Source organism: Salmo trutta, chromosome 14 (assembly GCF_901001165.1).
Source record: "Salmo trutta chromosome 14, fSalTru1.1, whole genome shotgun sequence".
Classification (NCBI taxonomy): Eukaryota; Metazoa; Chordata; class Actinopteri; order Salmoniformes; family Salmonidae; genus Salmo; species Salmo trutta.
This window is the reverse complement of record NC_042970.1, coordinates 8,079,243-8,150,018: the sequence shown is the minus strand read 5'-3', so window position 1 is coordinate 8,150,018 and position 70,776 is coordinate 8,079,243. Positions and strand designations below refer to the sequence as shown.

The window sequence follows — 70,776 nt, the reverse complement described above, 5'->3', positions numbered from 1 at the left end:
TCAGGCCTCTCAGAACTACATTTTGAACCCCTTTCAACTCAATAAAGCTTAATTGCTATTAATGTGTGTACATATGTACACAGTGCATTCGAAAAGTATTCAGACCCCTTGACTTGTTCCACATTGTTACGTTAATTTAATCCATTTTAGAGTAAGACTTAAGTTTTTTCCTCATCAATCTACACACACTACCCCATAATGAAAAGCGAAAGCTGTTTTTTAGAAAAAAATGTTTTTGCAAATTGAATACAAATAAAAAAAACGGATACCTTATTTACTTAAGTATTCAGACCCTTTGCTATGAGACTCAACATTTCTCAAGTGCATCCTGTTTCCATTGATCAACCTTGTTTCGACAACTTGATTGCAGTCCGCCTGTGGTAAATTCAATTGATTGGACATTATTTGGAAAGGCACAAAACTGTCATAGGTTCCACAGTTGACAGTGAATGTCAGAGCAAACACCAAGGCCTGATGTCGAAGGAATTGTCTGTAGTGCTCCGAGACAGGATTGTCTAGGCACAGATCTGGGGAAGGGTACCAAAAATGTCTACAGCATTGAAGGTACCCAAGAACACAGTGGCCTCCATTCTTAAATGGGTGAAATTTGGAACTACCAAGCCTTTTCCTAGAGCTGGCTGCCTGGCCAAACTGAGCAATCGGGGGAGAAGGGCCTTGGTCAGGGAGGTGACCAAGAACCCGATGGTCACTCTGACAGCTTCAGAGTTCCTATGGGAGAACCTTCCAGAAGGACAACTATCTCTGCAGCACTCCACCAATCTTGGAGTTTGCCAAAAGGCACCTAAAGGACTCTCAGACCATGAAGAAACCAAGATTGAACTCTTTGGCCTGAATGCCAAGCGTCACACCTGGAGGAAACCTGGCACCATCCCTACGGTGAAGCATTGTTGGTGGTAGCATCATGCTGTGGGGATGTTTTTCAGCGGCAGGGACTGGGAGACTAGTCAGGATCGACGCAAAGATGAACAGAGCAAGGTACAGAGATCCTTGATGACAACTTGCTCAGGACCTCAGACTGGGGAAAGGGTTCACCTTCCAACAGGACAATGACCTTAAGCACACAGCAAGACAATGCAGGAGTGGCTTCGGGACAAGTCCTTGAGTGGCCCAGCCAGAGCCCAGACTGGAACCCGATCTAACATCTCTTGAGAGACCTGAAAACAGCTGTGCAGCGACACTCCCCATCCAACCTGACATGGCTTGAGGGTCTGCAGAGAGAAATGGGGGAAACTCCCCAAATACAGGTACAGTGAGGGGGAAAAAGTATTTGATCCCCTGCTGATTTTGTACGTTTGCCCACTGACAAATGATCAGTCTATAATTTTAATGCTAGGTTTATTTGAACAGTGAGAGAGAATAACAACAAAAAAATCCTGAAAAACGCATGTCAAAAATGTTATAAATTGATTTGCATTTTAATAAGGGAAATGAGTATTTGACCCTCTCTCAATCAAAAAGATTTCTGGCTCCCAGGTGTCTTTCATACAGGTAACGAGTTGAGATTAGGAGCACACTCTTAAAGGGAGTGCTCCTAATCTCAGTTTGTTACCTGTATAAAAGACACCTGTCCACAGAAGCAATCAATCAATCAGATTCCAAACTCTCCACCATGGCCAAGACCAAAGAGCTCTCCAAGGATGTCAGAGACAAGATTGTAGACCTACACAAGGCTGGAATGGGCTACAAGACCATCGCCAAGCAGCTTGGTGAGAAGGTGACAACAGTTGGTGAGATTATTCGCAAATGGAAGAAACACAAAAGAACTGTCTATCTCCCTCGGCCTGGGGCTCCATGCAAGATCTCACCTCGTGGAGTTGCAATGATCATGAGAACGGTGAGGAATCAGCCCAGAACTACACGGGAGGATCTTGTCAATGATCTCAAGGCAGCTGGGACCATAGTCACCAAGAAAATAATTGGTGTAACACTATGCCGTGAAGGACTGAAATCCTGTAGCGCCCGCAAGGTCCCCCTGCTCAAGAAAGCACATATACATGCCCGTCTGAAGTTTGCCAATGAACATCTGAATGATTCAGAGAACAACTGGGTGAAAGTGTTGTGGTCGGATGAGACCAAAATGGAGCTCTTTGGCATCAACTCAACTCGCCATGTTTGGAGGAGGAGGAATGCTGCCTATGATCCCAAGAACACCATCCCCACCGTCAAACATGGTGTTTTTCTGCTAAGGGGACAGGACAACTTCACCGCATCAAAGGGACGATGGACGGGGTCATGTACCGTCAAATCTTGGGTGAGAACCTCCTTCCCTCAGCCAGGGCATTGAAAATGGGTCGTGGATGGGTATTCCAGCATGACAATGACCCAAAACACACGGCCAAGGCAACAAAGGAGTGGCTCAAGAAGAAGCACATTAAGGTCCTGGAGTGGCCTAGCCAGTCTCCAGACCTTAATCCCATAGAAAATCTGTGGAGGGAGCTGAAGGTTCGAGTTGCCAAATGTCAGCCTCGAAACCTTAATGACTTGGAGAAGATCTGCAAAGAGGAGTGGGACAAAATCCCTCCTGAGATGTGTGCAAACCTGGTGGCCAACTACAAGAAACGTCTGACCTCTGATTGCCAACAAGGGTTTTGCCACCAAGTACTAAGTCATGTTTTGCAGAGGGGTAAAATACTTATTTCCCTCATTAAAATGCAAATCAATTTATAACATCTTTGACATGTGTTTTTCTGGATTTTGTTGTTATTCTGTCTCTCACTGTTCAAATAAACCTACCATTAAAATTATAGACTGATCATTTCTTTGTCAGTGGGCAAACATACAAAATCAGCAGGGGATCAAATACTTTTTCCCTCACTGTAGTGATCGTACCCAAGAAGACTCAAGGCTGTAATTCCTGCATAAGGTGCTGCAACAAAGTACTGAGTAAAGGGTCTGAATACTTACAGTACCAGTCAAAAGTTTGGACACATCAAATATGGAATCATGTAGTAACCAAAAAAAAGTGTTAAACAAATCAAAATATATTTTATTTTCTTCAAAGTAGCCATCCTTTGCCTTGATGACAGCTTTGCACACTCTTGGCATTCTCTCAACCAGCTTCATGAGGTAGTCACCTGGAATGCATTTCAATTAACAGGTGTGCCTTGTTAATTTGTGGAATTTCTGTCCTTAATGTGTTTGAGCCAATCAGTTGTGTTGTGACAAGGTAGGGATGGTATACAGAAGATAGCCCTATTTGGTGTTTTACCAAGTCCATATTATGGCAAGAGCAGCTCAAATAAGCAAAGACTAATTACAGTCAATTACTTTGACATGAAGGTCAGTCAATATGGAACATTTTTTAACTTTTTTGTTTTGTTTATTACATGATTCCATATGTTTCATAGTTTGTCTTCACTATTATTCTACAATGTAGAAAATAGTAAAAAATAAACCCTGGAATGAGTAGGTGTGTAAATGTGATATTTCAGTAAAATGTTTCTACACCTGTTTTGGCTTTGTCATTATGGGATATTGTGTGTAGATTGATGGGGGGGAAAAAACAATTTAATCAATTTTAGAATACGGCTGTGGGAAAGTTAAGGGGTCTGAATACTTTCCGAATACACTGTATGTATAGATCAGGATTTTACAACTCTGTTCCTGGAAAGCTACCCTCCTGTAGGTTTTCACTCCAACCTTGTTCCTGGAAAGCTACCCTCCTGAAGGTTTTCACTCTAATCTAGCACACCTGATTCTAATAGCTGGATGATAAACTGATTTTAAAAAAATTGTAGAACTTTGTTTGGAGCGTAAACCTACGAGGGTAGCTCTCCAGGAACAGGGTTGGAGTTAAAACCTACGAGGGTAGCTCTCCAGGAACAGGGTTGGAGTTAAAACCTACGAGGGTAGCTCTCCAGGAACAGGGTTGGAGAGCCCGGCTATAGATGTATACTGTGTCAGTCAATCTCCGAACCGCTTTTCCCAAATCCTCTCTTCTCCCAAACCCTCCTACCTTTACAGAGGATAATGGCGTTAATTGTGAAGCAAAAATGTAAAGGTAAATGAATCTCCCACTTTATGGATACATGACTTTGTGTGTTTCACTGAAAGGAGCTGGTGGTTCAGAAAGGCTGGCGTCTGCCAGAGTACACCGTGACCCAAGAGTCGGGTCCTGCCCACCGCAAGGAGTTCACCATGACGTGCCGGGTCGAGAGATTCGTTGAAATTGGTAAATATAACTTTGGTTCTGCCCTTTCAATATGTCATGGATTAGTTTTTTTACATTACACATTAGGTATATTGTATGCCCTTGTGTAGCAACATGATTCAATTGGTCAACTAACCAGGAAGTGAAATCAGGCGTGCTTGTTCTGGAATAGAATCCATGGAATGGCTGGGGGGTACTTTTAGAAGATGTTTGGGGAAACTGTTACATGAAGCAATTATGTGTCTTAGTACGAACATCCAGCCTGTCTGTCCCACAGGCAGTGGCACATCGAAGAAGCTAGCCAAGCGGAATGCAGCAGCTAAGATGTTGTCCAGGATCCATGATGTTCCTGTAGACCTGAGGAGCAGCCACGAGACTGAGCCTGAGGACGACACTTTTATCATGGTGAGACAGCGACCTGTTGACGGCCTCTCTGAGACAATATTGCTGTTGTGCTCGCTTCCTGACAGGTCATCGTTGCAAATAAGTGTCTGTTCTTAAGACTTTCCTGTATAAATAAATCAAATATTGTTGGTCGCATACACACGTTTGGCAGATGTTGCGGGTGTAGCGAAATGCTTGTTAAATGAATGTGAGAGGTTGCCTGAGCGTCTCTCATGGTACCATTGTCTCCTCTGGTGGGCAGAACATGGGCAGCAGGGTGGAGGCAGGGAAGTGTAAAGGTCTGGGTTGTACCTGGGACTCTCTGAGGAACTCTGCTGGGGAGAAGATTCTGCAGCTGAGGAGCCACCCTCTGGGCATGCCCAGCTCTGACTTCTGCTCTCTGCTACACGACCTTTCAGAGGAGCAGCGCTTTGACGTCAGCTACCTCGACATAGGTAAATAATATCCCCCTCATCACTGAGGCCAATTCACGTATAGATTCCTGTTTTTAAAGTGTCTGCGGTAGGAGCGTTTATCTACGATCACATCCCTGTCTATATATTTTTCCTTGTGATCAAAAATGCCACTGGGCTCCAGAAAGGACTGATATACTTGACTCAGTAAACTGTCATCTTGGCTAAAGCCCCCCACACACACACACATACAAATAAACAATCCATAAAGCCCAACAAATAGAAAATAGTACCACAGTGAAGGGGTGGTATGGGGAGGGTTCTCTCTGGTTGCCGGGAGAGGGTGGTATGGGGAGGGTTCTCTCTGGTTGCCGGGAGAGGGTGGTATGGGGAGGGTTCTCTCTGGTTGCCGGGAGAGGGTGGTATGGGGAGGGTTCTCTCTGGTTGCCGGGAGAGGGTGGTATGGGGAGGGTTCTCTCTGGTTGCCGGGAGAGGGTGGTATGGGGAGGGTTCTCTCTGGTTGCCGGGAGAGGGTGGTATGGGGAGGGTTCTCTCTGGTTGCCGGGAGAGGGTGGTATGGGGAGGGTTCTCTCTGGTTGCCGGGAGAGGGTGGTATGGGGAGGGTTCTCTCTGGTTGCCGGGAGAGGTCTGTAGTGTGACTGACGAGCAAACCCTAGTTGCTAGGGGTGTTGGGAAGGATGGAAACATGGTTTCTGGGGTTGGGTGTGTAGGTCCACTTTTGTTTTCCTGTTTTATACTGAATGTACTATTAATTTAACAGTAAGAAATATATATTTTCTTGAGTGGCAGTTTTATCGTATTGAAATGGATAATGTACCTATAACCCTCCCCAACTAAAAGTTACAAAAATAAAAACGTGGTAAAAAAATATACTAAACTGATCCTAAACCAGCTCTTTGTGAATACGTGGCCAGGCTGTGATGTCTTTATTGTATGAAACTAATGTGGGTTTCCTTATTTCCTTGTTGTTCCAGAGGAGCGCAGTCTGAGCGGACTGTGCCAGTGTCTGGTAGAGCTATCCACTCAGCCAATCACAGTGTGCCACGGCTTCGCACCCAATCAGGACGCTGCCCGCGCCAGCGCAGCCCACAATGCACTGCAGTACCTCAAAATCATGGCTGGGGGGAAGTGACCGTCTCCCAGACCGACCTCTCCATGGCAACGACCTAGACCCTGATCATATGACATCCACCTCGGAGGGTGGAAGCATCTTCCAACCGATGGTGGTCAAGGGAAGTGACCATTGATTGACCCAGAATTACCCATGATGTGGGAATTGGAATTGAGATTTATCCCCCCCCACAGCGCCATAGTCTTATCTGGTCTGTTCATTCCTAAATGCCCCCTGAAGATATCCCACATAGCCCTAGATCATTTGTCCCAATGCCCTGAAGATATCCCATATAGTCCTCAATGTCCTCTTGATTGGCTACACTGGCTATTTATTTGGATGGTCAGACACCCACCTGCTCTGCTGTTAAATGCCTAGAGAGATACTCTGCGAAAGGGAAAAATACATTTTACAACAACCCCCATTTGACTGTAGCCTCATTGACTTTTTTTTAGTTGCCACATCTACAATGATTGGCTTTGGTTGCCTTTTCATTAGCTAGTACTTTGTCGTCAACCAAAAATGTTTCTCCCCCCCCCCGTTGAAGAAGTCTTGGCCTGAATGAAGTCTAATTTTGGACATTGAAAAGTGGACATTTAACGACATGAATTCTCAAATTGGAGACTTGTGTACTTTTATTGGCAAGTTGACAAGATCCAGCCCATGTGTCTTGTCATTTTTGTGTTTAGTAATTGGCCTTTTTTTTTTTTTTTTTTGAAGAGTCATCTGATAACTGTTAAAAGATGGACATTTTAAATTGTGATTGCTTAACATCTGAAATGCAAAATGTTATTTTGAGTTTTGGAATTACATTTACCATTTGAATTTTTTTTTCTTTGTCAGACCTCACAAAACCCTGTTTGAAATTGTGAATAGATTACTGTGATTTTTAAAATAGGTAATTTTAGGATGTCAGAAGTTAAGTTGTTTGAGTAGCTGGTTGCTCTCGTAAAACCGTGTCAAATGGCCCCTCAATGAATTGATAATATCACTTCTCTGAACTGGTTGCTCATAATGTCTGAAATGGACCATCTCATTAGCCCGTGTGCCAGTCTGTTCATGGTCTCTTACCCACAACTTATGGAATTGCAATGTTAAACAATGACGACAAGAGTAGGCCAAAAGCACAAACAGATCTGGGACCAGGTTAGCGTCTAATGGAGATGGAAGTGTATCGCTGCATTTTAATATAGTAGATCATCTAAGTTGGATTCCTTTATACAACGGCTGACTAATCTGCTCCTCATCTACCTCCTGTTACATGCTAATGGTATAGCCTGAATTCTATATCCTCTCCCATGTTTACTCCCACCAGTTCAGATAGTCAAGCCTTCATGGTTTCATATGGGAGGTTGAGTCAAGAATAGTATTGGTGGTGTGTCTGAAGTCTACTGGCTATAGGTTGCTGCTACATCTCGTGATGAGCAAGCAGTGAGAGAAACATATCACATACCACACCTCTGATTCAGATTAGTTGGATTAAATGTGGAAGACCTGACTAGGTATCCTCTTTTCTCCCCCCCCCCCCCCCCCCTTTTCCAATGTTTGACGATTTTGTGGAAAGTGTTGCCCAAATACATAGTTGAACTGAAATGTGGCCTATCACGGTTTTGATTTGTTCCTTTTTGAATAAAATACTTGATTTTAGTGCAAATAAAGGTTTATTGAAATGACTTTAATATTGATTCTCTTTATTTATAAAACATTTCTTTAACATCCATAAATAACAACTTTCACAGAAGGCACAGCACTAGCATGGATTAATGACTCAACAGTAACACTGGACAGTCTACACAATCAAACCGAAGGGTCGAGTTCTTGTCCGACTACACTGAAGACTCATGCCAGATCTTACGACGCCTGGATAGGTATTTAACATGTCAGCTAACCACATTGCGTTGTCTGGCACACAACTGTTGGTTGATGCAATGCCTGTGTATCAGGTTGGGCAACTTGATCTATGTGTTAAATATGCCTCCGGGGCGATGCGCTAACCGACGGAAGACAACTGAACTCGGTCGAAGCGGGTGTAGTCAGAATGCCACCCGATTTTCATTAACAATAACAAACCTTTACATACTTCATGAACAATTCGTATCTGTTGAATGCACCTTCAGTGGCTGAATATGTTTGTTTGACTCACACAAATAAAGAATATTTCCCTGAGGGTCTGTCCGTCGGCTCCTCCTCTCTGTCCGTCGGCTCCTCCTCTCTGTCCGTCGGCTCCTCCTCTCTGTCCGTCGGCTCCTCCTCTCTGTCCGTCGGCTCCTCCTCTCTGTCCGTCGGCTCCTCCTCTCTGTCCGTCGGCTCCTCCTCTCTGTCCGTCGGCTCCTCCTCTCTGTCCGTCGGCTCCTCCTCTCTGTCCGTCGGCTCCTCCTCTCTGTCCGTCGGCTCCTCCTCTCTGTCCGTCGGCTCCTCCTCTCTGTCCGTCGGCGCCTCCTCTCTGTCCGTCGGCGCCTCCTCTCTGTCCGTCGGCTCCTCCTCTCTGTCCGTCGGCTCCTCCTCTCTGTCAGGGGAGTAGACGTCTTCATCTGCGTAGCCACTACTGTCTGATTGCATGCTGTCCCCGCGAACCACCAGACCTACAGAAAGAAAACCTCAGGTCTACACACAGATGGATACAGCCATACTCTCCTCATGCCTTTAACACAGGCCTACAGTACTTCCCAGAATTAAACATGCAGGGTCAACCAGAAATCTGCCCATACTTTCCTCAACATTTTCAGTTAGCTGACGTTCTTGATGAACAACAATTATTCTTACGAGAAAGTGTGGGTACAAGTTGTGAACACACCTTTCTTCACACATACGTGTACGCACACAGCACTGCCCGTTTCAGCTACAGTATCAACCACATTCACTTCAAACTGTCATTTGAAAAGGGTGTGTGTTCCTGTGAGATTAAACCAAAGTCCCAGTCAGCAATTTGACTGCTCTGAATCACACTAGTCAGTCATCTTTCTCTAAAAACAACTAGTTTGGTAGTAAATTCTTGAAAAAAAATTGGGTTCTCCTATGGGGACAGCCGAGGAACCGTTTTAGGTTCTAGATAGCACCTTTTCCCCCCTCAGACTTAATATCACTAGGTATCAGCAGACTATGACCACATATCAATCAAGACTATGAACTTACCTTTGTTTTGACTGACAGTAGACCGTGACAAAGATGTTGACCTTATAGTTTCTTGCTGTCCAAAGTCTTCCTCCCCTGCGCTATGTACCTATTGGAAAAACAGGTAGTCAGGAAAAACTCCTGGCCCAAGTATACATAGTCCCTTCACCCCTTCCTACATGTACAAATTACCTCGACTAACCTTTACCCCAGCACACTGACTCGGTACCGGTACCCCTGTATATAGCCTCGTTATTGTTATTTTATTGTGTTACTTTTTATAATTATTATTTACTTTATTTGGTAAATATTTTCTTAACTCTTATTGAACTGCACTGTTGGTTAAGGGTTTGTAAGTAAACATTTCATGGTAAAGTCTACATGTTGTATTCGGCGCATTTGACAAAGTTTGATTTGATTTGATTTATGTCAGGCAGCCAAGGATGGATAGATAATGGACGACACCAGATAGATGTGTTTATCAGCCCTAGGAACTCAGAGACCGGAGTACGGTGCCCCATATAGGTCAATCCAAAACAGTTCTGTCACTTACCTCCTCCAGCTCAAAGGAGTTGGCCTGTTGAATAGTGTGGGAGACCTGCCCCTGGAGTGGTGGTGGTTTCAGAGGACTCAGGTACCTCTTGTTCCTCCGTACACCTGGATAATACTGGGCTGCTGGAGCCACCACTGTGGTCCCACCACTGGGAGGGAGAATCATCTCAGGTGCATGTGTGTCTAAAGAACTAGAAGGCGTTACATCAGTAACAGTGATGAGACAAGGGGACTTCCTGCAACTAAGGAGCTCTATAGGCACGAACGTTGACACCACCAGTGTTCCAGTTTCTCCCAAACTGGATTCAACCTTAGACATTGGAGTTAGTGTGACCTCTAAACTCTTGGCTGAGTTACTGGTAGTTAAGCACTCCTCCTCCCCGGGTTTGTGTCGTCCGTCTGATGTGGTGAAGGATCGGTCAGATCTTCTGACGTTCTCAGAGGAGATAACAGACGACAAAATGGCCGCCGCCTGTGTGTTATTATTCCACTGTTGTAGTTGACTGCTGTACGGCGCCTGGTGAACACTCTCAACGATCTGAGGATGGGTGATGTCATGGGTAACCTTGGCGACCGGTGTCACTACTGTTGCCCAGCCTGTGGGATGAATTGTGTTTTGAGTTTCTCCAACCTCACAAGTAGGTCTTGGAGTAGTAAGGCCAAAGACCAGCTTCTTCCTACTACTGGGCTCTCTTTGATGACCTGATTCTGAAAGTGATGATGCCCCAAGGTTGGGTGTTCTGTCAGGAAGTCGCTCTCTCTCTAAATCAACCCCATCCCTATCTGATGACGATCCCTGCTCCAACTCCTTGTCCCTGACTGTGTCTCTATGTCCCGGTGTCTCTGTCTCTCTGTCCCTGAACATACATGTGCCCACAGCACATGTCTTATTACTATCCCCAGTGTCCATATCCTGTACATCTGAAAACAACCCCTGCTCCCCCTCCCTGTCTATGTGTCCCTGTGTCTCTGTCTCTCTATCCTTCAGCATCGTGTCCACAGCAGCACTCGTCTCATTACTGTTCCCTGTATCCTGATTATCCTCCTCCATGTCTCTGGATAAAGGCTCTGCCTTGGTGTTCTCCAGGACCAGACCCACCAAGTCAGGCAGGCTGCTTCTCTTCTTGGGGGCCGAGCCAGACCCAGGCCCGGGGGAGAGTCCTGGTCTGGGGCAGGCAGAGTCCGAGCCCAGCCGGGCGGAACCCCCAGAGCCAGTATACAGGCACATCTTAGAAACCGTGTCCTTGAGTCGTTCCACTGGAGACCTCGGTTCGCTGCGGACGCTTCCCATGAAGCGCCGTCCGATCTGCCCGTCAGCGGTGGGGGAGAAGCTGAACTCGGGAGGGGCGAGTTTCTGGAGGGGTGTGCGGGACACGTGTGAGTAGAGGGAGTAGAAGGCGTTGGCCATGGCTGTCAGCACCTCTACCTGCCTGAAACGACCTGCAGGGTGGAAGAAACGTTCATCAGGGAAAGAGAAATGAACAGTTTGTTTGGAATGCCGCCTAACACAGAGGTCAATCAGAGTATTGTACTGTTTGGAATGCTGCCTAACATAGAGGACAATCAGAGTATTGTACTGTTTGGAATGCTGCCTAACACAGAGGACAATCAGAGTATTGTACTGTTTGGAATGCTGCCTAACAGAGGACAATGGGAGATGTGAATTGTTGATAGAAAAGTTGCAGTGTGATGTATTGTACTGTATCAGGACTGATTGGTGGAGAAACATACTACAGTGCCTTCAGAAAGTATTCACACCCCTTGATTTGTTCCACATTTTGTTGTGTTACAACCTGCATTTAAAACAAATTTTAAAAAAAATTAAATTGTCATTGGTTTACACCCTATAATGTCAAAGTGGAATCATGTTTTTTGATATTTTTACAAATGAATAAAGAAATGTCTTGAGTCAATAAGTAATCAACCCCTTTGTTATGACAAGCCTAAATAAGTTCAGGGGTAACATTTTCTTTAACAAGTCACATAATAACACTGTGTTCAATAGTAGTGTTGAATATGATTTTGAATGACTAGCCCATCTCTGTACACCACACATACAATGATCTGTAAATTGAGTAGTGAATTTCAAACACATATTCAACTACAAAGACCAGGGAGGTTTTCCAATGCCTCGCAAAGGGCACCTATTGGTAAATAAAAGCTGTCATTGAATATCCCTTTGACCATGGTATTATAATACCATGATATTATTAACTACACTTTGGATGGTGTATCAATACACCCAGTCACTACAAAGATACAGGCGTTGTTCCTAACTCAGTTGCCAGAGAAGAAGGAAACAGCTCAGGGATTTCACCATGAGGCTAATGGTGACTTTAAAACAGTTACATATTTTAATGGCCGTGATAGGATTAAACTGAGGATGGATCAACAACATTGTAGTTCCTCCACAATACTAACCTAATTGACAGAGTGAAAAGAAGGAAGTTAGTACAGAATAAAAATATTCCAAATCATGCATCTGTTTGCAACAAGGCAGGAAAGTAATACTGCAAAAAATGTGGCAAAGCAATTCACTTTTTGTCCTGAATAGTGTGTTATGTTTGGATAAAATCCAATACACCACATTACTGCGTACCACTTTCCATATGTTCATAGTGGTGGCTGCGTCATGGGGATGCTTGTAATTGTTAAGGACGGGTGAGTTTTTCAGGATAAAAAAAATAAATGGAGCTAAGCACAGGCAAATTCCTAGAGGAAAACCTGGTTCTGTCTGCTTTCCACCAGGCACTGGGAGATTAATTCACCTTTCAGCAGGACAATAACCATTTTTCCATCCAACCTTTCTATGCAAGTAAAACACATTGGATTAAACATTTTATGACAGGCCTGATGGAAACAGAACATTTTTCGGTAAACTTTCCAAATGTCGACAAAACAAAATACGCTAGACAAGGTGGGGTCTTTTTGTGTTGGTAAAATGAACTGTGCGAGAAATGACGGTGGAAACGCTTTTATGCTCAAATAAGAGAATGTAATGTTATTTTCTCTACCATAAGCCGCCTTCAACGTCATTTTACAGAATTTGGCAGTACGTCCAACCGGCCTCACAACCGCAGACCACGTGAAACCACGCCAGCCCAGAACCTCCACATCCGGCTTCTTCACCTGAGGGATCGATCGTCTGAGACCAGCCACTCGGTGATGAAACCAAGGTGTATTTCTGTCTGTAATAAAGCTCTTTATGTGGGGAAAACTCAATCTGATTGGCTGGGCCTGGTTCCCAGTGGGTGGGCCTATGCCCTCCCAGGCCTACCCACGGCTGCGCCCCTGCCCAGTCATGTGAAATCCATAGATTAGGGCCTAATGAATTTATTTTAATTGACTGATTTCTTTATATGAACTGTAACTCTGTAAAATTGTTGCATGTTGCGTTTATTTTTTGTTCAGTATAAACGAGATACAGTGGCTTGCGAAAGTATTCACCCCCCTTGGCATTTTTCCTATTTTGTTGCCTTACAACCTGGAATTAAAATAGATTTTTGGGGGTGTTGAATCATTTGATTTACACAACATGCCTACTACTTTGAAGATGAAAAATATTTTTTATTGTGAAACAAACAAGAAATAAGACAAAAAAACAGAAAACTTGAGCGTGCATAACTATTCGCCCCCCCAAAGTCAATACTTTGTAGAGCCACCTTATCTTTGGTCTCTTTGTTGCCTCTCTGATTAATGCCCTTGCCTTGTCTGTGAGTTTTGGTGGGCGGCCCTCTCTTGGCAGGTTTGTTGTGGTGCCATATTCTTTCCATTTTTTAATAATGGATTTAATGGTGTTCCGTGGGATGTTCAAAGTGTCTGATATTTTTTTATAACCCAACCCTGATCTGTACTTCTCCACAACTTTGTCCCTGACCTGTTTGGAGAGATCCTTGGTCTTCATGGTGCCACTTGCTTAGTGGTGTTGCAGACTCTGGGGTCTTTCAGAACAGGTGTATATATACTGAGATCATGTGACAGATCATGTGACACTTAGATTGCACACAGGTAGACTTTATTTAACAAATTATGTGACTTCTGAAGGTAATTGGTTGCACCAGATCTTCTTTAGGGGCTTCATAGCAAAGAGGGTGAATACATATGTACCCACCACTTTTCCATTTTATTAGTTATTTTTTTCCATTTCACTTCTCCAATGTGGACTATGTTGTTTCCATTACATCAAATCCAAATAAAAATCCATTTAAATTACAGGTTGTAATGCAACTAAATCGAAAAAACGCCAAGGGGGGTGAATACTTTTGCAAGGCACTGTATTTCTGAATTAAATTTCAATAAATTAACTAAAATATCTAAAAACATGTTTTCACTTTGTTATTGTGTGTCGATGTTCTGTTATTATGTGGGGTATTGTGTGTCGATGTTCTGTTATTATGTGGGGTATTGTGTGTCGATGTTCTGTTATTATGTGGGGTATTGTGTGTCGATGTTCTGTTATTATGTGGGGTATTGTGTGTCGATGTTCTGTTATTATGTGGGGTATTGTGTGTAGATGTTCTGTTATTATGTGGGGTATTGTGTGTAGATGGGTGAGAGAGAATTGTTTTATTTTCAATTTAAATTCAGGATGTAACACAACAGAAAGGTGGAATAAGTCAAGAGGTATGTATACTTTCTGAAGGCACCGTATGCTATGCTGAGTTATATAGACACTATCAGTCTGTAGATGAAGTTGTCTAATGTACACTTTGATTTTAGTGATTAAACTCTTTCGACTGCATGAAAAGTGCTACATGACTACAGTTATTATGTAAATTATAGCTGAGTCATATTCAGACACTATCTATATCTTGGCTGTGGGTGTTGCATGATGGTGATGACCACAGTAGCGTGGGTGGGAGTCCGACACAATGGTGTGGGTTAGTCTTACTGGCCAGGGAGAGTCCTGGGTCCTCCTGTCGCAGCCGGTGCAGTTGGGACTGAAGAAAGAGTCGGAGGTTGATGCCGTGGGCATGGGAGGGGAAGTTGATGAAGCGGATAGGGATACGGGCCGTGACCTCAGGCTCATCACAACCAAACCCTAACTGGTACAGAGTCTCCTCTGCATCCTCTGCATACATCTGCAGCGCCTCCGACACACTGGGGTGTGTGTGTGTGTGTGTGTGTGTGTGTGTGTGTGTAGGTGATGAGTCAGAGAGACAGATAGAAGAAGAGAGAGGGGACGGGACGGAGATATAGAGGATGAGAGGGGAGAGAGAGAGAGATTTACTGACTGCATTTCAAGTTTAAGCATTCTCAGTGACGTTGTACTAGATCTGTTAAGACTGTGAAACATCAGGTTGAGAGTGGTTGGTCCGAACTCACCTCGATGCTTTACTGGTGCTTTTGGAGAGCCCACTGGAGGCCAGACTGTGACCCAGGTGGAGAAGGGGCAGAGCAAGCCTCTGGCGGGGAGTACTGCAGATACAGTACAAGAGAACAGGAATCAAAGACAAACATCTGTGACAGGCAAAAATAAACAATGAACAAAACAAACCAGAAAGATTCTAATAACTTCGTAATAGTAGTTGATGCATCCTATTATTTATTATTATGCCTGTATTAAACAGAAGTCATATCTTAAATGTACCCGTATTTAATGTACTAGTAGCTGGGAAAATGCATAAAGAGGCGTTGTGAAAAATAAATAAACTCCAGACTATAAATGTAGCTTGCCATGTGTAGTACTTTGTAAATATGACAGATCTACTGTGGGTGGCCAGTGGCCACTGACCTGGTGGTGACTCCTCTGTGAGGATGTTTGGGTGGCGGAAGCAGCAGTGGGCAGCTCCTACACAGGCACCATTTAGCCAGCAGGCACCACCATTGGGAGATAAAAGCAGGTCAACTTACATCACTTCAACCATACTTGACTAAACTAAACCTCCCTCTAAATAGGAAAGACGTTTAGACAGAATTTATGTAATTAAACCACATATTCTTCATGTAAATATTGTCTTACCCCAGTTCTGAGACTCCTTCCTCAACATTTAATACTGTAGCTGTAAAACATTAAAGAAAAGTAACGTTTGAGTGAAAAGAAAACACTGGTTGTTTGTGTGTGTGTGTGTGTGTGTGTGTGTGTGTGTGTGTGTGTGTGTGTGTTTTCCCCCAGAATATTTGGTACATTTCCTCTGTGACATGTGTCCCTTTGTGTTGTGACTAGACTTCAGTGAGCGATGGCTTGTCTCTTTTCAGACACGCCCTCATCTTTGCTTTATATATCGGGCCAGTCTTAGGGAGAGTCAGTCAGTCTGCAGCTAAATAACATGCACCAGCATGTCAGACACCCAATTAAGAGGTGAAGGCTTAAGGTTAGGTGCTACAATGAGCCTATTGTTTTGTTTCAGTGTAACTACATGTCGTTGATGTACTAGCAGTGGAGAAGCAGTCCTATGCCACGAGGACGGTGTATCTCACTAACATTGCACAGACCTGTTCCCTGGATTTATTAAATGGCAAATGGAAAAAAATGAAAGCTTCCACTAGTCAAAACAGGTATAATGAACTTCACAAGGTAACACACATACACAGACCAACCTTTCCCAAAACATCCATGATGCTCTCCTAATTTTCCTACAAAACTATTTCCTGCTTTGATTATTTCCTATGGTGTGTTTTTATCTCGGTGTGTGTGTGTGTGTGTGTGTGTGTGTGTGTGTGTGTGTGTGTGTGTGTGTGTGTGTGTGTGTGTGTGTGTGTGTGCGTGCGCCTGCATGTAAATGTGTGCCAATGGGTTTATGTTCTCTTTCATCCTCACCCTCAGCCCCCAGACTCAGGTCATCTTCAAAACTGTTGGATTTCAGCAGAGACTCTGGAAGAAAAGAGGAGATTAAAATCAGTGTTCTGTGTTCTGTTGTGACCAGTAGGATATGACATCATTGCTCCATGCTGACAGTAGCTTTCAGTGACGGTGGCTTTGTTGTCAGACTTACCAACAGTCAGATTATGTCTAGAGTTTTCTGAGTCCGTCTCCAGCCTAATGAGAAGATGTAGGTTACATGTTGTTACTAATCATAAAGTTTAAATAAAAATAAATAAATAAAACATACACCCCAAAACAAAACCTTTATTATTACAACATTGCCTGGTATGGCAACTGCTCGGACCTCCACCCGCAAGCCACCCCCCCCCCCCCCCCCCCCCCCCGGAACACTGCTGCTCTGGAACTCTGTTTATTATCTATGCATAGTCACTTTAATAACTCTACCTACATGTACATATTACCTCAAATACCTCGACTAACCGGTGCCCCAGCACATTGACTCTGTACCGGTACCCCCTCTATATAGCCCCGCTATTGTTATTTACTGCTGCTTTTTAATTATTTGTTATTCTTATCTCTGACGTTTTTTTTAAGGTATTTTCTTAAAACTGCATTGTTGGTTAAGGGCTTGTAAGTAAGCATTTAATGTGAGGTTGTATTCGGCGCATGTTGAATTCCTGTTATATTCGGCGTATGTGACAAATAAAATTGAATTTGATTTGATTTATTCCATCATTGGTTACTCTGAGAGTTCCTCATATTGACGTTGGCTGCGGCCCAAGGCCCCATGGTGCCAACCCCAGGCCCCATGGTGCCAACCCCAGGCCCCATGGTGCCAACCCCAGGCCCCATGGTGCCAACCCCAGGCCCCATGGTGCCAACCCCAGGCCCCATGGTGCCAACCCCAGGCCCCATGGTGCCAACCCCAGGCCCCATGGTGCCAACCCCAAGCCCCATGGTGCCAACCCAAGGCCCCATGGTGCCAACCCCAGGCCCTATGGTGCCAACCCCAGGCCCTATGGTGCCAACCTCAAGCCCCATGGTGTCAACCCCAAGCCCCATGGTGCCAACCTCAAGCCCCATGGTGCCAACCCCAGGCCCTATGGTGCCAACCACAGGCCCTATGGTGCCAGCCTTGAAAAAGCCATTCCAATGTCTTCTCTTTCTTCTATTACTAATAGGGATAGACCAAATGGTGCAGTTCTATGCAATATTATAGCCATAGCAACTATATAGATATCAACCATCAGAAAGGCCTGTTGAATGTAGCTTGTTTGAATTGGAGTTCCCATGTGACTTTAAAAAAAACATAAAGGACTTGGGATGATGCATCTTAACATTAGGAACTTACTTCCTAAACTGGATTACATTAAGATCTGGGCTGTGCAGACGTATCCGGACATTCTGGTATTGACTGAAACTTGGATCTCTGGGGACATTCTGGACTATGCTATGTGTTCAGAGCTGATTTTTTTTTTTAGCTACTACACTGAACAAAAATATAAACACAACATGTAAAATGTTGGTTTCAAGACCTGACCTAAAAACGAAATGTTCCATACGCACAAAAAGCTCAAATTTTGTGCACAAATTGAGTTATATCCCTGTTAGTGAGCATTTCTCTTTTGACAAAGAAAATCCATCCAACTGATAGGTGTGGCAAATCAAGAAGCTGATTAAACAGCATGATCATTACACAGGTGCACCTTGTGCTGGGGACAATAAAAGACCACTCTAAAATGTGGAGTTTTGTCACACAACACAATGCCACAGATGTCTCAAGTTTTTAGGGAGCGTACAATTGGCAAGCTGACTGCAGGAATGTATTTGTTACATTACAGAGCTGTTGCCAGAGAATTTCCTTTCTCTACCATAAGCCCCCTCCAACATCGTTTTTGCGAATTTGACAGTATAGCCAAACGGCCTCACAACCGCATGTGTGGGCGAGCGGTTCCTGATCTCAAAGTTGTGTTCCAATTCCCGCCGTGTTCCAATTCCCGCCAATATCCAGCCATTGAAAAGATTAGGACCACATTCCACAGGCCACAATCGACAGCCTGATCAACTCTATGTGAAGGAGATGTAGCGCTGCATGAGGCATATGGTGGTCACACCAGATACTGACTGGCTTTCTGATCCACGCCCCTACCTTTTCTTTAAGGTACATGTGACCAACAGATCCATATCTGTATTCCCAGTCATGTGAAATCCATAGATTAGGGCCTAATTTATTTATTTCAATTGGCTGATTTCTTTATATGAAGTGTAACTCAGTACAATCTTTGAAATTGTTGAATGTTGTGTTTGTATTTTTGTTCAGTATATCTTTAAGCCTTTGTCTGGGGAAAAATGTCATCCATAACCGTTATAGGGGTCTACTGTCCTCCCCCGGCTAACCTTTGTGCATTCGATGAGGAAAATAGTTTATTTTACTAAAATCAGAAGTTATTATCCTGGGTGACCTAAATTAATGATTGGGAAATGCAGGCTTCAGACAATCTAAAAAACAGGTTTAATGATCTAAACCTAACCCAGATGGTGACTAAGCCTGCATGGCCCGGCCCTAAAAATCCTTCAAAGTCAACTCTGATTGTTCTTATTTTAACCAATACACCAGATAAATGTCACGTCCTGACCATAGAGAGCTCGTATTCTCCTATGGTAGAGTAGGTCAGGGCGTGACTGGGGGGGTTTATCTAGTTTATTTATTTTACGTTGTGTTCTAGGTTATTTTTTCTATGTTGGGTTTTTTGTCTAGTTTACATTTTCTATGTTGTGTTCTAGGTTCTTTTTTCTAGGTTGGGGTTTTCGTATGATTCCCAATTAGAGGCAGCTGGTCATCGTTGTCTCTAATTGGGGATCATATTTAAGTTGTTGTTTTTCCCACTAGTGTTTGTGGGAGACTATTTTGAGTTTATGCATGTAGCACCTCTTCGTCACGGTTTGTTGTTTTTGTTTATAGTTTGTCTGTCTTGCATAGTTTCACATACAAATAAAGATGTGGAACGATACGCACGCTGCGCCTTGGTCTCTTTCATACAACAACCGTGACAATAAATATTTTTTTACTGGTGTCTTCACCCAAGACAGTGACTGTTGCCCAGTTGTTTGCATTAGAGATGTGAAAATACAAAAATCTAAAAGAAGCTTTAAAAAACTTCAGTGAGCAGGCTTTTTTTTTTTGCACAATCTTTATTTTTAGTGACCTTGATTGTATTTCAGCTAATCCCTGAATATGATTTAGCTTTGAGCCTTTTTGTAGATGTCTTCAATACTATTGTAGATAATCACGCTACCTTTTAAAAAAAAGGTTATAGACAGATCAAATGCTTGGTACACTCTGGAATTATCATAAAAGAGATGATGCTTGGGTCAAGGCCAGGAACAGAAGCTTAGGCACAGACTGGCAAGCTTTTAAGCAACTGAGGAATCATTATGTAAAAAAATAATAATAATTTAAAAAAAAATCTGAAAGGCTAAATCTGATTATTATGTAACCACTCTTTCAGATTGTAATGGGAACCCGGCTAAATGTAGACTATTTACAGAAAAACAAGTCCTGGATGCTTTGGTAGCAATAGACAACAACAAATCCACAGGAGCCGACCAATTGTATCCCAGTCTGCTTATAAGTGTGCAGCACCCATCATTGTTGGCTCAATAACCAACCATTTTTTCCATTTAACATTATTATCAGGAAATATTCCAAAAGTATAGAAATCATCTCTTGTGCTGCCGCTCCATAAGGACGGAGACAGTAGAGATCATACTCATCACCCCATTTCAACACTTCCTTGTTTAGCTAAGATTCCAGAATCCTTGGTAAACGCACAACTTTGCACCTTTTTTTTTTTTTTTTTTTTTTTTTAAATCTGAGAGATGTATTTTTGAATGTAAACCAATCAGGGTTTAGGCCTGGGCATCCAATCAGGGTTTAGGCCTGGGCATCCAATCAGGGTTTAGGCCTGCCTGGGCATCCAATCAGGGTTTAGGCCTGGGCATAGCTCCATTACAGCAACCACTTTAGTTATTAATGATCTTTGATCAATGCTTTAGACACTGAAATGAAATGTTGTGCTTTGTTTGTGGACCTGTCAAAAGCTTTTGATGCTGTTGATCATGCTATTTTATTGAATAAGTTGTCCTCGATAGACAGACACCTGATTGATGGGGTGAAGTCTGAATAAAGGTATAAAGGTGTACCACAGGGGTCGATCTTGGGACCTGTTCTCTTTACTATTTATATAAACACCATTGGTCTATCTATTAAAAATTGTACACGGATATACAGTGCATTCGGAAAGTATTCAGACCCCTTGACTTTTTACACATTTTGTTATGTTTCATCCTTGTTCTAAAATGTGTTTTTTTCCCCCTCGTCAATCTACACGCAATACCCCAAAGTGAAAACAGGATTTTAGAAATTTCAGCAAATATATATATACACATACATACACACACACACTGCTCAAAAAAATAAAGGGAACACTTAAACAACACAATGTAACTCCAAGTCAATCACACTTTTGTGAAATCAAACTGTCCACTTAGGAAGCAACAATGATTGACAATACATTTCACATGCTGTTGTGCAAATGGAATAGACAACAGGTGGAAATTATAGGCAATTAGCAAGACACCCCCAATAAAGGAGTGTTCTGCAGGTGACCCCAGACCACTTCTCAGTTCCTATGCTTCCTGGCTGATGTTTTGGTCACTTTTGAATGCTGGCGGTGCTTTCACTCTAGTGGTAGCATGAGACGGAGTCTACAACCCACACAAGTGGCTCAGGTAGTGCAGCTCATCCAGGATGGCACATCAATGCAAGCTGTGGCAAGAAGGTATGCTATGTCTGTCAGCGTAGTGTCCAGAGCATGGAGGCGCTACCAGGAGACAGGCCAGTACATCAGGAGACGTGGAGGAGGCCATAGGAGGGCAACAACCCAGCAGCAGGACCGCTACCTCCACCTTTGTGCAAGGAGGAGCAGGAGGAGCACTGCCAGAGCCCTGCAAAATGACCTCGAGCAGGCCACAAATGTGCATGTGTCTGCTAAATGGTCAGAAACAGACTCCATGAGGGTGGTATGAGGGCCCGACGTCCACAGGTGGGGGTTGTGCTTACAGCCCAACACCGTGCAGGACGTTTGGCATTTGCCAGAGAACACCAAGATTGGCAAATTCACCACTGGCGCCCTGTGCTCTTCACAGATGAAAGCAGGTTCACACTGAGCACGTGACAGACGTGACAGAGTCTGGAGACGCCGTGGAGAACGTTCTGCTGCCTGCAACATCCTCCAGCATGACCGGTTTGGCGGTGGGTCAGTCATGGTGTGGGGTGGCATTTCTTTGGGGGGCCGCACAGCCCTCCATGTGCTCGCCAGAGGTAGCCTGACTGCCATTAGGTACCGAGATGAGATCCTCAGACCCCTTGTGAGACCATATGCTGGTGCGGTTGGCCCTGGGTTCCTCCTAATGCAAGACAATGCTAGACCTCATGTGGCTGGAGTGTGTCAGCAGTTCCTGCAAGAGGAAGGCATTGATGCTATGGACTGGCCCGCCCGTTCCCCAGACCTGAATCCAATTGAGCACATCTGGGACATCATGTCTCGCTCCATCCACCAACGCCACGTTGCACCACAGACTGTCCAGGAGTTGGCGGATGCTTTAGTCCAGGTCTAGGAGGAGATCCCTCAGGAGACCATCCGTCACCTCATCAGGAGCATGCCCAGGTATTGTAGGGAGGTCATACAGGCACATGGAGGCCACACACACTACTGAGCCTCATTTTGACTTGTTTTAAGGACATTACATCAAAGTTGGATCAGCCTGTAGTGTGGTTTTCCACTTTAATTTTGAGTGTGACTCCAAATCCAGACCTTCATGGGTTGATAAATTGGATTTCCATTGATTATTTTTGTGTGATTTTGTTGTCAGCACATTCAACTATGTAAAGAAAAAAGTATTTAATAAGATTATTTCATTCATTCAGATCTAGGATGTGTTGTTTAAGTGTTCCCTTTATTTTTTTGAGCAGTATATATTTTTTATTTTATTATTATTTTATTTGAAAAAAAATGTATTGCTTATTTACATGAGTATTCAGACCCTTTGCTATGAGACTCGAAATTGAGCTCAGGTCCATCCTGTTTCTATCCTTGAGATGTTTCTACCACTTGATGGGAGTCCACCAGTGGGAAATTCAATTGATTGGACATGATTTGGAAAGGCTCACACCTGTCTATATAATGTCCCAGTTGAGAGTACATGTCAGAGAAAAAAAACAAGCCATGAGGTCGAAAGAATTGTCTGTAGAGCTCCGAGACAGGATTGTATCGAAGTGGTGGCAGCCTCATGCTGTGGGGATATTTTTCAGCGGCAGGGACTGGGAGACTAGTCAGGATCGAGGGAAAGATGGAGAACAGAGCAGAGAGATCTTTGATGAAAACCTGCTCCAGAGCGCTCAGGACCTCAGACTGGGGCGAAGGTTCACCTTCCAACAGGACAACGACCATAAGCACACAGCCAAGACAACGCAGGAGTGGCTTCGGGACAAGTCTCTGATTGTACTTGAATGGCCCAGCCAGAGCCCGGACTTGAACCTGATCGAATATCTCTGGAGAGACCTGAAAATAGCTGTGCAGCAACGCTCCCCATCCAACACAACAGAGCTTGAGAGGATCTGCAGAGAAGAATGGAACAAACTCCCAAAATACAGGCCAAGCTTGTAGTGTCATACCCAAGAAGACTCGAGGCTGTAATCGCTGCCAAACGTGCTTCAACAAAGTACTGAGTAAAGGGTCTGAATACTTACAGTACCAGTCAAAAGTTTGGACACACCTGCTCATTCCAGGGTTTTTCTATATTTACTATTTTCTACATTGTAGAATAATAGTGAAGACATCAACTATGAAATAACACATATAATCATGTAGTAACCCCAAAACGTTTTAAACAGTTTTGATATAGGTTAGGATATATATATATATTATATATATATCCTAACTGGCTTTTTAGCCCCAGTGATCAGCTGCAGTCAGAATGAGTAAATGCTACTGTCTGTTAGACAGCTTGTTAATGGTTGTTTAACATTTGCCTTCTCTGTGTTAAACACATCCAAGTCAAACCAGACCTACTGTATCTTTACTATACAGGGTCAAACTAAACTGTCAAGCTATCCTCACAGTCTGTCCAGCAGAGCTACAGCTTTTACAAGTTTGTTCACTTCCTAAAGAGGAAATGCTCTCAAGCGGATTGTCAGATATCAAGTGAAGTTAACCAGATGTTGTAAGAACACCCCAGCATTTCTTATCTCACTTTATCCGACTGAAAAACCTACAAAGTAATAATACAAGTTCGAACGTCCCTTTTAGCCGCGTTTTCAGACTACTTGAGCAATTTGACTTGCGTTCATGACATCATGTTGCCAATAGAGCCGTGACCAAGTCATCTATGATCATTGGTAATAATACATAAGTAATTACACAATACTTAAGTTTACATCCAGTTATGCAACAATTGCTTTTCTGTGCTAACATCGATGCTATTTTCTGTTAAACATAACTTGAGGAATAAACAGAACAAACAGTAATATTCTACCAAATATGATGGAAACCTGGGACTATAAACACAACACCAAAGAAAGTTTGGAAATAGAATGTCCAACAGTATAAATAGAAGACAACTAGTTCTAGAACCAAAGGTGTTTCGGAACTGACTCAAGAATCCCCTTTGGGCCATGCCATTGACCTGTAACCATATCCTAAACAGAAAAGATCTATTTTCGAGCACAACTTAATACTGGCAATTCACATCTGTAACATTTCCCCCACACTGTGGGCGGTTTCCATCAACCTTTAGCTGCCACTGACGCATCATCCTTGCCTATTGAGTTCCTCTCTGAAGTTTTTCATTTCAAAGTCAAACCTTGCACGGCATGCTCACTCACCCACAGCCCAGCAGCCAGCTCTCAATCTTTCCTGCTGAGCATCCTGTGGAAACAGTAGATATAGAACAATCTGGGTGAGCATTCAGCATTAAGACAATTAACACTTCGTACATTTTTTTTTGCTCTGTTTTGGTCGCAAAGCTGTGATGCATCATGCAGTGGCCAGCCGCCCACATATTGTGACATAAATATAACAGACTAAACAGACTAAACAGAGTTGCTGTTAAGGAACTTTAGCCCCCTGGCTGTTGTTGTTCAATAGATATTATACAGTAATGCATCAATGTCGCAGCGGTCAAAGGCACTGCATCTCAGTGCAAGAGGCGTCGCTACAGTCCCTGGTTCGAATCCAGGCTGGATTACATCCGGCCGTGATTTGGAGTCCCATAGGGCAGCACACAATTGGCACAGCGTCGTCCGGGTTTGGCTGGGGTAGACCGTCATTGTAAATAACTGACGTGCATAGTTAAGTAAAGGTAACTTATTTATTTTTTAAATGTCACTCAAAATGTAAACTCTTTATCAAACTACCAAATTAAGAACTGACCATCTGAGAAGACATCATCCTCTGATGCAGACTGGTGTGGAACAGATAGGTGGGTGGATGGAGGTCCCTGTGGATCTTGTTCTTTCAGGGTTGGCCACTGGCGACCGGTCTGGAACCAGGCCTGACGCCTGGTTGTAGAAGACGGACTCTCCATCAGATGGTGGAGGGGGCGGGGGGGCTGCATGGGGACAACAAAAAGAGACACTGTTTTACAATATGCATAACTCACTCAACAACTCACCAATTAATTGAATAGCCTACTTCAATAATGATTAACTGGTAGATACCCAAACAATGAAGTTAGTATTATACAATTTCATCAATAGATTTATATTGACATAATACTAGACATTTCCAAACCATGACCAGCTTAATGACATTTTCTGTGAAGCTACTGGTGCCTACAAGGCATTTCAAGCAGGAACACATATTCCCTGATGAATAATCTAGTACAGTTGATTTGAAGTGGTTGGAATAGTAAAGTATCACATGATTGGAATGAATAGTTGCTATTTCAAAAAATAATTGACACCACACACTCACTCAAATCAATCTATAATTAGATAGAGTTTATTAATTCGACCAAAACGAGCACACATAAAACAAGCCATACATACACATTAGTGAAATCATAGAGGATAACACAATAAAGTCTGGGACTTATTCCATTGTGATTGTCACATCTACTCCCACTCCGGTGCTCGACGTCGCCGGTCTACTAACCACCGGTCCTGGCAACCCATCATTACGCACACCTGGCAACCCATCATTACGCACACACCTGGCAACCCATCATTACATAATACACCTGGCAACCCATCATTACGCACACCTGGCAACCCATCATTACGCACACCTGGCAATCCATCATTACGCAACACCTGGCAACCCATCATTATGCAACACCTGGCAACCCATCATTACGCAACACCTGGCAACTTACTCACACCTGGCAACCCATCATTATGCAACACCTGGCAACCCATCATTATGCAACACCTGGCAACCCATCATTACGCAACACCTGGCAACCCATCATTACGCCTACCTGGCAACCCATCATTACGCACACCTGGCAACCCATCATTACGCACACCTGGCAACCCATCATTACGCACACCTGGCAACCCATCATTACGCAACACCTGGCAACCCATCATTACGCAACACCTGGCAACCCATCATTACGCACACCTGGCAACCCATCATTACGCACACCTGGCAACCCATCATTACGCACACCTGGCAACCCATCATTACGCAACACCTGGCAACCCATCATTACGCCCACCTGGCAACCCATCATTACGCCCACCTGGCAACCCATCATTACGCCCACCTGGCAACCCATCATTACGCCCACCTGGCAACCCATCATTACGCAACACCTGGCAACCCATCATTACGCAACACCTGGCAACCCATCATTACGCAACACCTGGCAACCCATCATTAAGCACACCTGGCAACCCATCATTACTCACACCTGGCAACCCATCACTCCCTGATTACTTCCCCTTTATCTAACACTCTGTTGTATCACTTGTTAGGTAGTATTGTTTCCTGTTTCTCCATGTTTAGACCCTACATCTGTTTTTGTATTCACACCAATGTTCGTTCTGATTAAACTCACCGACTGCACCTGCTTCCTGACTCCCTCTGTCTCCGTTACAGTGATCCTCTTCAGACAAGATGGCTAGGCAAGATCCACACGATTGAACACAGTATGGCCGCGTTATAACACAACATGAAAAACAAAGAAGAAGAACATCCATCTCATCATTGCATTTACGTCGTAGGTGACGTTCACATGGGAAAATATGACATGACATCAAACATATTTTTTCTGTATTTTTTAAAGCTGCCCAGAGAGGACATTGTTTTAATGGTCAGAGGCAACTCCTTCCACTCTGAGGCTCCAGTATATGAGACAGTATCTTTCACAGCATTACTCCTGAACCTGAAAAACACACAATGCGCAACATGTGTTCTGTTGCTGTGGTTGTGTGAATCCTTAACATGGGGAAAGTAACCAGTTAGATATCTGGGTGCAGAACCATAAATATTCCTGTAAACAAAACCCAGTCTAATCTGGGACACCCTAATTAAACCAAACCCAGTCTAATCTGGGACACCTAATTAACCAAACCCAGTCTAATCTGGGACACCCTAATTAACCAAACCCAGTCTAATCTGGGACACCTAATTAACCAAACCCAGTCTAATCTGGGACACCCTAATTAATCCAGACCCAGTCTAATCTTTGACACCCTAATTAATCCAGACCATGTCTAATCTGGGACACCCTAATTAACCAAACCCAGTCTAATCTGGGACACCCTAATTAAACCAAACCCAGTCTAATCTGGGACACCCTAATTAGACTGGGTTTGGTTTAATTAGGGTGTCCCAGATAAAACTGGGTTTGGTTTGATTAGGGTGTCCCAGATTAGACTGGGTTTGGTTAATTAGGGTGTCCCAGATAAGACTGGGTTTGGTTAATTAGGGTGTCCCAGATTAGACATGGTCTGGATTAATTAGGGTGTCCCAGATTAGACATGGTCTGGATTAATTAGGGTGTCCCAGATTAGACTGGGTTTGGTTTAATTAGGGTGTCCCAGATTAGACTGGGTTTGGTTAATTAGGGTGTCCCAGATTAGACTGGTTTGGATTAATTAGGGTGTCCCAGATTAGATTGGTTAAATCTGGGACACCCTCATTAATCCAGACCATGTCTAATCTGGGACACCCTAGCCTCAACAGGCAGCCAGTTGAGTTCCTGAAAGCAGCTCCTGCCTATGTGAGTACGTGGACTCACCTTCAATACTACCCTGATCAGCTTATTCTGGGCTATCTGGAGCGTCGCCTTCAGAAAATTAGATAAGACCCCAAACCAGGAAGTACTAGAGTAGTCAAAATGGCATTGAATGAGGGTAGTGGCTAGCACTCTCATGGAGTCCTTATCAAGCAGCTTGGACTTTTTAGCCAAAACTTGGTGCTGGCATTAACCTTCCCTAGCACTTCAGTGGCCATGCTCACACCCCCAAGCTTCCATCATGGATGCTTCCTAGGTAGCTAACAGAGGTTTTAGTAGTCAGCACCTCACCTCCTAACTACATTTTTACATTTTAGTCATTTAGCAGACACTCTTACCCAGAGCAACTTACAGTAGTGAATGCATACATTTCATACATTTTTTCTCTCTCCGTATTGGTCCCCCGTGGGAATCAAACCCACAACCCTGGCATTGCAAACACCATGCTCTACCAACTGAGCCACACGGGACCATACTCCGATTTCAGAGGACCTACACAATTTAGGTCTGGACCCAAAAATAACTGCCTCAGTTTTCCCTACAGTAAGTGCAGAGATAGTTTATTATATCCAAGATCATTATATCCAAGCCATTTGCTAACGTTAGTAAGCTCTGTGCTTACTCTCCAATATAGTTTTATTTTTATGAGACACCAGAAGTGTAGAGTCATCCGCAATAAAGGAGAGCAACAACAAGCCTCTTTCCTATTGTTTATATACAGTAAAAACCGTAGAGGCCCAGACACACTCCCCTGCAGAACGCCACCACTTTACCACTAACCTCTACCACTTGCTCCCTACCTGACAAGTAGGACTTTACCCAGCCTCGAGGGATACTGCTTAACCCCAGTGCCTCCAGTTTGGAGATTAGGAGACAGTGGTTAACTGTATCAAAAGGCCTTCTGTAGGTCAAGCAGTACCATTCCACACAGATTTCCCTCATCGATCTCTTTCCTGATGAAGTCAGTCAAGTAAAGTAGACATGAATCAGAGGAGTATGTTTTTCTAAAACCCGACTGATAATCAGACATTAGACCCTGTTTGTTGACATATTCATACATTTGCTCATGTAAAACTCTCTCCAGGATCTTTGATGTTATACTGAGTATAGATACAGGCCTGTAATTCCCAGGGTCAGATTGTATCCCTTTTTTATACAGAGGAAAAGGGGGATACCTAGTCAGTTGTACAACTGAATACATTCAAATTAAATGTGTCTTCCGCATTTAACCCAAAACCTCTGAATCAGAGAGGTGCGGGTTGAACTTTATCTTGTTTCATGCCCTTAGGAAAGATGCATTGTTGAAGAGAGAGAGATGAACGATATGCATAATACAAGGAAAAACAGAACAAAACATTGATAATCATCATAATAGTCACAAACTCACAAAATGTTTGCAATGATGTTAATGTTGACCAGAGCTGAAAAATCATAGGCCACATGACAATCACAGAAGTTCCCTCTTGAGAAAAAAGTGAGTTATTATATTCTATAGCCTAACAACTGCCAATATTGGTAGAAATCTTTCAGTGCACATCGTCAGTCTAACGTAAAACGTTATAAAACTTTCTTGCACTGGCTATTTGCTCAAGCAAAAACAAGGACATATTTAGAAAACATGGTCGAAAAACAAACCGCATGCAGATGCTGACACCAAACTACAGTATTTCAAGGACAAAAAAAAAAGTTTTAAAAAAAGAAGCAAATCTTCCATTCCAAGCCTACCTTCACTGAAACACCGCAGGTTTCAATTCTGGTTTGTCACACTGCGCTCACCGGTCTCGAGTTGCATCTTGTTGTCAGAATAGCACTGCATATTTCATCCAGGTTTTCTTCTGTTTTTCAGATGACAATTTGCTGAAACGGTTCATCCTGGATAAATGTTTCAACCTTTATCAACACAAAGTCTAGGCTACATGTTCGCGCCTCTCTTTCTCAACCAATGTGTATAATATATACATCATTTCTGTCAACTCCTCTGACTGTCTCTATACGCGCAAATACAATACAAGGAAGGTAGAAAAGGAAGTTCGTGCGGCTTCAAATGAAGAAGAAAAAAGAGCGTGTGAAACACTTGTGACACACATCCTCCCTGCGTATCAGACGCCAAAAAAACACTGTAGGCTAATAAAGAAGAGCTCACAGTATAGCCCCGTTTATAACTGGTGCTAACTCGCGCCCTTTGTCCTGATCATTTCCACATTCTGATTGTACTTGATTAGATAGTGATTGGATCATATTGAGATCAGATTACGAAACGTACGTGTTAACACAAGGTGTAAACGAGGCTAGTGATTGTGACGTGCACAGGTTATCTAGTATGTACTGTATCCCTTCAAGTTCTATTCCTTGAAATTACTAACAACTTGGTAAAAAATATTTTTTATTATAGGGAATCTACAGGTAACTGCCAAAATAATTGAAACACTTGAGTAAATGATGGATAAAAAGTATATTGAAAGCAGGTGCTTCCACACAAGTGTACCTCCTGAGTTCATGATGCAATTAACATCCATCATGCTTAGGGTCATGTATAAAAATGTGCAGGCCATTATTTTGGTTACCATGGCTATGCCTCCATAGGATGACGATGCCTCCCATCCACATGGCACGAGTGGTCACGGAATGGTTTGATGAGCATGACAACAATGTAAACCATATGCCAAGGTATCTCAAGTCACCAGATCTCAACCCAATTGAAAACAACGTTTTCCACCAACATCAACAAAACTCCAATAGATGGAATTTCTCACGGAAGAATGGTGTCGCATCCCTCCAATAGAGTTCCAGACAACTGGAGAATCTATGCCAAGGTGCATTGAAGCTGTTCTGATTGGTGTTGGTGTTTTCTTTATTTTGGCAGTTACCTGTATAATAGCAACACTATTTTAAAGATTTTCAAACAAGATTGAAATATAGGCTACCTGGGACCATGATCTTTCAAACCGTAGTCATATTTGTATTTATTTATTTATTGTTTCATATTAAAATCAATTCCCTACAGTAGGGTTAGGCATAGATGCAGATGGGCTGTGATGTGATGACAGGTGTTCTGTTATACTTGGGAGGTTGGTTCCACAAAGAAAACATATGGCCTTTATTAAAACCTATTTATAACCTAAATATTATTGTCAATATCCACTGTGAGGATATCAAAAAATGGCTACTAAAAACAACATCTATGTGCTTCTGGATATCTACAAGATGGGCTTGGAGGAGAACAGTTGGGGATGTAGTACCACTGAGCGATGGATTGGGGGTGGAGTGTGGACTGGAGGGGGTAGTCCACTTCGATGAGAGGGCGGAGGGTGTGTGGCTGTCCTGCATTGGCAACTCCACACTTCCATCCTAAGGGGACTGAAATGTTTACCCCGGCCACATGTGTTCCACGGACACCCCCTCACACATAAAAACCCTCCCACCCACGACAAAATCTCCTCCCAGCGCTATCAAAACGAGTCCCTGTACATTGAAGGGTCTCTCCACCCACCCTGGTCCCAGCCCTCCCCTTGCACGTTCCCAAGCCCACACTGTTATCCAGGCAGGGAGTGGCCAGCGGAAAAAGTTTAGCCCCATCTGTTGCTGAGTGATTTCTAAACCTCCCTCCTGTATTTGCATTATGTTGTAAAGGATGTATGAAACATTGTATGATATCTTTCGTTGTGAATGTGGCCTATTTTTGTTACTGTTGGGCTCGTCAACAACAATTTATTTAGGTCATGTTTGTCAATGGCGCCTTTTCCGCCAAAAACACTCTAGTCAACGTAACCGCTAAAAGGTACAACCTACCATTTGTTGACCCCACCCAAATACCCGCCCATAGCCACATCCCCATTGGTCAGCTCTTCCCATTTTAGAATAACTACAATTCTCATTGGGTAGCGGTTGGTGTCACTCATACATGGGGTGCACTTGATTCAAGTTGCACGGTGTGGCATGCAAGCACTCCGGGAGCAAAATTACAGTCGTTCCACAGGTTTTTCTTAGCGCACAAATGTACAAGCCGATGTAGCTCAGTTACTAAATCAAGCTCACACTGCTCAACGTAGAAAAACCCCCGCGAGGGAGTCGTAGTTATGAAAGAAAACAGCATTTTCATTGGCCCACAACAACACAATTCGACATCTGATTGGATAATATTTTTTCCCTTCTTTTTCTCCTTCGTAGGCAAAACCATCATGTTTGGTTGATGAGCAAAAAAAAAGTTGATGTCAACCTGAAAGAAGCCCGAGAAACTCCTCCCGTCTCGAAATTATGAGTGGTAGGTGAACTTTTTTTCCTTCTTCCCCCATTTCAGAAGTAGCTACAGTAGTTTCTAAAAGTCTATGAAGCTAACTAATAGTAGGTGATTGTTAATGGAGCAGATAAAACTAGGCAAATCTGAAATTACAAAGGTCTCAAAACTCTTCAGCTATTTAGTCCTACATTTGATAACCATTTATTGAATCTTAGCTAACGTTAACGAGCTAATGGTTAGCCAGTCACTTAGGATGAAAAGTCGAATGAGGTAGCTAGCTAGCTGGCTAAATTAGCTAACAACTAGATAAGGTTGGAAAACATGCATTTGTTAGCCTAATTTACAACTCCTCGAATATCATGTCATTAGCTAGTCAGTCAGCTAACGTTAGTTAGCTCTTGTGGTTGTGTAATTAAGACCCACTAATCGTTCCCATGCTATGAGCTAGCTATTTTAGCTACTTTCTTTAGCCAAGTTAGCAGCTGTTTTACGGATGTTTTGAAAAACGTACATAACTAGTTTGCTAGTTCGTGGTATTAGCAGTGTTTTTATCTAATTAAAGTATCAAAGTCGTGTCAGCTGTACTATCTAGCTTGCTTGTTTAACTGCCAACTAATATCAGGAAAGCTAGCTACTGTTAGCAGCTAATCCATTTGCAACGTTACATTTACAGACCAACAGGATGAAATGGCCGCGATGGTGGAAAGCGGTGGAGGCTTCCTTCAAAAGCGAAACACAAATACCGGACAAGTATGATTGCCAGTCAAATAACATTACACATTCCCAGATAACGTGCATTCAATGTATTCCTCTGATGTTTGCTAGAGACGTCACCCCTTTACCCCCCCTCCTCCATGACATCTAACGTTAACTAGCTAGAAAAGTAGCAAGCATTGAGACATTGTTAGCTAGCTAGCTATGGATAAATGCGTAGCTTAACTGTGGTCAGTGGTGGGAATTGGTTTTTGATCAGTGTTGTTGATTTTTCTCACAAGCACATGTCACTTGGGGTGGGGATATAGGCAGTCGTAGAGGTGGAAGATCCCACACGGGGAGTTCCTGCCAGCCCCGTACAGCCAACTCGCACAGCCCATTTTGGCTGGCGTCGGAGGGGGGTGGCTTCGGCTGAGTGAGCTAGTTTATAGGGCAAGATAAAGGTGTGGGTGGGTTGGGGGAGGGGAAGTTTAGCCCGCCGCTGCTCTTGAAGAAAAATGTGATCCCACCCATTTGCCACTGGCGATAGGCCATTTCCTCTCCCTTGGTTCGCCCTCTCACTCATGCCTGCTGCAGCACATACGCTGGAATGCTGTGTGTACTGTCACATTTCACTGTAGGTGTGATGTTAAAACCAAGGCAATTGTGACAAGAATTTGACATTATTATGTTAATTATTGTTTTTTTTCTTTCACTGTGGTTTAATTTGTTTTAATTTAACCCTTTCAGACTAGATTTGGTTTCTCTTATGAACACTTTGAAAAGCAGATCACAGGGTCACATCAAACAGAACCCCATTGGTAAAGTTTTGTGAGCTATTGTGATGCTGTATCTTATTTATTGATTAGATCCCCATTTAGATGTTGCATATGTAGGAGCTACTCTTCCTGTGAACAATTTGTTGAGTTTGTATACTGTACTAGTAGCTTCACAACAAAAATCCAACGTATTTTTATTGCAGGACTCCCAGCAGCCCTCTCCTTTAGCTCTGTTGGCAGCGACCTGTAGTAGAATCGACACCCCGGGCGAGAGTGACTCTGGCTCCGAACAACAGTTAGACCTAAGCCAAGCCCAGCTGACCCAGACAGCCAATGGGAGCTGGCAGATCATCCCGGTCAGTCTCGGTAGCTCCAGTGGTTCCAACACCATCACTACTGACACCACTGGCATGGTCATGACCGCGGGCGACTCAGGGAAGAACAGGGGGCAGCAGGTGTTGACATCGGTCTCTAGTGGGCACCAGGGACAGCAGCAGTATGTGCTGTCCTCAGCTCCTTCTCTACAGGGCCAGCAGGTCCTCACCATGTCTGGGGGCCAGGTTGTGTCCATGCCAAACATCCATTACCAGGTGATCCCTCAGTTCCAGACGGTGGATGGCCAGCATCTACAGTTTGCCCAGGCAGGGGTGCAGCAGGACCCTAATGCAGCTGGGGCCGGACAGTTCCAGCTAGTCTCCTCGCCTAACGGGGGTCAGCAGCTGGTTAGAGCAGGGAGTGGAGGAAATATCCTAACCATGCCCGCCGGGCTCCTACAGCAAGCCATCCCACTACAGAACCTAGGTCTGGGTAACAGCGTCCTGCAGAACAACCAGGGACAGTTCCAGTTGGCTAATATGCCTGGGCTCCTAAATGGCAATATCACCCTCCTTCCGGTCAGTGCAGCTAGTGGCTCTGAAGGAGACGGAGGCTCTAACCAGCAGCTGATGCAGCAGGTAGTGTCAACCTCTGGCACGTACTACACCAACTCAACTACCACCACCACTCAGACAGGCACCTCGTATGGAGGCATGACACAGCAGACTCAGAGCACCAACGGCTTCCAGAACTCTGGTGGCGGGATCCCCATTCAGCCAGATAACAGAGATCAGCTGCAGCAGATCCTCATTCAACCCCAGCAGCTCATCCAAGGAGGGACCTCCCTGCAGACAATCTCAGCCGGGGGACAGGTGTTCGCGACCCCAACGCTTACCCAGGATGCCCTGCAGAACCTGCAAATTCAGACCATCCCCAACACCTCTCCTATCCTGCTGAGGACCGTCGGGCTCAACGGACAGGTGAGCTAGAATGAGTTCTACTCAAGCTTTTCGGAATGTATTTGTTGATTGGTGCTAGCGCCCTAGTTACAGGCTCTGACTACGTTATTATAAGATGATAATCAGTTCTCAGGTATAACCCTTGGCCCTATAGCTTACATTTTACATTTAGCACATTGGTTCTCAACCTTTTTCCTTTACTGTACCACCAACTGAATATTGCTCTGTCTGGAGTACCCCTGAAGTACCCCCTCCTGCAGTTTACCAGTAGGCCTATGGTCTCATGAGTCTTATCATAGTACCCCACAGAGTAGTCTATGTGGATAGACCAGGTACCCCCGGGGGGGGGGGGGGGTCATAGTACCCCATGTGGATAGGCCAGGTACCCCCGGGGGGGTCATAGTACCCCATGTGGATAGGCCAGGTACCCCTGGGGGGGTCATAGTACCCCATGTGGATAGTCCAGGTACCCCCAGAGGGGTCATAGTACCCCATGTGGATAGTCCAGGTACGTGGTAACCCTGGTTGGGAACCACTGACTTACAGACACCTCTGTCTTTCTCCTATGATCCAATGTACCAATGATCTCTGTGCAGATGATGTATGATGTTTTAATTTCTGAATAATTGTGATGAAGGAAACCACTGATGCCAGAGAGAAAACAAAAAGGGGGAAAACATGAAGAAATGTAAACTCATCTCAGTCCAACAAAATGGAAAATATTACTTACCGTAATTTCCGGACTATTGAGCGCACCTGAATATAATATAAAAAAGTAGGGGCTTATAGTCCGGAAATTACGGTAAATGTGCCCGTTCCTAATCGATCAATAGGGACTTCCTCGATCTGCTAATCAATTCCTCTACCTCATCCCTCCAGGTGAGCTGGCAGACCCTCCAGCTGCAGAGCCCAGCGGGGACCCAGATCACCCTGGCCCCCATGCAGGGTCTCTCTCAGCTGGGCCAAGCCCAGGGAGGTACCATGCAACTCCCTGGCCTGCACACCATCAACCTCAACACACTGCAGAACTCAGGTTTACAGATGCACCAGCTACAAGGAGTCCCCATCACCATCTCTAACACAGCTGGTACGTGTTCTGCTGAGGACCGAATTCACACTTATCCTATTGAATTTGTCTTTTACAACAGCTCATAGAAACGCATTGAGTAACGCGTTCATAAATGGGGAAAAAAGGACAGGTATTAATAAAGGTTTTGAAGTGTCTGTACTATGTCTAGGAGATAATTTTTTGGGGGGGACCCAAAATTACCTCCATACTTGTGTTTGTATGGGTCCTTCAGACGAGTCTCGTGACACTTGTGTAGGTCGTAGAGCAAGATGGAGACCACCATCGTGTTCGCCAGAGTCTCTTTCCATTGATTGGTCATAATAGTTTGATGCCAAACCGTTCAGACGCGAAAGGCCGACCTAGACGGATACGGTGGATTGAGACGCAGCCCATATCTTAAACTCCAGCAAAAATCGGTCAGTTTATTTGTTTTAATGTTACTTAGCTTGACACACGGGTGGTCACGGTTGTAGACTTACCCATATCTGCACTTTAATTGTTGTCACCAGAAAGGTTTTCATTACAGTTGGTTGGTTTTGAATTATTTGATGTCAACAAACAAATGTAGCTTGATGCCTGGAATGCAAAGTAGTGCTAAGTAAGCCAACTGGTTTGCCTTGTTCACGCTACATGGTGCCAGTATCTGCATGGTGTGTGTTCAGAGTAACAGACCATTGGTGTGCATTGACTAAGCATTTCCTTTACTCCTCTGTGGGTCAGTGACAATCATCTGGTAAGAGGTTTGTCTGGTCCGGCAGTCAGCTGGAGTAGGGGAGGGGTGTGACCACCCCACCCACCCTGTCGGTGTCTTATCAAAGCCCCCACACACACACACACACACACATTAGGTGGGTGTGTCCAACTTTGCCCTGTTCCTACCAGCATTTACATTTTATGGCTTGGCTCTAGTTTTTCTCTGTCCTGAAATTAGACTTGAAATTCAACATGGATTTCCCAATGTCTAAACCTGACTATACTGGTTGGACTTGTAGTTTAATTTGGGTAGGATAATAATATGTTTAAACTGGTTTAGTCTCCACAGTACAATGACAGAATAATAATCAGCTGCTATTGTATTTGGTCTGTTGACTGTCAAGCGGTTCTCTTTATGCTAAGCGGGTTCTCTTTATGCTAAGCGGGTTCTCTTTATGCTAAGCGGGTTCTCTTTATGCTAAGCGGGTTCTCTTTATGCTGAGCGGGTTCTCTTTATGCTGAGCGGGTTCTCTTTATGCTGAGCGGGTTCTCTTTATGCTGAGCGGGTTCTCTTTATGCTAAGCGGGTTCTCTTTGTGCTGAGCGCGTTCTCTTTGTGCTGAGCGCGTTCTCTTTGTGCTGAGCGGTTCTCTTTGTGCTGAGCGGTTCTCTTTGTGCTGAGCGGTTCTCTTTGTGCTGAGCGGTTCTCTTTGTGCTGAGCGGTTCTCTTTGTGCTAAGCGGTTCTCTTTGTGCTAAGCGGTTCTCTTTGTGCTAAGCAGTTCTCTGCACCGGATAGAACATCTGCTAAACTGTGTACGTGACCAATGAAATTTGATTTTACTTGGTGATTTTGTATCTGTAATGCCCAATGGTTCTAGATACACACCTAAACCAATTGATTTGTCACAGTAAGCTTTCATGAACGGGAAGGCCAATGATGTTTGTAAACACTGAATATACTGTATGTCTATTGTAAAGGCTGAAGTTCCTGTTTATTCCTCTACAGGAGACCAGGGTTTGCAGACAGCGGGGGACAGTCTGGATGACGGCACAGTGATGGAGGAGGGAGACACATCCCCTCAGCCTCAGAACCGCCGGACACGCAGGGAAGCTTGCACCTGTCCCTTCTGTAAGGACGGAGAGGCACGGTATGTAACATCTGAGTCTAAGCTGGGTTCCTTCTGTAAGGACGGAGAGACACGGAGGTAACATCTGAGTCTGTCAACACTACTACATTATCGGGAAACGTGAAGAGCTGGGTCAAATGTTGGTTTTATTACCCAGAAGCCTTTCTGTTGATTTTATGATGATGTAGCCAGGAACCAGGTTATATGGTTATAACCAGGTTTCAGGAAGAACCACTGGCCCTATTGCTTATGACTCATTTGCAGATACTTCTGTCTTTCTCCTATTGGTCCCAACGTAACAATGACCACTGTGCAGATTAGATTTTAATTTAGGAATAATCCTGATGAATAAAAAATGCTGATGCCAGAGAGGGGGGAAAAATATAGAAAATAATAACAATGCAACCACATCAAATAGCCTAACAGCAAAATGACTATCAGTTCCCCCTTTTTCCTGTTCAGAGATCCCAATAAGAAGAAGCAGCATATCTGTCACATGCCAGGTTGTGGAAAGGTGTACGGTAAGACATCTCACCTGAGAGCTCACCTTCGCTGGCACACTGGAGAACGACCCTTCGTCTGCAGCTGGTCCTTCTGTGGGAAGAAATTCACTCGCTCAGACGAACTGCAACGTCACAAGAGGACACACACAGGTGAGCCGGCCAAGCCGATTTTAAAATACATCTTTATTGATCCGTTATACAGAGACGATAGATGGGTTGGTTGTTTAGCAACAAAACCGACATGCGCAACTATGGAGCAAAACAGACGGGGTTGGCTTCGATTGTTGACAACATGTCAACTATATATTTCATCTCCAATGTTTATTGAAAACAAAATGAAGTTGCACAATGAGCACTTTTCTCTCTAATACGTCGTTACAATTGTTGGCTAGCTAGCTAATTTGATCTATATTAGCTGTGACATCCATCAGAACACCTCAAAACAAGACATGGTATCAAGAACAAGGTCAAACTAGCTGAAACCAGTCACTTAGGATTCCCCACATGGCAGTTTCTTGTCATTGTTGCTCGCTATCTGACCATCCAGAATCACAACACAAGGCCTTCTGCCCCATTGAAGAGCCCGCATCATTTTCGTGACATTGTCAGCTAACCCGTCTATGGAAGTTGTCAATTTAGTGCTCACCGTACCCAGCCTCACCACACAAGACTGGTTTGGATATATCCCTGACCAATATGGCTTCCATTTTCACCCCATTCTGAGACTTTTGAGTTTGACACAGCCCCTCTAGTAATTTTAAAGCTGCAAAATGTCACTTTTGTGCGACCTGAACAATTTCACATAGAATTGTCAGTTATAGATCTGCGCTTTTTCTATGCTTCCTGTATCTTTTTACTTTCAGTTTTGTACACCAGCTTCAAACAGCTGAAAAATATATTTTTGGTTATGGAAAATATATTTCATGATGATAGAATGATTCTCTACACTAGACTTTCTTGTTTTGTCACACAAACTGAAATCAGGCAAACTATTAGAATCTTAGCAACCAGGAAATAATGGAGCGATTTCTGCATAGTGCATCTCTATGGTTTGTTCACTGTCACTGCTGACTAGGACAATGAGTTTTCCCTGACCTTGAGATCACTGGACGAGGAACAACTCTGGGCCCTAGTTACAGCCTCTGACTAGGTTATTATATGGTGATAACCAGGTCTCGGGAATAACCTTTGACCCTATTGCGTAACGATCTACATTTTCAGTCATTTACAGATACTTCTGTCTTTCTCCTATTGGTCCCAATGTTACAATGACCTCTGTGCAGATTAGGTATGTTTTTTATTTTCATTTCTGAATAATCATGATGAAAGAAACCACTGATGCCAGAGAGAGAGAATATAAAGTGAAAAAAAGAGAAGACAAATAAGGAGACATTTGTTCTGTTTTGAAGGAGACACTCTCCAGGTTACAAGATAATCACTACTAACCTGTAACCTCTTCATGCCGTCTAGGTGAGAAGAAGTTCACGTGTACGGAGTGTCCAAAGCGCTTCATGCGCAGCGACCACCTCTCCAAACACCTCAAGACCCACCTCAACAAGAAAGGAACAACCGGTGGCGCTGTGACCTCCGATAACTCCGCCCCTCAGTCGGGTGGAGGCGGAGCCGCAGATGGCAGAGCCGGGGGTGTGGTCAATGACCAGCACGCCCTCATCGCCATGGAGACACTGTCGCCCGAGGGCATCGCCCGATTGGCCAGCAGCGGCATCAACGTGATGCAGGTGGCTGACCTGCACTCCATCAACAGTAATGGATATTGATTACTGATTGGTTGATTGGATGTGGTGGTCAGGACAGTAGTGGAGCAGCGGACATTGATCTATAAGGGCTATATGTGTCTAGATTATTTCCAGTAAAACTAAGGGCTAATAATAGGAAGGGAGGGGAGAGCTCTGTTTAGATATTTTTGAGAGCTGAGACAGGATCCAGGGAGTCCCTGTCCCTTTAGATACACTGCTATGGTGCATTTCCACGACCTTACCATTTCATTGGCTGTGAGTCGGGTGGAGAGGAGTCTAGATGTTACCTACCTAGACGTGATCGATAATGGAAGGGAATGAATGGTACTACTACAGTGGTTATCATAGGTTGTCCGAACTTTAACACATTCACAAAGGCACCTTCTCTGGAACACAATACAAAATCCATCACTTCCAATCTCTATTTGTACAGAATGCAGATACACACTACTGCTACTCAGTCCAGTGCTCTGCTCACCTCCCTACTCCCTCCCCATGGCTAGGAGCCACCCCCCCTCTCAGGTCTCTTCTTGTCCAACCCCCCTCTGTGTATAGTACAGTATACACCAGGGATAACTTCAGTACTCCACTGTACTAGCTGGTTGAGTGTGTTGGGCCTCGCCTGGTCTCTCACACCTTCTCTCGTCTAGCCCAGTATCACTGTTGGTTCTTTCTCATTGGAGGCCAGTGTGGATGGGGGAGGGGCTTATCATTATTTGGTCACTAGTGACGTCTGGGGCCTGTTCAGGAGGATGTAACGTTACACAACGTTCAGATATGGTGTAGAACAGAAGTGATTGTGGGATAGAATAGGGAATCTGCTCTGTTCTTTCTATATTTGTATCTGTAGCGTTTGGCACGTTTCATGTCCCTGAATACAGCCCAGACCCAGGAGCATTAATCAGCAGGGGATGGAGGACACACTCTGGCACCCTATCACCTACATAGGGTCCTGGTCAAAAGTAGTGCACTAAATAGGGAATAGGGTGCCATTTTTGGACACAAATCTAAAATCGTCATGAAATATGTCCTTGTTTTTTGCCTTTTTATATGATTATTATATAGGTACACATTCAAGCCATCATGCTTTGATACATTTATCATAGCAAAAAAGAAAATTTGGGATAACTTTTTTTGTATGTACATATGTTTTTTTTCTCTTTTTTTTTTTCTTGTGTAAAGCTACGGAAATTCTTAGCATAGGAAGGATCAACTGAACTTTATATGGTTGCAAGAGATTGCCTTTCTGTTGTGAGTCTCTCATACACAATCAATCTTAAACTTCTATTATTATAAACTTTTATATAAATGTAGATTTTGTTTAAACTATTTCAAAAGTGTTCTGTCTATAGAATGAACTATGTATGTATTCAATACAGTCCAGTCCCAGTACATATTATTTACTTTGGTATATTTGTCAATTTGCTTCATACTCGAGTACTTTCTCTGATGCATTTGGATATCAAATTCTTCCTTGACTACTTTAACCATTTTTTTTTTTCGTCTTATTTCCAAATAATGCAAAAAATTAATTTCAGCTAAAACCAAAAATCCATATTCTGTTTAAGAGAACTGGAATGGAACCTTTCATCCTCAGTTCCAGACAGTCTGTCAATATAACCTGACTCTGGTCTTGGTTGTATTACAGCTTGGGTTTCTGTATTAGGGTTGCAAAATAACAGTAACATTCCCAGGTTTTAAAGAAATCTTGGTTGGGATTCCTGGATTTCCTGCTTATGCTTTTCCCTTTTCCAGGAATTTAACTTTTCTGGGAAAACCACATTTTACTGGCATTTTACAACCCTACTTCTGTAACAGCACTGGCCTGCATGTTTTGGAAGAAAGATGTATGATTTATTTCATAAAAGAACAGCGTCATAGGTCTCAAACAAAGCCAGGGTCTAACAAACTTGATCAAACGTTAAGATTGACCTCGTCACTATTTAATCCAGTCAGTTTCGGTAGTGTGGTCAGTCAGATGTTGTATTGCAGAAGACTGACTAGCTGGGATTCTAAAAGTGCGTCTCAAATGGCACCCTATTCCCTATGTAGTACTATGGGCCCTGGTTAATAGTAGTGCACTAAAGGGAACAGGGTGCCATTTTGGATACACCTTTGAAGGGTGTTACTTAACTCCCTATTGGTAGCTTGATCAACTACAAGTTGTGGGAAATGTATTTTCAGTATTTGATTTGTACTCCTATCCTTCCTCGCAATTTGGTTTTCAGACAAGTGCCCTTAACATGTTTTTATTTCATATAAAAAAAAAGGGAGTTGGTTTTGTTATTTTTGAATGTTATTACTACAAATGCCAACAGCTGGATTAAAAATTATGAATACAAGATGTGTGATCTGTTCTTTTAGATTTATGATCCTATTGACGGAGTTGGTCGAGCATGGCACTTGCAACGCCAGGTTTGTGGGTTTGGCGCCAACCATGCACACGTGACTTAAATCCCTTCGGATAAGTGTCTGCTAAATGGTATATTCTTTAAATCTGACGTCGTTTTGTCCGCCCCTTTGGCATCTTAGGAGAGTTGACTGGTGTTGTGTCAAGTCCTCAGTAAAGTGAACGACTAACATTCAAATATTCCGTTTTTAAATGTGACCTTAAAATAAATCTGGTTTTATTGACTAAACTCAGACACCGTCAAAAGTAATTTATTTAAAAAAAATCTGATTTTAAAAATCAAAAACAGCAATAGCAACAATGTTAGACACTATAGAACATAAACCTCATCTGGATAGGTGCCAGTCAAACCGCTGTCTTCCCAGACCAGTGATTTGCAACTGCTCCCCCCTGGTGGTCAGATAAGGACATTGAAGAGGCTCCCATTCATAGATCCTCACTCCTCCCCATTTTTCAGTTTACTGCGAAGACTAGGGGGAAAAAGTCAGTCAAGTATAAATATTCATAATTGCAATACAAGGGAGGAAACCCTTGCTATTCAAAACTACAAGTGGCTTACCCTCTACTTTAGGGCACAGAGGTTGAATTTCAGGGGCCATATGTATCAAACAAACTGATCCTAGATCAGCACTCCTACTCAGAGGCTAGATGCATATGGCCCCTGTCATGTATCATTCCGGTGCTAACCTGCCCGAAGGTGTCATTTTCTTTTTAAAACCAATATGATTGAGTTATCACCAAGCATGGTTGTCATGTGCAAAGGGTTGTTTTCCCAACACTGCATTAGCTATAATTTAATTGCACTATAGCATAAAGACCATGTCCATCCACTACTACTACTACTACAGCACAGCTAGCTAGCCACCTTTCCTACTAACAAACTGTTTATAAATGACTAGACCACACTGGGTTACTCACTATACTAGCATAGAGAAAGGGTTAGAAGACATTTAAAAATCTCATTCCAAGAGTGGACAACAGAAGCTGTGTGTGTTTTTTTTTTTTAAACAAATTCTTATTTACAATGACAGCCTGACCCGGACGACGCTGGACCAATTTTGCGCCGCCCTATGGGACTTCCGATCATGGCCGGTTGTGATACAGCCCGGGATCAAACCCGGGTCTGTAGTGACGCCTCATGCAGTGCCTTAGGATCCTGAGCCAGAGAGAGTAAGGGTTCGGGGTAGAGCTGACCTGCTGAGGTAAGAGTGGACATCAGAGAAGCCGTGGTACTGAGCCAGAGGAAACAGGATTCCGGTTGGGCAGCGTCCGTCTCTGGCACGGCAGAAACTGCAGTTACATATACCTCGACACGGTGGACACCGCCAGGCCTGCAGCAGGGGACAACAAAACAAATACAAATTCGAACTTTAACACTTTCATAACCTCCTAGAGTGTCTGAATGACTCATATGCACCTGCAGCTAGGCTCTAAAGGTCCTGTTAATTAATTCACATGCTACCATGTGGATAGTTAAATGTGGCCATGAATGTAGTGTGCTGTAAGCTACTACCTGCTGATAAGGGAACTACTTTCTAGGAGCAGGGAGACTAAAGACTTTAAAAATATTGATGAATCATTAGTGCTTTTTTCACACACACCATCTGAACCAAGCCAGGCCTCATCAAGCTTAACTGTGCTAGCCTGGTTATGCAACTGTGAGAAAATACATGATCAGAACCAGCACAGTAAGATTTTGGTTGACATGAAAAGGGTATAAAGACAAGTGATGGGGTTCCTACCGGGTCGAGCAGGGCTTTCCTGACGTCCTCTCCGTATCGGTTCCTCAGACACGGGCCACAGAACTGTCCCACTATACCACGACACTCCTCACTACGGCAACACGTTTTGGTGTCGGTAGTCTTTTGGCGACACTGGTGACACGTTGAGCCCTGAGAATCAGACAGACGTCAAATCAACAAGAGACTGCAAAAATACATTTTTGATGCAAATTGGTTAACAAAATTGTATCGTGCACAAGACAATACCCCTTCGGTGAGACCTAACTTACTGTGGCTCTGTTGTACACCTTCTCTGTTGTGTGGTCTGCCACCAGCAGTAGCACGTCCTCAGTGATCTCCTCCACAGGTCTTATGTTGTGAGGTTTAGCCTGTTTGGGACGCGGAGCACTCCTCCGCCTCGGATCACCACGTACCTGGAACAAAAGACGGACCGCTCGTTGATAAATATATTACCACAATAAATCTCTATACATCACAAGCTACATTTCATTCTATCTGAATCTACTGGGGCCACACAAAGCTGAACTTAAACCAAGAAATACTGCGCTAGCTTGGTTACAGCATCCACCATAGGTGCAGCACAGTTTGGGGTCGGTATGATCGTGTCAAAAAGGGTATTTGTTAACCTCCAATAGTTCCTCCTCCAGACTGAGCTCCAGCTCCCTCTCCTCCTGGTGTGCCTCCAAGCTCTCAGCTCCCCCCATGGAGCGGGTCTGTCTCCGGGAGGATCTCTTAGGGTTCGTCCTGGACATCCCTACTGCTCCCTTGGAGCGGGGCGCTCGCTGCAGGGGAAATAGGAAGAGATCAAGGGGCAATGAAGCTGCACTAGCCAATAGAAAAGTTGAAGAAAGCTGCGCTGGCCAATAGAAAAGGTGTTGAAAGTTGAACAGCATCTATCCCACCCAACCTCCCTCACTCACTCACTCCACTGCATCCAATGCATACTCTCTAGGGACTTGAATACATTGAACATGCCCATCCATGGTGAATAAGAAACATGCAATCAACTCACAGAGCCTTTCTCCTTTTTAAGATTGCCTTCTTTGTGACTCTTCAGCAGGGCAGCTCCTGGCATCTTATGCAGATCTGCTATCAACTGAGCCAACTGCAGGAGACAAGAGTTAAAACAAGGATTACACAGCATTAGTTGTACTGATAAACGTGACATTGTTTAATTGTCATTTCTCAGGAGTGTGTGTTCATTTTACCAAAAGGCACGTTTACCATAGCTTTGTTAGCCGTGATGTTCTGGGCCCTCTTGGCCAGAAAAGAGCCACCAGACTGAGCTAGATCATCTGAATCAGACTGTTGTTCAACAGGCTGTGTTGCGTCGGTCACCGGCTTCTCTTCATCTTCAGATCTGACTGTTCCTTCCTTCTCAACCTTAATCTTCCTCTCCTCTTCCTCTTCTTCTTCACTGGAGTGAGGCATTGTTGTGGCTAGTTTACGGGGGCGCAGTACCACCCGTAATGTGAAGCGATAGGGTACAGGCTGTTTTATGGGGCTGCCTTTGAGACCCACTGGATTGTCACCGTCTGAACTCTGGTGGAAAGACGGGTAGATAGATGAAGTAAGAAATAACAGTTGATAACCAGATCTACCTGAATATTATCACGTTTTTGACAACCATATAGATCTACATATGGAACCACTGAATGAGAACGAGGTCCATACAAATCTGATTCTCTCTAAACAGTACATTTTGAAATTAGGCCTATTATTAAAGTAACTTGCTGTGGGTAAAAAATCAGGATTTTACAAGACCCGATTAAATAGCATAAACTCATTGACTGGATAATTTGCAAATAAATGTACAAAATTACACTGATATCAAACCTTGTTATCACATAGATCACTTTCACTGTCAGAAAACCCATAGAACGTTCTGTCATATTCCGAATCCTCTGTGAAAATCTCAGCGAGTTTATTAGAGAGCAAAGATATTCCCAAAACACCAGTCTAGAAGAAGAGGAAAAGAAAACATTTCAAAAGAACGACTAGTTCAGTTATTTGTAACAGTGTAACTAGAATCAATTTAGAGCAAAAAAAAGACGAAACAAAGTTACATTGTCCATTTTGTCGATTGCGGCGGCACTGGGAATCTTAGCTGTGTAGCCTATTGATCAGCCTAGCAAGGTAGCCTATCCAATTATTCTAATTTATCCAGTCAGGCTCGTGTTTATTAGGCACCTAACGGAACAAAACGAACTGAAACAGAGAGCAACTACCTAGCATCCATTAAAAAAATACGTTCGTGTTTGTTTTCCGCTGCAAAATGTTTTCCTTTGCTTGCTTTAATGAACATGACCCAATATTCATTCCACATGTTAAAATCACTGGGAACTCGGATATCTCCGACGGCCGAACAACTGGGAACTCGGATATCTCCGACGGCCGAACGACTGGGAACTCGGATATCTCCGACGGCCGAGCGACTGGGAACTCGGATATCTCCGACGGCCGAGCAACTGGGAACTCGGATATCTCCGACGGCCGAGCAACTGGGAACTCGGATATCTCCGACGGCCGAACGACTGGGAACTCGGATATCTCCGACGGCCGAGCGACTGGGAACTCGGATATCTCCGACGGCCGAGCAACTGGGAACTCGGATATCTCCGACGGCCGAACAACTGGGAACTCGGATATCTCCGACGGCCGAGCGACTGGGAACTCGGATATCTCCGACGGCCGAACAACTGGGAACTCGGATATCTCCGACGGCCGAACGACTGGGAACTCGGATATCTCCGACGGCCGAGCGACTGGGAACTCGGATATCTCCGACGGCCGAACAACTGGGAACTCGGATATCTCCGACGGCCGAACGACTGGGAACTCGGATATCTCCGACGGCCGAGCGACTGGGAACTCGGATATCTCCGACGGCCGAGCGACTGGGAACTAGGATATCTCCGACGGTCGAGCAACTGGGAACTCGGATATCTCCGACGGCCGAGCGTACCGACCGACAGGGAACTCGGGAGAAAAGAAAAACGAGCTCCGAGACCGTATTTAGTTTATGTCAGGGACCATAAACTAAATATCGTTCCTTTAACATATCATATTGATGATGATTTGGAATGGGACAATTTTACCGTAACCTACTTCTTTTCAACAATACAGTCAACAATATATTTATAACTAACCCAAGATAGTTAATCTGTGTCGTTTACAGTGGGAGAAAATGAAGCATAGTGGGCAGAACAAGCAAGGAAGTGGGAAAAGCCAAGCACGAGCTAGCGAGATCCTATTGGCACGTTGTAACATGTATTTGCATATTTCCGTTAGGGAACGCCTCCTCTGTGAACTGCGCGTGTGCAGAACCTCAATTAGACCTTGTACTCCTAAACAGCGCACCTTTATTTTTTTATTTTTGTATTTGTTTTAACTTTGTCAAAGAGTAAAATCTGTCAAATCTAGTGCACTGTGTTCGTAACAGATTCTAGTTTTTGGAACAGAAAAATATATTGAGATCAAATGTTTCATCGATGAGAAAATTAGCAGAATGTCGTCCTAGTTTCAGCTAGTTCCATCCTCTCTCACATCCGTTTAGAACGTTTTCTCAACCCCAAATATGGTGGTGAGAGGAAGTCCAGTGGACGTCCAGTGGACTTCCTCTCACCACCATATTTGGGGTTGAGAAAACGTTCTAAACGGATGCTTCGACTTTTATAGCCCCTGTGACGTATCTGGGTTACCCCTTCTGTCTGTGGTACAGTTGACAGAGATGAGGTAAGGGGGGCAGAGGATGTCTATGAGGGGGCCATACAGGAGGAGAAGGAAACGTGTCACATTAATAAAGGTACTTACACTAACAAATGAAATACATTTGTGTCAAACTATTTAAGATGGTGTGTAATTAGATACAATGAAATGTAACACAGTATATCACACATACTTGTTATTTTAATACCTTTTTTAATAACCTAAAGTTACTTTGAGAAGAAAAAATCCTGGCTATAGGGCTATTAATTGTAGACAAGTTGCTGCTATGCATTTGTTATTGAACAATTTAGTGCTTGTGTCCTCCTTATCAGCCAGTGTGTGCGTGTGCGTGTCTGTGTGTGCAGGTCACAGGTGTGTGATAGTGAAGGGGGGCTGGACTGCGTGGGAAACTCAGCTTCCATTCCAATCCCAGCTCACAGACATCAGACCTAGCCAGCAGTCAGCTCACAGACATCAGACCTAGCCTACAGCCAGCTCACAGAGAGACGCAACAAATGTGGCTGTATTTAGTCATCTTTGGTGAGATATGTTTTTATCAAATTTAATGACTGTGCTAATAATTTGATGTTGGCATGGAATTTGGGATACTTTACATTTTATACATAATTCAATATCAATGCAGAATTGTTGATGTGAATATCACTTGCCACTCACTGTTTGAATGTTTTCTATCTGAAGGCCTTGAAGTGTGTATGGTTTTGAGGCACCAAGAATATTGTTTCCGTTGTGTACTTTGTGTATCACCAAAGACCTTAAAGTTTAGCCTACATACCTTTGCAGACATGAAAACGGATGAGAATGTTTTGAAAGTAATTCTTATGGGAATTCTTATGGGAAAATTTGGAGGAAGTTTCTCCGTTTTATATAATTGTATACCTAGGCCTATGTAACCGGTGTGAAATGGCTTGCTAGTTAGCGGGGTGCGCGTTAATAGGGTTTCAATCGGTGACGTCACTCGCTCTGAGACTTGAAGTAGTTGTTTCCCTTGTTCTGCAAGGGCGGTGGTTTTTATGGAGCGATGTGTAACGATGCTTCGTGGGAGGCAGCTGTTGATGTGTGCAGAGGGTCCCTGGTTCGAGCCCAGGTAGGGACGAGGAGAGAGACGGAAGCAAAACTGTTACGCCCTGAACGTCCTGAATTTCAACAAGTTTTTTCCTGATTTAACGTATTTTGATCATTCTATTCTGTTTTGTTTCGTTCTGTTCTATTCTAGTCAAGTGAAATAATATTGTAGTGTTTCTATCTTAGTTAAATTATTACACACTGAGTGTACAAAACATTAGGAACACATTCCTAATATTGAGTTGCATCCCCTTTTACCTTCAGAACAGACTCAATTCATCGGGGAATGGACTCTACAAGGTGTCGAAAGCGTTCTACAGGGATGCTGGCCCATGTTGACTCCAATGCTTCCCACAGTTGTGTCAAGTCATATACTACCCACCACTGCGACCTGTATGCTCTCGTTGGCTGGCCCTCACTACATATCCGTCGCCAAACCCACTGGGTCCTGGTCATCTATAAGTCTTTGCTAGGTAAAGCCCCGCCTTATCTCAGCTCACTGGTCACCATAGCAACACCCACCCGGAGCACCTGCTCCAGCAGGTATATTGCGCTGATCATCCCCAAAGCTAACACTTCCTTTGGCCACCTTTCCTTCCAGTTCTCTGCTGCCAATGACTGGAATGAATTGCAAAAAATCTCTGAAGCTGGAGTCTTATATCTCCCTCTCTAACTTTAAGCATCAGCTGTCAGAGCAGCTTACCGATCACTGTACCTGTACATAGCCCATCTGTAAATAGCCCACCCGACTACCTCATCCCCCTATTATTATTTATCATCATCTGCACATCTATCACTCCAGTATTAATGCTAAATTGTAATTATTTTTGACCTCTAGGGCCTATTTATTGCCGACCTCCCTACTTTTCTACATTTGCGCACACACTCTGCATAGATTTGTATTTTCTTTTGTGTTATTGACTGTACGTTTGTTTATGTGTAACTCTGTGTTGTTGTTTTTGTCGCACTGATTTGCTTTATCTTGGCCAGGTCGCAGTTGTAAATGAGAACTTGTTCTCAACTGGCCTACCTGGTTAAATAAAGGTGAAATAAAGGTGAAATACATAAAATAAATATATAAAAGTCAACTGGATATCCTTTGGGTGTTGAACCCTTCTTGATACACACAGGAAACTGTTGAGAGGGAAAAACCCAGCAGCGTTGCAGTTCTTGGCACAAACCGGTGCACCTGGCACCTACTACCATACCCCGTTCAAAGGAACTTAAATATTTTCTCTTCCCCCTTAACCCTCTGAATGGCACACATACACAATACATGTCTCAAGGCTTAAAAATCTTTCTTTAACCCGTCTCCTCCCCTTCAGCTACACTGACTGAAGTGGATTTAACAGGTGACATCAATAAGGGATCATATCTTTCACCTGGATTCACCTGGTCAGTCTGTGTCATGGAACGAGCAGATGTTCCTAATGTTTTGTACACTCAGTGTATCTTTCCTTTCTCGTATAGGATGTCTGTCAGTGTCTGTCCCGGCTCCAGCGGTGGAGCAGGGAAGGAGTTGTGTGTTCCTGACCAGTTCCCGTAACTCCAAGAAAATGGAGGAGGGTCTCGTTAACGGGACAATCCAGTACTGTGCCCACACTAACTGCTGTGTTGGCTTCTTCCGTATTATCCAGGGCCAGCCAGTAGCAGAACTACAAGGTGATATTTATTTGATTTTTTTTAAATAAAACATTTAAAAAAAAAATATGAACAAATATCAACAAACAAAAGAGGAATAGTCACATGCAAACAAGCATACATACAAACTATTTACATTGCCAGGAATCCTAAACAAACAAATCATATTCATTAATAATACAACAAGTTTGAATTGCCTTTTTGTTTTTCATTTTAGTTAAAGTATTGCCATATTGTTTCAATCCATTTATAAAGTGAAAAAAAGCTAGGTTTTGAATTAGACCATTTGCATTTGTGAATATGAAATGTACCTAATATTATTAGCAGCTGAATGAAATATATTAAATCTTTATCAATGTCAGAATTTCTGAAATAAATAATTATATCACTACAAGGTGATATAGCAGGGCCGTAATTATAATATATACAGTCGTGGTCAAAAGTTTTGAGAATGACACAAATTTTAATTTTTACAAAGTCTGCTGCCTCAGTTTGTATGATGGCAATTTGCATATACTCCAGAATGTTATGAAGAGTGATCAGATGAATTGCAATTAATTGCAAAGTCCCTCTTTGCCACGCAAATGAACTGAATCCCCCCAAAAAACATTTCCACTGAATTTCAGCCCTGCCACAAAAGGACCAGCTGACATCATGTCAGTGATTATCTCTTTAACACAGGAGTGAGTGTTGATGAGGACACGGCTGGAGATCACTCTGTCATGCTGATTGAGTTCGAATAACAGACTGGAAGCTTCAAAAGGAGGGTGGTGCTTGGAATCATTGTTCTTCCTCTGTCAATCATGGTTACCTGCAAGGAAACACGTGCCGTCATCATTGCTTTGCACAAAAAGGGCTTCACAGGCAAGGATATTGCTGCCAGTAAGATTGCACCTAAATCAACCATTTATCGGATCATCAAGAACTTCAAGGAGAGTGGTTCAATTGTTGTGAAGAAGGCTTCAGGGCGCCCAAGAAAGTCCAGCAAGCGCCAGGACCGTCACCTAAAGTTGATTCAGCTGCGGGATCAGGGCACCACCAGTACAGAGCTTGCTCAGGAATGGCAGCAGGCAGGTGTGAGTGCATCTGCACGCACAGTGAGGCGAAGACTTTTGGAGGATGGCCTGGTGTCAAGAAGGGCAGCAAAGAAGCCACTTCTCTCCAGGAAAAACATCAGGGACAGATTGATATTCTGCAAAAGGCACAGGGATTGGACTGCTGAGGACTGGGGTAAAGTCATTTTCTCTGATGAATCCCCTTTCCGATTGTTTGGGGCATCCGGAAAAAAGCTTGTCCAGAGAAGACAAGGTGAACGCTACCATCAAATCAAATCAAATCAAATTGATTTATATAGCCCTTCTTACATCAGCTGATATCTCAAAGTGCTGTACAGAAACCCAGCCTAAAACCCCAAACAGCAAGCAATGCAGGTGTAGAAGCACGGTGGCTAGGGAAAACTCCCTAGAAAGGCCAAAACCTAGGAAGAAACCTAGAGAGGAACCAGGCTATGAGGGGTGGCCAGTCCTCTTCTGGCTGTGCCGGGTGGAGATTATAACAGCACATGGCCTAGATGTTCAAATGTTCATAAATGACCAGCATTGTCAAATAATAATAATCATAGTAGTTGTCGAGGGTGCAACAAGTCAGTAACACAAGAGTAAGTGTCAGTTGGCTTTTTCATAGCCGATCTTTGAGAGTATCTCTACCGCTACTGCTGTCTCTAGAGAGTTGAAAACAGCAGGTCTGGGACAGGTAGCACGTCTGGTGAATAGGTCAGGGTTCCAGCAGGTCTGGGACAACAGGTCTGGGACAGGTAGCACGTCCGGTGAACAGGTCAGGGATCCATAGCTGCAGGCAGAACAGTTGGAACTGGAGCAGCAGCACGGCCAGGTGAACTGGGGACAGCAAGGAGTCATCAAGCCAGGTAGTCCTGAGGCATGGTCCTAGGGCTCAGGTCCTCCGAGAGAGAGAAAGAAAGAAAGAAAGAGAAAGAGAGAATTAGAGAGTGCATATTTAAATTCACACAGGACACTGGAAAAGACAAGAGAAATACTCCAGATGTGACAGACTGACCCTAGCCCCCTGACACATAAACTACTGCAGCATAAATACTGGAGGCTGAGACAGGAGGGGTCAGGAGACACTGTGGCCCCATCCGATGAAACCCCCGAACAGGGCCAAACAGGTAGGATATAACCCCACCCACTTTGCCAAAGCACAGCCTCCACACCACTGGAGGGATATCTCCAACCACCAACATACCATCCCGGGACAAGGCCGAGTATAGCCCACAAAGATCTCCGCCACGGCACAGCCCAAGTCCTGTGTCATGTCAACATTAAAGCATCCTGAGACCATTCATGTGTGGGGTTGCTTCTCAGCCAAGGGAGTGGGCTCACACAATTTTGCCTAAGAACACAGCCATGAATAAAGAATGGTACCAACATCCTTCGAGAGCAACTTCTCCCAACCATCCAGGAACAGTTCGGTGACGAACAATGCCTTTTCCAGCATGATGGAGCACCTTGCCATAAGGCAAAAGTGATAACTAAGTGGCTCGGGGAACAAAACATCGATATTTTGGGTCCATGGCCAGGAAACTCTCCAGACCTTAATCCCATTGAGAACTTGTAGTCAATCCTCATGAGGCGGGTGGACAAACAAAACCCCACAAATTCTGACAAACTCCAGAAGTTAATTGACAGCATGCCAGGGCGGAATGCAGAGGTTTTGAAAAAGAAGGGTCAACACTGCAAATATTGACTCTTTCCATCAACTTCATGTAATTGTCAATAAAAGCCTTTGACACTTATAAAATGCTTGTAATTATACTTCAATATTCCATAGTAACATCTGACAAAAATATCTAAAGACACTGAAGCAACAAACTTTGTGGAAATTAATATTTGTGTCAATCTCAAAACTTTTGGCCACGACTGTACACATCCTCCCCAATATTCAAATATGCTCAAAATGCCCCCCCCCCCCATATATTGATATAAAAAATATAAATAAATAAAACATGTACTATGCAACAACAGGCCACACACCACCGTCCGAAATAATCATTAGCAAATGTAATCATAACTAAACTTAACAAATTGCCATTATTATTACTACTGGTTCTAGTATTACGATGTACTGCAGTTCTGCGTGTTGCCGTACCCCAGTAGAAGCCATTGCTCGACTGCTGTGGGTAGGTACAATCAATATCTAACACTGTACCGTCTCGCTATTTCATTACTTTGAAATCTATTAACAAGTAGAAAACTAGAATGTAATATGAGTGTTGCGTAGGCTATATCACTGTCCATTGTGATAGTTTTAACATCTACGTCAATACGTCATTTTGCGCTGGAACTGTAATTGTGGAAATAAATAATATTTTGCTAACAAAAAGTGTCAGTAATTGCATGGAGTGGAAACAAACATTTTTTTGGTTAAAACGGGCCGATTTGCGAGTGCTAATCAATCAACCAACCATCACTAACGTTAGCTATCATAGCTAAGTTACCTGGGAAGTGAATCATTCACACATTCACCCAGCGACCAACGATGGTGCTCACGGACATATTCGACTAACGTTAATGTCGTTATTACGTTATATTGGTCAGAAAGCCCACGTGATGTCTGAGTAAAGTGTCAATCATTTATGTTCCTCTGCATGTGTAATTGATGTAGACAGTAGTAGCTTTCAGTTATTGCATATTCGTATAGAATAGCTGTACTTGCTTATGATAAATAGCATTATTAGTGTTTGTTCGATTTAAAGTGCAAGCAGTTTTATTACAGTCAGCTTTCATTCACAGTGATGTCATCATGAGGAAGAGGAAGGGTGGCAGTGACATTCGTCAGTTTTTTGGGCCTCAGAAAAGAAGAAAAGTCAGTTGAGAGCAGAGAGGAAATGAGAACCAGTCAGATGATAGAAGTACACAGTAGAACCAGAGATTAGTCAATGATTCCATAATAATCATTGCCATTTAGATCAGAAATGATTAGTGATCCATTCCGGAGCATCATGGCAAGAAACAACACTTGTTTACTGAAAATATTTATTTCATGTTCACTCTGGTGCGTTCAGAGTAAAGAGAGAGAGCATGAGGATGGTGACAGGGAGAGAGAGAGAGAGCATGAGGATGGTGACAGGGCAGGGAGAGAGAGAGCATGAGGATGGTGACAGGCCAGGGAGAGAGAGAGCATGAGGATGGTGACAGGGCAGGGAGAGAGAGAGCATGAGGATGGTGACAGGGAGAGAGAGAGCATGAGGATGGTGACAGGACAGGGAGAGAGAGAGCATGAGGATGGTGACAGGGCAGAGAGAGAGAGAGCATGAGGATGGTGACAGGGCAGAGAGAGAGAGAGCATGAGGATGGTGACAGGACAGAGAGAGAGAGAGCATGAGGATGGTGACAGGACAGGGAGAGAGAGAGCATGAGGATGCCGACAGGGCAGAGAGAGAGAGCATGAGGATGGTGACAGGGCAGAGAGAGAGAGCATGAGGATGCCGACAGGGCAGAGAGAGAGAGAGCATGAGGATGCCGACAGGGCAGAGAGAGAGAGCATGAGGATGCCGACAGGGCAGAGAGAGAGCATGAGGATGGTGACAGGGCAGAGAGAGAGAGCATGAGGATGCCGACAGGGCAGAGAGAGAGCATGAGGATGGTGACAGGACAGAGAGAGAGAGAGCATGAGGATGCCGACAGGGCAGAGAGAGCGAGAGAGAGCATGAGGATGGTGACAGGGCAGAGAGAGAGAGAGCATGAGGATGGTGACAGGACAGGGAGAGAGAGAGCATGAGGATGGTGACAGGGCAGGGAGAGAGAGAGCATGAGGATGGTGACAGGGAGAGAGAGAGCATGAGGATGGTGACAGGACAGGGAGAGAGAGAGCATGAGGATGGTGACAGGGCAGAGAGAGAGAGAGCATGAGGATGGTGACAGGGCAGAGAGAGAGAGAGCATGAGGATGGTGACAGGACAGAGAGAGAGAGAGCATGAGGATGGTGACAGGACAGGGAGAGAGAGAGCATGAGGATGCCGACAGGGCAGAGAGAGAGAGCATGAGGATGGTGACAGGGCAGAGAGAGAGAGCATGAGGATGCCGACAGGGCAGAGAGAGAGAGAGCATGAGGATGCCGACAGGGCAGAGAGAGAGAGCATGAGGATGCCGACAGGGCAGAGAGAGAGCATGAGGATGGTGACAGGGCAGAGAGAGAGAGCATGAGGATGCCGACAGGGCAGAGAGAGAGCATGAGGATGGTGACAGGACAGAGAGAGAGAGAGCATGAGGATGCCGACAGGGCAGAGAGAGCGAGAGAGAGCATGAGGATGGTGACAGGGCAGAGAGAGAGAGAGCATGAGGATGGTGACAGGACAGGGAGAGAGAGAGCATGAGGATGGTGACAGGGCAGAGAGAGAGCATGAGGATGGTGACAGGGCAGAGAGAGAGAGAGCATGAGGATGGTGACAGGACAGGGAGAGAGAGAGCATGAGGATGGTGACAGGACAGGGAGAGAGAGAGCATGAGGATGGTGACAGGGCAGAGAGAGAGAGAGCATGAGGATGGTGACAGGACAGGGAGAGAGAGAGCATGAGGATGGTGACAGGACAGGGAGAGAGAGAGCATGAGGATGCCGACAGGGCAGAGAGAGAGCATGAGGATGGTGACAGGACAGAGAGAGAGAGAGCATGAGGATGGTGACAGGACAGGGAGAGAGAGAGCATGAGGATGGTGACAGGGCAGAGAGAGAGAGAGCATGAGGATGGTGACAGGACAGGGAGCGAGAGAGCATGAGGATGCCGACAGGGCAGAGAGAGAGCATGAGGATGGTGACAGGACAGGGAGAGAGAGAGCATGAGGATGGTGACAGGACAGAGAGAGAGAGAGCATGAGGATGCCGACAGGGCAGAGAGAGAGAGAGCATGAGGATGCCGACAGGGCAGAGAGAGAGAGAGCATGAGGATGGTGACAGGACAGGGAGAGAGAGAGAGCATGAGGATGCCGACAGGGCAGAGAGAGAGAGAGCATGAGGATGGTGACAGGACAGGGAGAGAGAGAGAGCATGAGGATGGTGACAGGGCAGGGAGAGAGAGAGCATGAGGATGGTGACAGGGCAGAGAGAGAGCATGAGGAGAGTGACAGGACAGGGAGAGAGAGAGAGAGCATGAGGATGGTGACAGGACAGGCAGAGAGAGAGCATGAGGATGGTGACAGGGCAGAGAGAGAGAGCATGAGGAGGGTGACAGGACAGGGAGAGAGAGCATGAGGTTGGTGACAGGGCAGAGAGAACAGGTGACATGGTGGTGAGTGAGAAAAGGAGCAAATATTGATGGTTAAGACCGAATAATGACATCACAACAGTCTAATCCTAATGTTCATTTAAGATGAGATATTCCTCTCAGTATGGCTCCTCGTGTGTATTTCAGATAATACAATGAGCTGTGATGACTCGGATTCAGGAGCCAAAGCCTGTTTAATGTGCAACTTTCACGTGGGCTTGAGAGACAGCAGCAACAAGCGAGGAGAAATCTTTTGAAGATTGTTGGGGGTGCGAAGTACTCGGCGCGGCAAGGTCAGGCTTTTTTGAGGCGTTGATAAGGAGAGTGGGAATTTCAGCCAGCTTCTAAAGTACATGGCAGAGGGTGATGCAGGGCTGACCACCTGGCTGAAAGGTCACTTTGATTTCACCAGTCCCCAAATGCAAAACTACATTTTGAAGCTGGTGGGCAATACAATCGTCAAAGAAATTGTGTTGGAAATAACATCAATGCCAGTGGTCCAGTTCGCACTTATCATTGATGGCACCCAGGATATATCAGGAGTTGTTCAAGAGTTGTTCAGGAGTTGTTCAGGAGTTGTTCAGGAGTTGTTCAGGAGTCAATATGTTTGAATGCACCCAGGATATATCAGGAGTTGATCAGGAGTTGATCAGGAGTTGATCAGGAGTTGATCAGGAGTTGATCAGGAGTTGATCAGGAGTTGTTCAGGAGTTGTTCAGGAGTCAATATGTTTGAATGCACCCAGGATATATCAGGAGTTGTTCAAGAGTTGTTCAGGAGTTGATCAGGAGTCAATATGTTTGACTCTTTGTAGTTGCAGATCTACAACCAAAGGAAGAATTCCTGGGACTCTACGAAGTGTCATCAACGACAGGGCAAAATATAGCCAAGATGTCATGTGATGTGATGATGCGTCTAGGCCTTCCCTCTGTCCCAACTTCCTGGACAAACCTATGACGGTGCCACAAACACGGCTGGACGATTGAAGGGGAGTGCAAGCCATTTTAAGGAAAGAACAACCGCTGGCTATGTATTGTCACTGTGGTCCACACTGCGTGAACTTAGTTAACTTAGCCTCTGGACTAGTAAGAGATTCAATGCGTCTGGTGCATGAATTGGGGGGCTTCTTTATTCAATCTGGCAAGTTCAAGGTGATTTTCCAGGAAATCACAAAATCAAAGCATGGTTTCACCTTGTTGAAACCTCTCTGTTCTACCAGGTGGACTGTTCACACCCTGCCATCCGCTCAGTTCTCAGCCAGTATGAGTCAGTGCTGACAGCCCTGCCATCCGCTCAGTTCTCAGCCAGTATGAGTCAGTGCTGACAGCCCTGCCGTCCACTCAGTTCTCAGCCAGTATGAGTCAGTGCTGACAGCCCTGCCGTCCACTCAGTTCTCAGCCAGTATGAGTCAGTGCTGACAGCCCTGCCATCCGCTCAGTTCTCAGCCAGTATGAGTCAGTGCTGACAGCCCTGCCGTCCACTCAGTTCTCAGCCAGTATGAGTCAGTGCTGACAGCCCTGCCATCCGCTCAGTTCTCAGCCAGTATGAGTCAGTGCTGACAGCCCTGCCGTCCACTCAGTTCTCAGCCAGTATGAGTCAGTGCTGACAGCCCTGCCATCCACTCAGTTCTCAGCCAGTATGAGTCGGTGCTGACAGCCCTGCCATCCACTCAGTTCTCAGCCAGTATGAGTCGGTGCTGACAGCCCTGCCATCTGCTCAGTTCTCAGCCAGTATGAGTCAGTGCTGACAGCCCTTGAAGAAATGGCATCATGCAGCTCATCTGACACTTCAACTAAGGCTAATGGTCTTGATGGAACATTTCTAAAATGGAACACTGTGCTCAGCCTTGTAGTGGCTGAAGATCTGATGGGGGATGTGGAGGACCTGAACACCTCCCTGCAACTTTGGAAACAGACCGTTTCAGGCATGTTGGAGGCTGTGGACCACGTCAAAACAAGCATGCAGGACAAGCGAACGGTGGAGCACTTTGATGTCTTGTTCGCAAAAGCAACTGCTATGGCAACAAAGTTGGACCAATACAATCTATTCAGATGCCTCATATCCGCAAACCTACAAAGCGTTACACCGGTCAGGCTGCAGCCCATATCCATCCGGATGCCCAGTCTTTGCACAGAGACCAATTCTACAACGCCTTGGACACAGTGAATACTCAATTCATACAGAGGTTTGATCAAGCTGGATTCCACAAACTGCAGCAGCTTGAAAATGTGCTGCTACGCAGAGACATGGACAAGGTGGTAGACCAGTATCCTGAATTGATTTCAAGACTTCTGCAGGTGCAGCTGGCCTTATTTTCGGGTTAATTACACATATCAAACGAGCTCAGATGTTGCTAGCATTATTCAGGAAATGGTGCCAGAGGTGAGAGGTCTCTTCAGTCAGGTGGAAGCTTTAGTAAGGCTTCTGCTGATCGTCCCTGGCTCCTCTGTAGAGGCTGAGAGGAGTTTTAGTGCCCTGAGGAGGCTGAAGACATGGCTTAGATCAGCCATGAGTCAAACAAGGCTGAATAATGTGGGCATGTGGCACATGCACTAAGGAGAAACTGGACAGACTGGACCTTGAAGGAAAATGCCAGTCTTTTATCGGTGTCAACGATAAGCGCAAAAATTCCTTTGGATCCTTTGCTTGAAGAATGGCAAGTCAAAACACATGTCATTGTCTGGAGAGGAGATGAGAGGAGAGCAGAGCAGAGGAGATGAGAGGATAGGAGAGGAGAGCAGAGGATAGGAAAGGAGAAGAGATGACTGGAGAGGAGAGGAGAGGAGAGGAGAGGAGAGGAGAGGAGATGACTGGAGAAGAGATGAGAGGATAGGAGATGACTGGAGAAGAGATGACTGGAGAGGAGAGGAGAGGAGAGGAGAGGAGAGGAGAGGAGAGGAGAGGAGAGGAGAGGAGATGACTGGAGAAGAGATGACTGGAGAGGAGAGGAGAGGAGAGGAGAGGAGAGGAGAGGAGAGGAGAGGAGAAGAGATGACTGGAGAGGAGAGGAGAATATAGGACCAGAGGAGAGGAGGAGAGATTGCTGGAGAGGAGAAGATAGGAGGAGAGCAGAGCAGAGCAGAACAAACACCCCTGCTGCCCGCAAAGTTTACTTGTGAATAAAAACAACAATTTGCTAAACCTTGGCCACAATATCTGGACTTGTCTTCATATAACAATGCATAGATTTCTGTTTATATGGTTAGGGTTATGGTTGTACTTCATGAATCCCTAATCTCTGCTATTACATACAATGAAACAAGAAAAGGTCAAAAAGAAAAAACAGAGCGATGTAATACAATACACTATTAAATATTATTGTAAAAAATAAATAAAAAGTTAATCCCATGTGTTAGTGATTTTTTAAATATTTTGGAATGGCAGGAAATGAGTTTTCCCATGTTTATGTTGTTGACTCCATGGCTACGGCCTTGTGATAGATGTCCACAGACCCTTCATACACCAGACACACTTAGCCCAGATACCAGATTGAAATTAAAGGCACAAGGTGAAATTTCAAAAGCCTTTCTCTGCCTCTTTGTTTGATCATCTGAGGAATGATGCAGGGGAAATATAACCTCTCTCATTCATAAACAGTCCAAAATAAATCCAAATAGCCTAAATGTGGCATTTGTGAACACCTCTGTTTATCTGTCATTCTCTATAGGTTGCAAAATGGTAGTCGGTGGCTGCCTAGATCCTGTCTGCTTTACATCAACCACCCATGTAGACTACATCAGATGTGAGTGCAGCTCAAACCTCTGTAATGGCAACATCACCTGGAACGCAGAAGAGAAGCAACCGCAACTCAAACACTCGTCTTACTCTGCAGGTATGGATACTGTTTGTTTTCTCGTGATTTTATAATATAAACGCCTAATAGTGTTCATGTTAATGTGTGTTTGTGATTGCGTCATATTCATTTCCTTCTCGTCTGCCCATTCAACTTTGTGAGAGCACTCCCCTCCACTCCTCTTTTCTGTGTTTAGTTGTTTAACCTTGGAGCCAAAGCCCAGCGTGTGAAGTCCCCGTCCCTTCACTCCCTGTTCCTCACTCCCCGTCCCCTCACTCCCTGTTCCTCACTCCCCTGCACCCACACAGTCACACAAACATCTACCCTGCTGTATAAAGACATAGCAAGGTGTCATCCATATACTGTCTGCATTTATCACAATGGCGCCATGTACTGTAGACATTACGAATGCAGATTATACTTACTGCGCATTAAAAGCATGCACTTTATTCTGTTACTGTACTGTGTCTGCAGACATGGTCACGGCCACTGTGGTTGTCCTTGGGATGTTACTGTGTACCCTAGTTGTGGCAGTTAAATGCAGACATCGTTTCAGAGGTTACGGTAAGTTTATGTTTACACAAATATTAATTTGCTAACCTTCTCCAATATAACTTATCCCCTTTGATTTCAGCTTATTCTACGTACACTGAACAAAATGATAAACGCAACGTGTCAAGTGTTGATCCTATGCTTCATGATTTGAAATAAAAGATTTCTCTAAAATTTTGTGCCCAAAATTGTTTACATCCCTGTTAGTGAGCATTTCTCTTTTTCCAAGATAATCCATCCCCACCTGACCGGTGTGGCATATCAAGAAGCTGATTAAACAGCATAATCATTACACATGTGCATCTTTTGCTGGGGACAATAAAAGGCCACTCTAAAATGTGCCGTTTTGTCACACAACACAGATGTCTCAAGTTCTGAGGGAGCGTGCCATTGGCATGCTGACTGCAGGAATGTCCACCAGAGACGTTACCAGAGAATTGAATGTTCAATTCTCTACTGTTTTAGAGATTTTGGCAGTATATCCAACCGGCCTCACAACCACAGACCATGTGTAACTGCGCCAGCCCAGGACCTCCACATCCAGCTTCTTCACCTGCGGGGTTGTCTGAGACCAGCCTCCCAGACAGCTGATGAAACTGTGGGTTTGCATAACCGAAGAATTTCTGCACAAGCTGTCAGAAACCATCTCAGGGAAGCTCATCAAGATCCTCGTCGTCCTCACCAGGGTCTTAACCTGACTGTAGTTCGGCATCTTAAACCGACTTCAGTGGGCAAATGCTCACCTTAGATGGTCACTGGCACGCTGGAGAAGTGTGCTCTTCATGGATGAATCCCGGTTTCTACTGTACCGGGCAGATGGCAGACAGCGTGTTTGGCGTCTTGTGGGCGAGTGGTTTGCTGATGTTAACGTTGTGATTAGAGTTTCCCATGGTGGGGTTGTGGAACGGGCAGGTATAAGCTACGGACAATGAACACAATTGCATTTAATCGATGGAAATTTGAACACACAGAGATAACGTGATGAGATCTTGAGGCTCATTGTTGTGTCATTCATCTGCTGCCATCACCTCATGTTTCAGCATTATAATGCATGGCCCCATGTCACAAGGATCTGTACACAATTCCTGGAAGCTTCCATGGCCTGCATACTCACCAGACATGTCACCCATTAAGCATGTTTGGGAAGCTCTGGATCGAGCTTCCCAAACAAGCTTTGGATCGACGTGTTCCAGTTCCCGCCATTATCCAGCAACTTCTCACAGCCATTGAAGAGGAGTGGGAGAACATTCCACAGGCCACCAACAACAGCCTGATCAATTCTATGCGAAGGAGATGTGTAGCGCTGCATGAGGCAAATGGTGGTCACACCAGATACGGACTGGTTTTCTCATCCACGCCCCTACTGTTTTTAAAGGTATCTGTGACCAACAGATGCATATCTGTATTCCCAGTCATGTGAAATCCATAGATTAAGGCCTAATGAATTTATTTCAATTGACTGATTTCCTTATTATGTACAGTCACTCAGTAAAATCTTTGAAATTGTTGCTTTATATTTTTTGTTCAGTGTATTCTATAACATTTTAGTAATTTTCATCATAGTAGTTTAAATATATCCCTTGTATATGAAATATATATTTATTGTAGACTGCCACTAGAGTTTGATAAGACGCCCTTGTGGATGGGGATTATCAAGAGTTAATGATATGTGAGATTTGGTTCTGGGTGCCGAAATTACATTCACATGACTGTTATGAATCATTCCATTAACCTACTAGCTGGATTCTCCCTCCCTCCCTCCCTCCTACACGCTGTCTTCTTTTGTTTGCTGACCTTGGTTTTTCCTCAGACCACTTTTCACTGCTGCATTTCAGTCTTTCATTTCTTTTTTCAATCTCGTGATTTCTTATCTTCCTTTTCCTTTTGAGTCATTCCTGGCTGGCTGACTGGTTGGCTGACTGACTGGCTGACTGACTGGCTGACTGACTGACTGACTGGCTGACTGACTGGCTGACTGGCTAAATGACTGGCTGGCTGACTGGCTGACTGGCTGACTGGCTAACTGACAGGCTGACTGACTGACTGACTGACTGGCTGACTGACTGGCTGACTGGCTAACTGACAGGCTGACTGACTGACTGGCTAACTGACTGGCTGACTGACTGACTGGCTGACTGACTGGCTGACTGACTAACTGACTGGCTGACTGGCTGGCTGGCTGGCTGGCTGACTGACTGGCTGACTGGCTGACTGGCTGACTGACTGGCTGACTGGCTAACTGACTGGCTGGATGACTGGCAGACTGGCTGGCAGACTGGCTGGATGACTGGCTGTATGACTGGCTGGCTGACTGGCTAACTGACAGGCTGACTGACTGACTGGCTGACTGACAGGCTGACTGACAGACTGGCTGACTGGCTAACTGACTGGCTGACTGACTGACTGACTGGCTGACTGGCTAACTGACTGGCTGACTGACTGACTGACTGGCTGGCTGGCTGGCTGGCTGGCTGACTGGCTGACTGACTGGCAAACTGGCTAACTGACTGGCTGGATGACTGGCAGACTGGCTGGCAGACTGGCTGGATGACTGGCTGTATGACTGGCTGGCTGACTGGCTGGATGACTGGCTGGATGACTGACTGGCTGGATGACTGGCTAACTGACTGGCTGGCTGACTGGCTGACTGACTGACTGACTGACTGACTGGCTGGCTGGCTGACTGGCTGGCTGACTGGCTGACTGGCAAACTGGCTAACTGACTGGCTGGATGACTGGCAGACTGGCTGGCAGACTGGCTGGATGACTGGCTGGCTGACTGGCTGGATGACTGGCTGGATGACTGACTGGCTGGATGACTGGCTAACTGACTGGCTAACTGACTGGCTGACTGACTGACTGACTGGCTGGCTGGCTGACTGGCTGGCTGACTGGCTGACTGGCAAACTGGCTAACTGACTGGCTGGATGACTGGCAGACTGGCTGGCAGACTGGCTGGATGACTGGCTGTATGACTGGCTGGCTGACTGGCTGGATGACTGTCTGGATGACTGACTGGCTGGATGACTGGCTGGATGACTGGCTGGATGACTGGCTGATTGGATGGATGATTGACTGACTGACTCGCTGACTGGCTAACTGACTGGCTGACTGGCTAACTGACTGGCTGACTTAATGGCTGACTGACTGGCTGGCTGACTGACTGGCTGGCTGACTGGCTGGCTGACTTAATGGCTAACTGACTGGCTAACTGACTGGCTGACTGACTGGCTGGCTGACTGACTGGCTAACTGACTGGCTGGCTGACTGACTGGCTAACTGACTGTCTGGCTGACTGACTGGCTGACTGATTGGCTGCCCGCCCCAACACTAATGTAACACTGTATCAGTATGTCATATTGTCTAAAATGTCAGAGTCTATTTGTTTATATTGTATTTTACCATAGGGTGAATCCTAACCTCCTGATGAATCAAACGTTTACTTTGTTATGCATTGATGTCAATGGGAGACTAAGTGAAAATGTGACTTTATGCTAAAATTAGGACACACCCTATGCATTAACAGTAAATGGCTTAACATGAATTCTCTCCACCCGCCTCTTAGATGACAAGCAGCGTCTATCGTTGCCAGAGGAATCTCTGAACTCACTGTGCTCATGTCACATGTCAAAGCAGTCTGATATGGACCTGACCAGCATGGAACTACAGCAGGAAAGTATTTACATATTTCACTGGACTTTGTAGGCATTCTGTGAACCTCTTCTCTTCTCAGGACATTTCAGATTGATTCATTGATTTATTGATATTTCAGATTGTAGGTAGTGGTCACTTTGCGTCGGTGTGGCAGGGAAGTTACCAAGGGACTACGGTGGCTGTGAAGGTGTTCCCTACCTGGTGCAGACAGGAGTTCACAGCGGAGAGGGAAGTGTACGGACTACCACATCTGGTGCATTCTGGGATTGCTCACTTCCTGGGAGCCGGCAGGAAGTCAGATAGCGGAGACTGTGTCCTGCTCCTGGAGCTAGCCACATGCGTGAGTAACACTGTTTACATAGAGAGACGACATCAAATCGTTTTTATAAGACATGAAGGTTCATACATGCTTATTATAACAAGTTATAAAGCCTTATAGCCCCATGCTTTGATACGTAGTGTTACCATAGTAATTGTCTGATTCTCTAGCTTGGTTTGACGTAAATCCTCATTCTGCTTACTGTCCAAAGATCCCATGCCAGGCTTCATGTTTATTGTTTGTTTAAATACTGTCATTTTAACTAGATAACCACATGAACGTGACACAAGGAAAAACTCTGACTTGTCTTTCTATCCAGGGCTCTCTCAGCTCCTTCCTGTCCAAGAACAGCAGTGACTGGACGACAACACTGAAGCTGGCCCAGTCTCTGTCTGAGGGACTGGCTTACCTCCATTCTGACTTCTACAGGCATGGTATGTATGGACCATCATCATCAACATCATTATCATCATCATCATCATCATCATCATCATAATCATTATTATTATAATCACCATCATCAATCAATCAAACGTATTTATAAAGCCCTTCTTACATCAGCTGATGTCTCAAAGTGCTGTACAGAAACCCAGCCTAAAACCCCAAACAGCAAGCTATGCAGGTGTAGAAGCACTGTGGCTAGGAAAAACACCCCCGAGAAATGCAGGAACCTATGAAGAAACCTAGAGAGGAACCAGGCTGTGAGGGGTGGCCAGTCCTCTTCTGGCTGTGCCGGGTGTAGATTATAACAGTATAGTACATGGCCATTAAGGCCAGATCGTTCTTCAAGATGTTCAAATGTTCATAGATGACCAGCAGGGTCAAATAATAATCACAGTGGTTATAGAGGGTGCAACAGGTCAGCACCTTATGAGTAAATGTCAGTTGGCTTTTCATAGCCGATCATTCAGAGGTCTAGACAGCAGGTGCAGGAGAGAGGGAGAGAGAGGGAGGTCGAAACAGCAGGTCCGGGACAAGGTAACACTTCCTGTGAACAGGTCAGGGTTCCATAGCCGCAGGCAGAACAGCAGAAACTGGATCAGCAGCACGACCAGGTGGACTGGGGACGGGGACAGCCAGGAGTCGCCAGGCCAGGTAGTCCTGAGGCATGGTCCTAAGGCTTAGGTCCTCCGGGTTGAGGGAGAGCGAGGGAGAGAGGTGGGAGAATTAGAGGGAGCATACCTAAGATTACACAGGACATGAGATGAGACAGGAGAATTATACCAGATAGGACAGACTGACCCTAACCCCCAGCACATAGACTATTCCAACATACTGACCCTAACCCCCAGCCCATAGACTATTCCAACAGACTGACCCTAACCCCCAGCCCATAGACTATTCCAACAGACTGACCCTAACCCCCAGCACATAGACTATTCCAACATACTGACCCTAACCCCCAGCACATAGACTATTCCAACAGACTGACCCTAACCCCCCGCATGTATTTAGCACTAACTGAAGTTTACTTAGTGCTTTATCCGGGTAGTCGTAAAGTAGAGCATTGCAATAGTCTAACCTAGAAGTGACAAAAGCATGCATTAGCTTTTCTGCATCATTTTTGGACGTCACAGTTTAGACAACATACCGGAAAAAAGCTCCAAAGCCAAGCTCCACTGCGGTTTCTCCTGGCCATGTGACCTGACCAGGAAGACTTTCTCCTGCTCTCACCATGTGGTCGGGAATAACACCTGACCCCAATCCTTTATGCCGTTTGTCAGTGACTGTACAGTGTGTGTCTGTGTGACTGATGTCTGTGTGTGTGTGTGTTCTCTCAGGGGTGCACAAGCCAGCGGTGGCCCATAGAGATCTCAGCAGTAACAATGTGCTCGTGAGGGACGATGGTACCTGTGTCCTGTGTGACTTTGGCTCTTCCACCATCCTGCGCTCATGTGCCGGTCCACACAGCTGGCAGCGCTACATGGTTAACGCACAGGTGGGCCTCTCTTCCCCCAACCCCGGCTCCCTTCTACTTCTATAGGATGTTTTCTCAGTTTATTGAACATATAGCGAGAGTGACAGAGATAGAGTCTATCCATCCTTGTCACGTCCTAACCAGTAAAAGGGGTTATTTGTCATTGTAGTTTGGTCAGGGGGTGTTTGTTTTGTGTGTTTCGGTGTTTTTGGGTTTAGGTTCTATGTTATCTATTTCTATGTTTATATCTAGTTTTCTATTTCTATGTTGGGTTTTTGGCAATGACCTCCAATTAGAGACAGCTGGTTGTCGTTGTCTCTAATTGGAGGCCATATTTAGTTGTGTTTGTTTCACTTGTGTTTTGTGGGTGTTTATTTTCTGTATAGCCTGGGAGCCTTATGGAACTGTTTTCGTCGTTTCTTTATCAAAACAATGCTGGTATTTTTGCCAGAGGCTGCAGCCCTCAACTGCTACACCGCCCAGTCTCTCATTTTAATAGCGACAGCAACAACAACATGTTTTTGATAGGCAACTTCTGTTTCTACTCTCTCCATAGGCCAGTGTCCAGGCAGTGAGATGATCGTGTTGTTATTGTTGATAATGATGTTGTCGTTGCAGTAGATCATACACACGTTGTTCAGTTTAGTTCAACCTTTCTCCTCTCCATCTACAGGGCCAGGTGGGGACGTTGTGCTATATGGCCCCTGAGCTCCTGGATGGCTGTGTGAACCTGAGCAGTGGCTGGTGTCTCATACAGGGAGATGTCTACTCCTTAGGAACACTGCTTTGGGAGCTGCTGATGCGCTGCTCAGACCTTTTCATGGGTAGGCTATATATCATACCTGGGGTAGGCTATATATCATACCTGGGGTAGGCTATATATCATACCTGGGGTAGGCTATATATCATACCTGGGGGGGGGGGGGTTCAAAATTGTATTTGAAATATTTATTGAGTGTTTCCTTGAGCCTTCCTGGAGTGCCAGGTTGGCTGTGTTTGCACTTTTGGGACTATGGCATCTCTTCCGTTGCTAGTTAGTTAATTAATTAGGTTTCGCTGTTAGCTAGCCAGCGCATGTGATATTTGGTTGTAAGATAATTCAACCTCTTAAGAGTTCTCAGTGTTTATCATAACGGTTGGGTTACCCTAAGGTTAACCTAAGCTCGCTTGCAGTCTCAAAGCGCACTGCCCACAAATGTTTGTCAGTGGGAGACTACCCCCTAACTCTAACACTAACCCTCCGCTTGTGTCTCCCCCTGCAGTCTGCCCGGTGTCAGATCAAACTGTCTAATGAAGAGTTACATCGACAACCCAAACCATAACCCTAACCTCTGTCTCCGCCTGCAGGCTGCCCAGTGCCAGAACACAGACTGCCGTATGAAGAGGAGCTAGGGGCCAGTCCTTCTTTAGAGCAGCTCATAATCCATGTATCTGAGAGAAGGGAACGTCCTTCAGTACCCAAACACTGGCAACAGGTAGGCTATTTCTCCAGGTAGGCTATTTCTCCAGGTAGGCTATTTCTCCAGGTAGGCTATTTCTCCAGGTAGGCTATTTCTCCAGGTAGGCTATTTCTCCAGGAAAAAGGCTATTTCTCCAGGAAAAAGGCTATTTCTCCAGGAAAAAGGCTATTTCTCCAGGAAAAAGGCTATTTTTCCAGGAAAAAGCTTATTTCTCCACGTAGGCTATTCAGTTTCTACTATTAGAGGTAATGACTGTCTGACCTGACTGAGTTACTAGAAGATAGTAAACAAACACATCATTCCCAGGTAATTACTGTATAACTACTGTTATATAAAGTATTAGAGGTGATGACTGTCTGACCTGACTGAGTTACTAGAAAATAGTAAACAAACACATTCCCAGGTAATTACTGTATAACTACTGTTATATAAAGTATTAGAGGTAATGACTGTCTGACCTGACTGAGTTACTAGAAGATAGTAAACAAACACATCATTCCCAGGTAATTACTGTATAACTACTGATGTATAAAGTATTAGAGGTGATGACTGTCTAACCTGACTGAGTTACTAGAAGATAGTAAACAAACACATCATTCCCAGGTAATTACTGTATATCTACTGTTATATAAAGTTTTAGAGGTGATGACTGTCTAACCTGGGGTGAGTTTCCCAAAAACATAAAGATTATCTTTATCTCTAAGACCACCTGGAAATAAGGACAATTAGATGAAGCATGTTACACTATGTTTTTAGGAAACTGATTTATATGTGTTGTCTGTTGCAGGGCTTGCATGACATTCTGTTGGACAGTTGGGACCATGACTCAGATGCCAGACTGACAGCCCAGTGTGCCAGGGACAGACTAGTGTCTCTACCCCCCTGCTGCTCCATATGATATATATATATATATATATATATATATATATAGTATTATGGGATATGTAATTATTCCTTAGTCTGGGACTGACAGCTCAGTGTGCCAGTCTCTACTCTCATGTTGATTTGTGTGTGTGTGTGGTATTCTATTGTGTTATATTCTATAATATTCTCTATACTATTCCATTCTATGATATTATATTCTATACTATTCTCTTGTATTCTATTATATAATATTATATTCTATACTATTCCATTCTATTATATTCTATACTTAGTCACATTATTGTCACAGTTGGAATAGATGTGTCTGCTTGCTATTTCATTGACTTACACATTGCCTACATCTTTTTGGTTTATTTTACCTAACGTTTGTGTATGCAGAAAATGTACTGTCGTGAAACTCTATTGGGCTCTTGCTAAAGACTTGTTTGACATTTGTTGTAGAATCCTATAAATGTACCGTAATTTCCGGACTATTGAGCGCACCTGAATATAAGCCGCACCCACTGAATTAAAAAAAAGGATATATTTTGAACATAAATAAGCCGCACATGTCTATAAGCCGCAGGTGCCTACCGGTACATTGAAACAAATGAACTTTACACAGGCTTTAACGAAACACGGCTTGTAACAAAAATAAATAGGCTTTAACGAAACACGGCTTGTAACAAAAAAAAAATAATTAGCAGTAAACAGTAGCCTACCAAGAAAGTCATTGGTCACTATCTTCCTCCTCCTGTGCACTGAAACCACTGAAACCATCTCCTTCGGTGTCGGAGTTGAATAGCCTCAGAATTGCTTCATCCGATATTGGGTCGTTTTCATTGTCGCTCTCGTCACTGTTTGACCTTAACCCGTTCGGCAATTTCATTGATCTAATGAAAGCTTCATGCCGCCAAAAAACTGAGCATGGGGAAAAAAGTTGCGGCTTATAGTCCGGAATTTACGGTAGTGGTAAACCGCACAGCAGAATCAGACGTTAGGTTGCTAAGGTACGACTGAGGTCAAAGCTGCTTTTAAATCTACATTTTATATTGGATCACAGTAATATTCTGACATTTTTATGTTGATATTTGTAGAGTGGAGGACAGAAACGTGATTGGATTATCTTTACTGGTTTTGTGCAGAAGGCTTGAATAAAGCTCATAGTGATAAACATCATAGGCATAATGTGTTCACTTTGGATGATCACTTTGTGTAATATGTTGACATGTTTCTATAGCAATAATATAGAATCATATTCTGTATGCCATTTAGCAAATGCTTTAAAGGTGCAATATGCAGCAGAAATCACTCTGCCATCTCCTGGTTTGCTTAAATTCTAATATTCGCCTAATTTCAGTTTATGTGACAAAACAAACAAGTCATC

The 70,776-nt window shown here is 44.4% G+C and overlaps 5 protein-coding genes across 10 annotated transcripts in view; 3 read left to right on the top strand and 2 right to left on the bottom strand.

The window, feature by feature from the left end:
• Positions 1-7,774, top strand: part of tarbp2 (TAR (HIV) RNA binding protein 2) — a 16,699-nt gene extending 8,925 nt beyond the window's left edge. For both annotated transcript variants that reach the window (XM_029774332.1, XM_029774333.1), the window contains exons 5-8: positions 4,075-4,192; positions 4,449-4,576; positions 4,818-5,010; positions 5,964-7,774. In XM_029774332.1, coding sequence (XP_029630192.1) covers positions 4,075-4,192; positions 4,449-4,576; positions 4,818-5,010; positions 5,964-6,121 — 597 coding nt within the window. In that variant the 3' untranslated portion in view covers positions 6,122-7,774. The remainder of the gene's footprint in view (positions 1-4,074; positions 4,193-4,448; positions 4,577-4,817; positions 5,011-5,963) is intronic.
• Positions 7,775-7,951: 177 nt separating this feature from the next.
• Positions 7,952-27,162, bottom strand: tespa1 (thymocyte expressed, positive selection associated 1). Its single transcript, XM_029774162.1, has 13 exons — positions 26,655-27,162; positions 25,022-25,199; positions 24,475-24,517; positions 16,699-16,742; positions 16,524-16,577; positions 15,726-15,765; positions 15,498-15,554; positions 15,089-15,181; positions 14,655-14,863; positions 9,765-11,203; positions 9,233-9,320; positions 8,537-8,682; positions 7,952-7,960 (listed from the first exon to the last, which is right to left on the bottom strand). Exons 2-13 carry the CDS (start codon positions 25,173-25,175, stop codon positions 7,952-7,954), a joined length of 2,376 nt encoding a protein of 791 aa, XP_029630022.1. The 5' UTR covers positions 25,176-25,199; positions 26,655-27,162.
• A 4,741-nt stretch (positions 27,163-31,903) lies between these two features.
• On the top strand, positions 31,904-42,312 carry sp1 (sp1 transcription factor). Of its 2 annotated transcripts, none has more exons than XM_029774330.1 (7): positions 31,904-32,097; positions 32,747-32,823; positions 33,749-34,840; positions 35,699-35,906; positions 37,588-37,729; positions 38,171-38,361; positions 39,682-42,312. In XM_029774330.1, exons 1-7 carry the CDS (start codon positions 32,091-32,093, stop codon positions 39,987-39,989), a joined length of 2,025 nt encoding a protein of 674 aa, XP_029630190.1. In that variant the 5' UTR covers positions 31,904-32,090; the 3' UTR covers positions 39,990-42,312. The 2 variants fall into 2 exon arrangements, with proteins under 2 accessions (XP_029630190.1, XP_029630189.1); XM_029774329.1 differs by lacking the exon at positions 31,904-32,097 and adding an exon at positions 32,120-32,229 and having other exon boundaries at positions 32,745-32,823.
• A 301-nt stretch (positions 42,313-42,613) lies between these two features.
• On the bottom strand, positions 42,614-46,495 carry LOC115207323 (cell division cycle-associated protein 7). The gene is made up of 9 exons (XM_029774331.1): positions 46,187-46,495; positions 45,957-46,079; positions 45,345-45,662; positions 45,133-45,225; positions 44,747-44,902; positions 44,390-44,533; positions 44,121-44,270; positions 43,573-43,709; positions 42,614-42,848 (listed from the first exon to the last, which is right to left on the bottom strand). The coding sequence occupies exons 1-9, from the start codon at positions 46,193-46,195 to the stop codon at positions 42,815-42,817; spliced, it is 1,164 nt and encodes a 387-aa protein (XP_029630191.1). The 5' UTR covers positions 46,196-46,495; the 3' UTR covers positions 42,614-42,814.
• Positions 46,496-47,816: 1,321 nt separating this feature from the next.
• LOC115207321 (anti-Muellerian hormone type-2 receptor) lies at positions 47,817-69,928 on the top strand. 4 transcript variants are annotated; one of them, XM_029774325.1, is made up of 12 exons: positions 47,817-47,925; positions 48,194-48,368; positions 50,382-50,573; positions 60,497-60,661; positions 61,097-61,186; positions 64,740-64,846; positions 64,947-65,168; positions 65,467-65,581; positions 66,929-67,086; positions 67,739-67,889; positions 68,413-68,540; positions 69,313-69,928. In XM_029774325.1, exons 2-12 carry the CDS (start codon positions 48,344-48,346, stop codon positions 69,421-69,423), a joined length of 1,464 nt encoding a protein of 487 aa, XP_029630185.1. In that variant the 5' UTR covers positions 47,817-47,925; positions 48,194-48,343; the 3' UTR covers positions 69,424-69,928. The 4 variants fall into 4 exon arrangements, with proteins under 4 accessions (XP_029630185.1, XP_029630186.1, XP_029630188.1 ...); XM_029774326.1 differs by lacking the exon at positions 50,382-50,573; XM_029774328.1 differs by lacking the exons at positions 47,817-47,925; positions 48,194-48,368; positions 50,382-50,573 and adding an exon at positions 53,608-53,748.
• The last annotated feature ends 848 nt before the right edge of the window (positions 69,929-70,776 follow it).

Bases quoted from the DNA above. Each gene is read 5' to 3' on its own strand.
- tespa1 (XM_029774162.1), bottom strand. From the start codon at position 25,175: ATGGAGAGTCCGTCTTCTACAACCAGGCGTCAGGCCTGGTTCCAGACC. The intron at 16,578-16,698 runs GTAAGTCTGACA...CTTTTCTTCCAG, and splicing joins TAGACATAATCTGACTGTTG to AGTCTCTGCTGAAATCCAAC. The intron at 15,766-16,523 runs GTGAGGATGAAA...AATGTTTTACAG, and splicing joins CCTGAGTCTGGGGGCTGAGG to CTACAGTATTAAATGTTGAG.
- sp1 (XM_029774329.1), top strand. From the start codon at position 32,192: ATGGAGCAGATAAAACTAGGCAAATCTGAAATTACAAA. The intron at 32,230-32,744 runs GGTCTCAAAACT...CGTTACATTTAC, and splicing joins GGCAAATCTGAAATTACAAA to AGACCAACAGGATGAAATGG. The intron at 35,907-37,587 runs GTACGTGTTCTG...ATTCCTCTACAG, and splicing joins CACCATCTCTAACACAGCTG to GAGACCAGGGTTTGCAGACA.
- LOC115207323 (XM_029774331.1), bottom strand. The intron at 44,534-44,746 runs GTTAACAAATAC...CTTTTGTTCCAG, and splicing joins TGGAGGAGGAACTATTGGAG to GTACGTGGTGATCCGAGGCG. The intron at 43,710-44,120 runs GTAGGAACCCCA...CCCCTGCTGCAG, and splicing joins GGAAAGCCCTGCTCGACCCG to GCCTGGCGGTGTCCACCGTG.
- LOC115207321 (XM_029774325.1), top strand. From the start codon at position 48,344: ATGTGGCTGTATTTAGTCATCTTTG. The intron at 65,169-65,466 runs GTGAGTAACACT...CTTTCTATCCAG, and splicing joins TCCTGGAGCTAGCCACATGC to GGCTCTCTCAGCTCCTTCCT. The intron at 65,582-66,928 runs GTATGTATGGAC...GTGTTCTCTCAG, and splicing joins TTCTGACTTCTACAGGCATG to GGGTGCACAAGCCAGCGGTG.